The sequence below is a fragment of the Mobula hypostoma genome, chromosome 24 (assembly GCF_963921235.1).
Source record: "Mobula hypostoma chromosome 24, sMobHyp1.1, whole genome shotgun sequence".
Lineage (NCBI taxonomy): Eukaryota > Metazoa > Chordata > Chondrichthyes > Myliobatiformes > Myliobatidae > Mobula > Mobula hypostoma.
In genome coordinates this window covers 52,584,809-52,656,897 of record NC_086120.1, presented here as the reverse complement: position 1 = coordinate 52,656,897, position 72,089 = coordinate 52,584,809, and the positions used below count along the sequence as shown (strand labels likewise).

The window sequence follows — 72,089 nt, the reverse complement described above, 5'->3', positions numbered from 1 at the left end:
ACACAGTCAGGACAGGGAACACTCTCTGTACATCGTCTGGACAGGGAACACTCTCTGTACACAGTCTGGACAGTGAACACTCTCTGTACACCGTCTGGACAGTGAACACACTCTGTACACAGTCTAGACAGTGAACACTCTCTGTACACAGTCAGGACAGGGAACACTCTCTGTACACAGTATGGACAGGGAACACTCGCCGTGCACAGTGTAGACAGTGAACACTCTCTGAACACCGTCTGGACAGGGAACACTCTCTGTACATCGTCTGGACAGGAAACACTCTGTGTACACAGTCTGGACTGTGAACACTCTCTGTACACAGTCTGGACAGTGAACACTCTCTGTACACCGTCTGGACAGTGAACACTCTCTGTACACAGTCAGGACAGGGAACACTCACTGTACACAGTATGGACAGTGAACAGTCTCTGTACATTGTCTGGAAAGTAGAATACACTCTGTACACAGTCTGGACCGTCAACACACTCTGTACACAGTATGGGTAGTGAACGCTCTCTGTAGGTTGTCTGGACAGTGAAAACTCTCTGTATTCAGTCTGGACAGAGAACATTCTCTGTACACAGTCAGGACAGGGAACACTATCTGTACACAGTATGGACATTGAACACTCTTTGTACACAGTATGGACAGCGAACACTCTCTGTACACAGTCTGGACAGTGAACACTCTCTGTACACAGTCTGGACAGGGAACACTCTCTGTACACAGTCTGGACAGTGAACACAGTCGATACAGTGAACACTCTCTGTACACAGTCAGGACAGGGAACACTCTCTGTAAACTGTATGGACAGTGAACACTCTCTGTACACCGTCTGGACAGAGAACACGCTCTGTACACAGTATGGACAGTGAACACTCTCTGTACACAGTCAGGACAGGGAACACTCTCTGTACATTGTCTGGACAGGGAACACTCGCCGTAAACAGTGTAGACAGTGAACACTCTCTATACACTGTCTGGACAGAGAAAAATCTGTACACAGTCTAGACAGTGAACACTCTTTGTAAACAGTATGGACAGTGAACACTCTTTGTACATTGTCTGGAAAGTGATCACTCTCTGTTTTCAGTCTGGACAGTGAACACTCTCTGTACACAGTATGGACAGTGAACACTCTCTGTACACAGTCAGGACAGGGAACACTCTCTGTACACAGTCTGGACAGTGAACACTCTCTGTACACCGTCTGGACTGGGAACACTCTCTGTACACAGCATGGACAGTGAACACTCTCTGTACACAGTCAGGACAGGGAACACTCTCTGTACATTGTCTGGAAAGTAGAATACACTCTGTACACTACCTGCAGTGTGAACACTCCCTTTATACAGACTGGACAGTAAACACACTCGGTACACAGCCTGGATAGTGGACACTGCACACAGTCTGGACTGGGAACACTCTCTGTACACCGTCTGGACAGGGAAAACTCTCTGTACACCGTCTGGACAGGGAACACTCTCTGTACACAGTCTGGACAGTGAACACTCTCTGTACACAGTCAGGACAGGGAACACTCTCTGTACACAGTATGGACAGTGAACAGTCTCTGTACACCGTCTGGAAAGTGAACACTCTCTGTATACAGTCCGGACAGTGAACACACTCTGTACACAGTCCAGACAGTGAACACTCTCTGTACATCGTCTGGACAGGGAACACTCTCTGTACACTGTCTGGACAGGGAAAACTCTGTACACAGTCTGGACAGTGAACACACTCTGTACACAGTATGGACAGTGAACACTCTCTGTACACAGTCTAGACAGTGAACACTCTCTGTACACAGTCTGGAAAGGGAACACTCTCTGTACATTGTCTGGAAAGTAGAATACACTCTGTACACTAACTGCAGTGTGAACACTCCCTTTATACAGTCTGGACAGTAAACACACTCTGTACACAGTCTACATAGTGGACACGGCACACAGTCTGGACAGGAATACTCTCTGTACACAGTATGGACAGGAATACTCTCTGTACACAGGATGGACAGTGAACACTCTTTGTAAACAGTATGCACAGTGAACACTCTCTGTACATTGTCTGGACAGTGATCACTCTCTGTATTCAGTCTGGACAGAGAACATTCTCTGTACACAGTCTAGACAGTGAACACTCTCTGTACACAATCTGGACAGTGAACACTCTCTGTACACCATCTGGACAGGGAACACGCTCTGTACACCGTCTGAACAGGGAACACTCTCTGTACACAGTCTGGACAGTGAACACTCTCTGTACACAGTATGGACAGTGAACACTCTCTGTACACAGTCAGGACAGGGAACACTCTCTGTACATGGTCTGGACAGGGAACACTCTCTGTACACAGTCTGGACAGTGAACACTCTCTGTACACCGTCTGGACAGTGAACACACTCTGTACACAGTCTAGACAGTGAACACTGTCTGTACACAGTCAGGACAGGGAACACTCTCTGTACACAGTATGGACAGGGAACACTCGCCGTGCACAGTGTAGACAGTGAACACTCTCTGAACACCGTCTGGACAGGGAACACTCTCTGTACATCGTCTGGACAGGAAACACTCTGTGTACACAGTCTGGACTGTGAACACTCTCTGTACACAGTCTGGACAGTGAACACTCTCTGTACACCGTCTGGACAGTGAACACTCTCTGTACACAGTCAGGACAGGGAACACTCTCTGTACACAGTATGGACAGTGAACAGTCTCTGTACATTGTCTGGAAAGTAGAATACACTCTGTACACTAACTGGAGTGTGAACACTCCCTTTATACAGTCTGGACAGTAAACACACTCTGTACACAGTCTGCATAGTGGACACGGCACACAGTCTGGACAGGGAATACTCTCTGTACACAGTCTGGACAGTGAACACTCTTTGTAAACAGTATGCACAGTGAACACTCTCTGTACATTGTCTGGACAGTCAACACTCTCTGTACACAGTCTGGACAGTCAACACACTCTGTACACAGTATGGGTAGTGAACGCTCTCTGTAGGTTGTCTGGACAGTGAAAACTCTCTGTATTCTGTCTGGACAGAGAACATTCTCTGTACACAGTCAGGACAGGGAACACTATCTGTACACAGTATGGACATTGAACACTCTTTGTACACAGTATGGACAGCGAACACTCTCTGTACACAGTCTGGACAGTGAACACTCTCTGTACACAGTCTGGACAGGGAACACTCTCTGTACACAGTCTGGACAGTGAACACAGTCGAGACAGTGAACACTCTCTGTACACAGTCAGGACAGGGAACACTCTCTGTAAACTGTATGGACAGTGAACACTCTCTGTACACCGTCTGGACAGAGAACACTCTCTGTACACAGTATGGACAGTGAACACTCTCTGTACACAGTCAGGACAGGGAACACTCTCTGTACATTGTCTGGACAGGGAACACTCGCCGTAAACAGTGTAGACAGTGAACACTCTCTATACACTGTCTGGACAGAGAAAAATCTGTACACAGTCTAGACAGTGAACACTCTTTGTAAACAGTATGGACAGTGAACACTCTTTGTACATTGTCTGGAAAGTGATCACTCTCTGTATTCAGTCTGGACAGAGAACATTCTCTGTACACAGTCTGGACAGTGATCACTCTTTGTACACAGTATGGACAGCGAACACTCTCTGTACACAGTCTGGACAGTGAATACACTCTGTACACGGTATGGACAGTGAACACTCTCTGTACGTTGTCTGGACAGTGAAAACTCTCTGTATTCAGTCTGGACAGAGAACATTCTCTGTACACAGTCAGGACAGGGAACACTATCTGCACACAGTATGGACATTGAACACTCTTTGTACACAGTATGGACAGCGAACACTCTCTGTACACAGTCTGGACAGTGAACACTCTCTGTACACAGTATGGAAGTGAACACTCTCTGTACACAGTCAGGACAGGGAACACTCTCTGTACACAGTCTGGACAGTGAACACTCTCTGTACACCGTCTGGACTGGGAACACTCTCTGTACACAGCATGGACAGTGAACACTCTCTGTACACAGTCAGGACAGGGAACACTCTCTGTACATTGTCTGGAAAGTAGAATACACTCTGTACACTACCTGCAGTGTGAACACTCCCTTTATACAGTCTGGACAGTAAACACACTCGGTACACAGCCTGGATAGTGGACACTGCACACAGTCTGGACAGGGAACACTCTCTGTACACCGTCTGGACAGGGAAAATTCTCTGTACACCGTCTGGACAGGGAACACTCTCTGTACACTGTCTGGACAGTGAACACTCTCTGTACACAGTCAGGACAGGGAACACTCTCTGTACACAGTATGGACAGTGAACAGTCTCTGTACACCGTCTGTAAAGTGAACACTCTCTGTATACAGTCCGGACAGTGAACACTCTCTGTACATCGTCTGGACAGGGAACACTCTCTGTACACTGTCTGGACAGGGAAAACTCTGTACACAGTCTGAACAGTGAACACTCTCTGTACACAGTCTAGACAGTGAACACTCTCTGTACACAGTCTGGAAAGGGAACACTCTCTGTACATTGTCTGGAAAGTAGAATACACTCTGTACACTAACTGCAGTGTGAACACTCCCTTTATACAGTCTGGACAGTAAACACACTCTGTACACAGTCTGCATAGTGGACACGGCACACAGTCTGGACAGGAATACTCTCTGTACACAGTATGGACAGGAATACTCTCTGTACACAGGATGGACAGTGAACACTCTTTGTAAACAGTATGCACAATGAACACTCTCTGTACATTGTCTGGACAGTGATCACTCTCTGTATTCAGTCTGGACAGAGAACATTCTCTGTACACAGTCTAGACAGTGAACACTCTCTGTACACAATCTGGACAGTGAACACTCTCTGTACACCATCTGGACAGGGAACACGCTCTGTACACCGTCTGAACAGGGAACACTCTCTGTACACAGCCTGGACAGTGAACACTCTCTGTACACAGTATGACAGTGAACACTCTCTGTACACAGTCAGGACAGGGAACACTCTCTGTACATCGTCTGGACAGGGAACACTCTCTGTACACAGTCTGGACAGTGAACACTCTCTGTACACTGTCTGGACAGTGAACACACTCTGTACACAGTCTAGACAGTGAACACTCTCTGTACACAGTCAGGACAGGGAACACTCTCTGTACACAGTATGGACAGGGATCACTCGCCGTGCACAGTGTAGACAGTGAACACTCTCTGAACACCGTCTGGACAGGGAACACTCTCTGTACATCGTCTGGACAGGAAACACTCTGTGTACACAGTCTGGACTGTGAACACTCTCTGTACACAGTCTGGACAGTGAACACTCTCTGTACACCGTCTGGACAGTGAACACTCTCTGTACACAGTCAGGACAGGGAACACTCTCTGTACACAGTATGGACAGTGAACAGTCTCTGTACATTGTCTAGAAAGTAGAATACACTCTGTACACTAACTGGAGTGTGAACACTCCCTTTATACAGTCTGGACAGTAAACACACTCTGTACACAGTCTGCATAGTGGACACGGCACACAGTCTGGACAGGGAATACTCTCTGTACACAGTCTGGACAGTGAACACTCTTTGTAAACAGTATGCACAGTGAACACTCTCTGTACATTGTCTGGACAGTCAACACTCTCTGTACACAGTCTGGACAGTCAACACACTCTGTACACAGTATGGGTAGTGAACGCTCTCTGTAGGTTGTCTGGACAGTGAAAACTCTCTGTATTCAGTCTGGACAGAGAACATTCTCTGTACACAGTCAGGACAGGGAACACTATCTGTACACAGTATGGACATTGAACACTCTTTGTACACAGTATGGACAGCGAACACTCTCTGTACACAGTCTGGACAGTGAACACTCTCTGTACACAGTCTGGACAGGGAACACTCTCTGTACACAGTCTGGACAGTGAACACAGTCGAGACAGTGAACACTCTCTGTACACAGTCAGGACAGGGAACACTCTCTGTAAACTGTATGGACAGTGAACACTCTCTGTACACCGTCTGGACAGGGAACACTCTCTGTACACAGTATGGACAGTGAACACTCTCTGTACACAGTCAGGACAGGGAACACTCTCTGTACATTGTCTGGACAGGGAACACTCGCCGTAAACAGTGTAGACAGTGAACACTCTCTATACACTGTCTGGACAGAGAAAAATCTGTACACAGTCTAGACAGTGAACACTCTTTGTAAACAGTATGGACAGTGAACACTCTTTGTACATTGTCTGGAAAGTGATCACTCTCTGTATTCAGTCTGGACAGAGAACATTCTCTGTACACAGTCTGGACAGTGATCACTCTTTGTACACAGTATGGACAGCGAACACTCTCTGTACACAGTCTGGACAGTGAATACACTCTGTACACGGTATGGACAGTGAACACTCTCTGTACGTTGTCTGGACAGTGAAAACTCTCTGTATTCAGTCTGGACAGAGAACATTCTCTGTACACAGTCAGGACAGGGAACACTATCTGCACACAGTATGGACATTGAACACTCTTTGTACACAGTATGGACAGCGAACACTCTCTGTACACAGTCTGGACAGTGAACACTCTCTGTACACAGGATGGACAGTGAACACTCTTTGTAAACAGTATGCACAGTGAACACTCTCTGTACATTGTCTGGACAGTGATCACTCTCTGTATTCAGTCTGGACAGAGAACATTCTCTGTACACAGTCTAGACAGTGAACACTCTCTGTACACAATCTGGACAGTGAACACTCTCTGTACACAATCTGGACAGGGAACACGCTCTGTACACCGTCTGAACAGGGAACACTCTCTGTACACAGTCTGGACAGTGAACACTCTCTGTACACAGTATGGACAGTGAACACTCTCTGTACACAGTCAGGACAGGGAACACTCTCTGTACATCGTCTGGACAGGGAACACTCGCTGTACACAGTCTGGACAGTGAACACTCTCTGTACACCGTCTGGACAGTGAACACACTCTGTACACAGTCTAGACAGTGAACACTCTCTGTACACAGTCAGGACAGGGAACACTCTCTGTACACAGTATGGACAGGGAACACTCGCCGTGCACAGTGTAGACAGTGAACACTCTCTGAACACCGTCTGGACAGGGAACACTCTCTGTACATCGTCTGGACAGGAAACACTCTGTGTACACAGTCTGGACTGTGAACACTCTCTGTACACAGTCTGGACAGTGAACACTCTCTGTACACCGTCTGGACAGTGAACACTCTCTGTACACAGTCAGGACAGGGAACACTCTCTGTACACAGTATGGACAGTGAACAGTCTCTGTACATTGTCTGGAAAGTAGAATACACTCTGTACACTAACTGGAGTGTGAACACTCCCTTTATACAGTCTGGACAGTAAACACACTCTGTACACAGTCTGCATAGTGGACACGGCACACAGTCTGGACAGGGAATACTCTCTGTACACAGTCTGGACAGTGAACACTCTTTGTAAACAGTATGCACAGTGAACACTCTCTGTACATTGTCTGGACAGTGAACACTCTCTGTACACAGTCTGGACAGTCAACACACTCTGTACACAGTATGGGTAGTGAACGCTCTCTGTAGGTTGTCTGGACAGTGAAAACTCTCTGTATTCAGTCTGGACAGAGAACATTCTCTGTACACAGTCAGGACAGGGAACACTATCTGTACACAGTATGGACATTGAACACTCTTTGTACACAGTATGGACAGCGAACACTCTCTGTACACAGTCTGGACAGTGAACACTCTCTGTACACAGTCTGGACAGGGAACACTCTCTGTACACAGTCTGGACAGTGAACACAGTCGATACAGTGAACACTCTCTGTACACAGTCAGGACAGGGAACACTCTCTGTAAACTGTATGGACAGTGAACACTCTCTGTACACCGTCTGGACAGAGAACACGCTCTGTACACAGTATGGACAGTGAACACTCTCTGTACACAGTCAGGACAGGGAACACTCTCTGTACATTGTCTGGACAGGGAACACTCGCCGTAAACAGTGTAGACAGTGAACACTCTCTATACACTGTCTGGACAGAGAAAAATCTGTACACAGTCTAGACAGTGAACACTCTTTGTAAACAGTATGGACAGTGAACACTCTTTGTACATTGTCTGGAAAGTGATCACTCTCTGTATTCAGTCTGGACAGTGAACACTCTCTGTACACAGTATGGAAGTGAACACTCTCTGTACACAGTCAGGACAGGGAACACTCTCTGTACACAGTCTGGACAGTGAACACTCTCTGTACACCGTCTGGACTGGGAACACTCTCTGTACACAGCATGGACAGTGAACACTCTCTGTACACAGTCAGGACAGGGAACACTCTCTGTACATTGTCTGGAAAGTAGAATACACTCTGTACACTACCTGCAGTGTGAACACTCCCTTTATACAGACTGGACAGTAAACACACTCGGTACACAGCCTGGATAGTGGACACTGCACACAGTCTGGACTGGGAACACTCTCTGTACACCGTCTGGACAGGGAAAACTCTCTGTACACCGTCTGGACAGGGAACACTCTCTGTACACAGTCTGGACAGTGAACACTCTCTGTACACAGTCAGGACAGGGAACACTCTCTGTACACAGTATGGACAGTGAACAGTCTCTGTACACCGTCTGGAAAGTGAACACTCTCTGTATACAGTCCGGACAGTGAACACACTCTGTACACAGTCCAGACAGTGAACACTCTCTGTACATCGTCTGGACAGGGAACACTCTCTGTACACTGTCTGGACAGGGAAAACTCTGTACACAGTCTGGACAGTGAACACACTCTGTACACAGTATGGACAGTGAACACTCTCTGTACACAGTCTAGACAGTGAACACTCTCTGTACACAGTCTGGAAAGGGAACACTCTCTGTACATTGTCTGGAAAGTAGAATACACTCTGTACACTAACTGCAGTGTGAACACTCCCTTTATACAGTCTGGACAGTAAACACACTCTGTACACAGTCTACATAGTGGACACGGCACACAGTCTGGACAGGAATACTCTCTGTACACAGTATGGACAGGAATACTCTCTGTACACAGGATGGACAGTGAACACTCTTTGTAAACAGTATGCACAGTGAACACTCTCTGTACATTGTCTGGACAGTGATCACTCTCTGTATTCAGTCTGGACAGAGAACATTCTCTGTACACAGTCTAGACAGTGAACACTCTCTGTACACAATCTGGACAGTGAACACTCTCTGTACACCATCTGGACAGGGAACACGCTCTGTACACCGTCTGAACAGGGAACACTCTCTGTACACAGTCTGGACAGTGAACACTCTCTGTACACAGTATGGACAGTGAACACTCTCTGTACACAGTCAGGACAGGGAACACTCTCTGTACATGGTCTGGACAGGGAACACTCTCTGTACACAGTCTGGACAGTGAACACTCTCTGTACACCGTCTGGACAGTGAACACACTCTGTACACAGTCTAGACAGTGAACACTGTCTGTACACAGTCAGGACAGGGAACAACCTCTGTACACAGTATGGACAGGGAACACTCGCCGTGCACAGTGTAGACAGTGAACACTCTCTGAACACCGTCTGGACAGGGAACACTCTCTGTACATCGTCTGGACAGGAAACACTCTGTGTACACAGTCTGGACTGTGAACACTCTCTGTACACAGTCTGGACAGTGAACACTCTCTGTACACCGTCTGGACAGTGAACACTCTCTGTACACAGTCAGGACAGGGAACACTCTCTGTACACAGTATGGACAGTGAACAGTCTCTGTACATTGTCTGGAAAGTAGAATACACTCTGTACACTAACTGGAGTGTGAACACTCCCTTTATACAGTCTGGACAGTAAACACACTCTGTACACAGTCTGCATAGTGGACACGGCACACAGTCTGGACAGGGAATACTCTCTGTACACAGTCTGGACAGTGAACACTCTTTGTAAACAGTATGCACAGTGAACACTCTCTGTACATTGTCTGGACAGTCAACACTCTCTGTACACAGTCTGGACAGTCAACACACTCTGTACACAGTATGGGTAGTGAACGCTCTCTGTAGGTTGTCTGGACAGTGAAAACTCTCTGTATTCAGTCTGGATAGAGAACACTCTCTGTACACAGTCTGGACAGGGAACTCTCTCTGTACACATCTGGACAGTGAACACAGTCGAGACAGTGAACACTCTCTGTACACAGTCAGGACAGGGAACACTCTCTGTAAACTGTATGGACAGTGAACACTCTCTGTACACCGTCTGGACATTGAACACTCTTTGTACACAGTATGGACAGCGAACACTCTCTGTACACAGTCTGGACAGTGAACACTCTCTGTACACAGTCTGGACAGGGAACACTCTCTGTACACAGTCTGGACAGTGAACACAGTCGAGACAGTGAACACTCTCTGTACACAGTCAGGACAGGGAACACTCTCTGTAAACTGTATGGACAGTGAACACTCTCTGTACACCGTCTGGACAGAGAACACTCTCTGTACACAGTATGGACAGTGAACACTCTCTGTACACAGTCAGGACAGGGAACACTCTCTGTACATTGTCTGGACAGGGAACACTCGCCGTAAACAGTGTAGACAGTGAACACTCTCTATACACTGTCTGGACAGAGAAAAATCTGTACACAGTCTAGACAGTGAACACTCTTTGTAAACAGTATGGACAGTGAACACTCTTTGTACATTGTCTGGAAAGTGATCACTCTCTGTATTCAGTCTGGACAGAGAACATTCTCTGTACACAGTCTGGACAGTGATCACTCTTTGTACACAGTATGAACAGCGAACACTCTCTGTACACAGTCTGGACAGTGAACACACTCTGTACACAGTATGGACAGTGAACACTCTCTGTAGGTTGTCTGGACAGTGAAAACTCTCTGTATTCAGTCTGGACAGAGAACATTCTCTGTACACAGTCAGGACAGGGAACACTATCTGCACACAGTATGGACATTGAACACTCTTTGTACACAGTATGGACAGCGAACACTCTCTGTACACAGTCTGGACAGTGAACACTCTCTGTACACAGTATGGAAGTGAACACTCTCTGTACACAGTCAGGACAGGGAACACTCTCTGTACACAGTCTGGACAGTGAACACTCTCTGTACACCGTCTGGACTGGGAACACTCTCTGTACACAGCATGGACAGTGAACACTCTCTGTACACAGTCAGGACAGGGAACACTCTCTGTACATTGTCTGGAAAGTAGAATACACTCTGTACACTACCTGCAGTGTGAACACTCCCTTTATACAGTCTGGACAGTAAACACACTCGGTACACAGCCTGGATAGTGGACACTGCACACAGTCTGGACAGGGAACACTCTCTGTACACCGTCTGGACAGGGAAAATTCTCTGTACACCGTCTGGACAGGGAACACTCTCTGTACACTGTCTGGACAGTGAACACTCTCTGTACACAGTCAGGACAGGGAACACTCTCTGTACACAGTATGGACAGTGAACAGTCTCTGTACACCGTCTGGAAAGTGAACACTCTCTGTATACAGTCCGGACAGTGAACACTCTCTGTACATCGTCTGGACAGGGAACACTCTCTGTACACTGTCTGGACAGGGAAAACTCTGTACACAGTCTGGACAGTGAACACACTCTGTACACAGTATGGACAGTGAACACTCTCTGTACACAGTCTAGACTGTGAACACTCTCTGTACACAGTCTGGAAAGGGAACACTCTCTGTACATTGTCTGGAAAGTAGAATACACTCTGTACACTAACTGCAGTGTGAACACTCCCTTTATACAGTCTGGACAGTAAACACACTCTGTACACAGTCTGCATAGTGGACACGGCACACAGTCTGGACAGGAATACTCTCTGTACACAGTATGGACAGGAATACTCTCTGTACACAGGATGGACAGTGAACACTCTTTGTAAACAGTATGCACAATGAACACTCTCTGTACATTGTCTGGACAGTGATCACTCTCTGTATTCAGTCTGGACAGAGAACATTCTCTGTACACAGTCTAGACAGTGAACACTCTCTGTACACAATCTGGACAGTGAACACTCTCTGTACACCATCTGGACAGGGAACACGCTCTGTACACCGTCTGAACATGGAACACTCTCTGTACACAGCCTGGACAGTGAACACTCTCTGTACACAGTATGGACAGTGAACACTCTCTGTACACAGTCAGGACAGGGAACACTCTCTGTACATCGTCTGGACAGGGAACACTCTCTGTACACAGTCTGGACAGTGAACACTCTCTGTACACTGTCTGGACAGTGAACACACTCTGTACACAGTCTAGACAGTGAACACTCTCTGTACACAGTCAGGACAGGGAACACTCTCTGTACACAGTATGGACAGGGATCACTCGCCGTGCACAGTGTAGACAGTGAACACTCTCTGAACACCGTCTGGACAGGGAACACTCTCTGTACATCGTCTGGACAGGAAACACTCTGTGTACACAGTCTGGACTGTGAACACTCTCTGTACACAGTCTGGACAGTGAACACTCTCTGTACACCGTCTGGACAGTGAACACTCTCTGTACACAGTCAGGACAGGGAACACTCTCTGTACACAGTATGGACAGTGAACAGTCTCTGTACATTGTCTGGAAAGTAGAATACACTCTGTACACTAACTGGAGTGTGAACACTCCCTTTATACAGTCTGGACAGTAAACACACTCTGTACACAGTCTGCATAGTGGACACGGCACACAGTCTGGACAGGGAATACTCTCTGTACACAGTCTGGACAGTGAACACTCTTTGTAAACAGTATGCACAGTGAACACTCTCTGTACATTGTCTGGACAGTGAACACTCTCTGTACACAGTCTGGACAGTCAACACACTCTGTACACAGTATGGGTAGTGAACGCTCTCTGTAGGTTGTCTGGACAGTGAAAACTCTCTGTATTCAGTCTGGACAGAGAACATTCTCTGTACACAGTCAGGACAGGGAACACTATCTGTACACAGTATGGACATTGAACACTCTTTGTACACAGTATGGACAGCGAACACTCTCTGTACACAGTCTGGACAGTGAACACTCTCTGTACACAGTCTGGACAGGGAACACTCTCTGTACACAGTCTGGACAGTGAACACAGTCGAGACAGTGAACACTCTCTGTAAACTGTATGGACAGTGAACACTCTCTGTACACCGTCTGGACAGAGAACACTCTCTGTACACAGTATGGACAGTGAACACTCTCTGTACACAGTCAGGACAGGGAACACTCTCTGTACATTGTCTGGACAGGGAACACTCGCCGTAAACAGTGTAGACAGTGAACACTCTCTATACACTGTCTGGACAGAGAAAAATCTGTACACAGTCTAGACAGTGAACACTCTTTGTAAACAGTATGGACAGTGAACACTCTTTGTACATTGTCTGGAAAGTGATCACTCTCTGTATTCAGTCTGGACAGAGAACATTCTCTGTACACAGTCTGGACAGTGATCACTCTTTGTACACAGTATGGACAGCGAACACTCTCTGTACACAGTCTGGACAGTGAATACACTCTGTACACGGTATGGACAGTGAACACTCTCTGTACGTTGTCTGGACAGTGAAAACTCTCTGTATTCAGTCTGGACAGAGAACATTCTCTGTACACAGTCAGGACAGGGAACACTATCTGCACACAGTATGGACATTGAACACTCTTTGTACACAGTATGGACAGCGAACACTCTCTGTACACAGTCTGGACAGTGAACACTCTCTGTACACAGTATGGAAGTGAACACGCTCTGTACACAGTCAGGACAGGGAACACTCTCTGTACACAGTCTGGACAGTGAACACTCTCTGTACACCGTCTGGACTGGGAACACTCTCTGTACACAGCATGGACAGCGAACACTCTCTGTATACAGTATGGACAGCGAACACTCTCTGTACACAGTCTGGACAGTGAAAACTCTCTGTATTCAGTCTGGACAGAGAACATTCTCTGTACACAGTCAGGACAGGGAACACTATCTGCACACAGTATGGACATTGAACACTCTTTGGACACAGTATGGACAGCGAACACTCTCTGTACACAGTCTGGACAGTGAACACTCTCTGTACACAGTATGGAAGTGAACACTCTCTGTACACAGTCTGGACAGTGAACACTCTCTGTACACCGTCTGGACTGGGAACACTCTCTGTACACAGCATGGACAGTGAACACTCTCTGTACACAGTCAGGACAGGGAACACTCTCTGTACATTGTCTGGAAAGTAGAATACACTCTGTACACTACCTGCAGTGTGAACACTCCCTTTATACAGTCTGGACAGTAAACACACTCGGTACACAGCCTGGATAGTGGACACTGCACACAGTCTGGACAGGGAACACTCTCTGTACACCGTCTGGACAGGGAAAACTCTCTGTACACCGTCTGGACAGGGAACACTCTCTGTACACAGTCTGGACAGTGAACACTCTCTGTACACAGTCAGGACAGGGAACACTCTCTGTACACAGTATGGACAGTGAACAGTCTCTGTACACCGTCTGGAAAATGAACACTCTCTGTATACAGTCCGGACAGTGAACACACTCTGTACACAGTCCAGACAGTGAACACTCTCTGTACATCGTCTGGACAGGGAACACTCTCTGTACACTGTATGGACAGGGAAAACTCTGTACACAGTCTGGACAGTGAACACACTCTGTACACAGTATGGACAGTGAACACTCTCTGTACACAGTCTAGACAGTGAACACTCTCTGTACACAGTCTGGAAAGGGAACACTCTCTGTACATTGTCTGGAAAGTAGAATACACTCTGTACACTAACTGCAGTGTGAACACTCCCTTTATACAGTCTGGACAGTAAACACACTCGGTACACAGCCTGGATAGTGGACACTGCACACAGTCTGGACAGGGAACACTCTCTGTACACCGTCTGGACAGGGAAAACTCTCTGTACACCGTCTGGACAGGGAACACTCTCTGTACACAGTCTGGACAGTGAACACTCTCTGTACACAGTCAGGACAGGGAACACTCTCTGTACACAGTATGGACAGTGAACAGTCTCTGTACACCGTCTGGAAAGTGAACACTCTCTGTATACAGTCCGGACAGTGAACACACTCTGTACACAGTCCAGACAGTGAACACTCTCTGTACATCGTCTGGACAGGGAACACTCTCTGTACACTGTCTGGACAGGGAAAACTCTGTACACAGTCTGGACAGTGAACACACTCTGTACACAGTATGGACAGTGAACACTCTCTGTACGCAGTCTAGACAGTGAACACTCTCTGTACACAGTCTGGAAAGGGAACACTCTCTGTACATTGTCTGGAAAGTAGAATACACTCTGTACACTAACTGCAGTGTGAACACTCCCTTTATACAGTCTGGACAGTAAACACACTCTGTGCACAGTCTGCATAGTGGACACGGCACACAGTCTGGACAGGAATACTCTCTGTACACAGTATGGACAGTGAACACTCTCTGTACACAGTCTGGAAAGGGAGCACTCTCTGTACACAGTCTGGACAGTGAACACTCTCTGTACACAGTCTGGAAAGGGAACACTCTCTGTACACAGTATGGACAGGGAACACTCGCCGTGCACAGTGTAGACAGTGAACACTCTCTGTACACAGTCTGGACAGTGAACACTCTCTGTACACCGTCTGGACAGTGAACACTCTCTGTACACAGTCAGGACAGGGTACACTCTCTGTATACAGTATGGACAGTGAACACTCTCTGTACACAGTCTGGAAAGGGAACACTCTCTGTACATTGTCTGGAAAGTAGAATACACTCTGTACACTAACTGGAGTGTGAACACTCCCTTTGTACAGTCTGGACAGTAAACACACTCTGTACACAGTCTGGATAGTGGACACGGCACACAGCCTGGACCGGGAATACTCTCTGTACACAGTCTGGACAGGGAACACTCGCCGTACACAGTGTAGACAGTGAACACTCTCTGTACACCGTCTGGACAGTGAACACTCTCTGTACATGGTCTGTACATTGAACACTCTCTGTACACTGTCTGGACAGGGAAAACTATGTACACAGTATGGACAGTGAACACTCTTTGTAAACAGTATGGACAGTCAACACTCTCTGTACATTGTCTGGACAGTGATCACTCTCTGTATTCAGTCTGGACAGACAACATTCTCTGTACACAGTCTGGACAGTGATCACTCTTTGTACACAGTATGGACAGCGAACACTCTCTGTACACAGTCTGGACAGTGAACACTCTCTGTACACAGTATGGTAGTGAACACTCTCTGTACACAGTCAGGACAGGGAACACTCTCTGTACACAGTCTGGACAGTGAACACTCTCTGTACACCGTCTGGACTGGGAACACTCTCCGTAAACAGTGTAGACAGTGAACACTCTCTATACACTGTCTGGACAGAGAAAAATCTGTACACAGTCTAGACAGTGAACACTCTTTGTAAACAGTATGGACAGTGAACACTCTTTGTACATTGTCTGGAAAGTGATCACTCTCTGTATTCAGTCTGGACAGAGAACATTCTCTGTACACAGTCTGGACAGTGATCACTCTTTGTACACAGTATGGACAACGAACACTCTCTGTACACAGTCTGGACAGTGAACACACTCTGTACACGGTATGGACAGTGAACACTCTCTGTACACAGTCAGGACAGAGAACACTCTCTGTACACAGTCTGGATAGGAAACACTTTCTGTACACAGTATGGACAGTGAATGCTCTCTGTACATAGTCTGGAAAGGGAACACTCTCCGTACATTGTCTGAAAAGTAGAATACACTCTGTACACTATCTGGAGTGTGAACACTCCCTTTATACAGTCTGGACAGTGAACACACTCTGTACACTGTATGGACAGTGAGCACTCTCTGTTCACTGTCTGGACAGTGAACGCTCTCTGTACATATTCTGTACAGGGAACACTCTCTGTACACAGTCTTGACAGGGAACAGTCTCTGTACAGAGTCTGGACAGTGAAAAACTCTCTGTACACCGTCTGCACAGGGAACACTCTCTGTACATCGTCTGGACAGGAAACACTCTCTGTGCACAGTCTGGACAGTGAACACTCTCTGTACACAGTCTGGACAGTGAACACACTCTGTACATAGTCTATACAGTGAACACTCTCTGTACACAGTCAGGACGGGGAACACTCTCTGTACACAGTATGGACAGTGAACACTCTCTGTACACAGTCTGGACAGGGAACACTGTCTGTACACCGTCTGAACAGGGAACACTCTCTGTACACAGTCTGGACAGTGAACACTCTCTGTACACCGTATGGACAGTGAACACACTCTGTACACAGTCCGGACAGTGAACACTCTCTGTACACCGTCTGGACAGGGAACACTCTCTGTACATGGTCTGTACAGTGAACACTCTCTGTACATTGTCTGGACAGCGAAAATTTTCTGTACAGAGTCTGGACAGTGAACACTCTCTGTACACCATCTGGAGATTAGAAAACTCTCTGCGCACAGTCTGGACGGTGAACACTTTCTGGACACAGTCTGGGCAGTGAACACTCTCTGTACACCGACTGGACAGTGAACAATCACTGTACACAGTCTGGACAGTGAACACTCTCTGGACACAGTCTGGACAGTGATCACTGTCTGTATGCAGTCTGGAGAGGTGAAGACACTCTGTCCGCAGTCCATACAGTGGAATACACTGTACACAGTGTGTACAATGGAACATTCTCTGTACACTGTCTGGTCTGTGAACACATTCAGTACATAGTCTGGAAGGCGAGCACTCTCTCTATGCCATCTGGACAGGGGAAAATACTGTATACAGTATGTTCTGTTGAAAAATCTCTGTACATTGTCTGGAGAGTGAATAATCTCTGTATGCTGCCTGGAAAGTGCAACACTGTACACAGAATGGAGAGTGAACATACTATCTACACTCTCTGGACAGTTAACATTTTCTGTACACTGTAGGGACAATAATCACTCTGCATAGAATTTGGAGAGTGGAAGACACTCTGTCCACAGTCTGTACAGGGGAAAACAGTGTACACAGTCTGTACAGTGGAGCATTCTCTGTACACTGTCTGGTCTGTGAACACATTCAGCACAGTCTGGAAGGCAAACACTCTCTCTATACAGTCTGAACAGTAAACAATGTCTGTATGAAACAATCTCCAGGAATGAAAGGGTTACCATATGGGGAACGTCTGGCAGCTCTTGGGCTGTATTACCTGGAGTTCATCAAAATGAGGGGGGGATCTCATAGAAACATTCAGAATGTTAAAAGGCCTGACAGATTAGACATGGCAAAGTTATTTCCCATGGTTGGGGAGTCTAGGACAAGAGTGCACGGCTTCATTATTGAAGGACATCCTTATAGAACTGAAATGTGGAGAAATTACTTTAGTAAGAGGGTGGTAAATCTATGGAATTTGTTGCTATGAGTGGCTGTGAAGTTACTGGGTGTATATATTAGATAGATAGGTTCTTGATTAGCCAGGGCATCAAAGGGTATGGGGTGAAGGCAGGGGAGTGGGGATAACTGGAAGAATTGGATCAGCCCATGATTGAATGGAGGAACAGACTCGATTGGCCGAATGGCCTACTTCTGCTCCTTTATCTTATGGTCTTATGGAATACAGTCTGGAAGGTCAACACACTCTATAGAGCGTTTACAGCAATAGAACAACTTGTACAACTTGTGGAACAACTTATACACAATCTAGACAGTATACCGTCTGGACAGTGAACTCTCTGTACACAGTCTGGACAGTGAACACTCACTGTACATTGTCTGGAAAGTATATTACACTCTGTACACTATCTGGAGTGTGAACACTCCCTTTATACAGTGTGGACAGTGAACACACGCCGTACACAGTCCAGACAGTGAACACTCTCTGTACACAGTCTGGACAGTGAACACTCTCTGTACACCGTCTGGACAAGGAACACTCTCTGTACACAGTCTAGACAGTAAACACTCTCTGTACACAGTCCGGACAGTGAACACACTCCGCACACAGTCTGGACAGTGAACACTCTATGTACACAGGCTGGACAGTGAACACTCTCTGTACACAGTCTGGACAGAGAACACTCTCTGTACATAGTCTGGACAGAGAACACTCCCTGTACACAGTCTGGACAGTGAACACTCTCTGTACACCGTCTGGACAGAAAACACTCTCTGTACACAGTCTGGACAGTGAACATTCTCGGTACACAGTCTGGACAGAGAACACTCTCTGTACACAGTCTGGACAGGGAACACTCTCTGTACACAGTCTGGACATTAGAACACTCTCTGTACACAGTCTGGACAGTGAACACTCTCTGTACATAGTCTGGACCGTGAACAATCTCTGTACACAGTCTGGTCTGTGAACACACTCTATATGCAGTGTGTACAGTGAACACTCTCTGAACACTGGCCGCACAGTAGTACCCTCTCTGTGTGCAGTCTAGACAGTGAAATATTCTCTGTACACAGTCTGAACAGTAGAACACTCACTGTATGCCATCTAGACAGTGGAACATTCTCTGTGCACTATCTGGGTAATTGAATACTCTCTGTACGCAGTCTGGACATTGAACACCATCTCTATACAGTCGAAGATCTGGGGAGTCTCTTCAAGAGACCAGCTGGCCTGATTGTGATTTTCACTTACCCTGTGAGTGTACCTCTTGTATAAATTGGATTATCATGCAAGGACCTCTGCAGTAAATTTTATTGCCATGTTAGAGAGCTACGTTTAAACTTGTGACTAGTCTCTGACTTTGTAAGTGATCCCAGATGGTAGGGTTTCCTTTGAAGTTGTGTCCTGTACTCTGTCCTATCTGTTCCACAACCCCCACCCGTGATTTTTTCTTCTGTTCCCCTCTCTGATTTCAGCTGCAGGAAAGGTCTCCCAGTGATCATGGGAACGTCGTTTGTTGGCCCCATTAATCATCGGCTCTCAGCCCTCAGTGTGGAGCAGCAGAGTGTGGCGGAATCTGCCCTCACAGCCCACAGGAATTGACTTTTGTTGGCAAATTCCTTCAGCAGCACAGATCGTCCTCCCAACAAGGTGCCTCTCGCACTTCCATCATCGACAACTCCAGCTTTCAAAACAGGTTTCTGGCTCTTCCGCCAGCAAAGAAATTCTTCCTTCATTCCTTCCAATTGCCTCTCCTCCTCCCCCCTTTGTGTTACCTCCCCTCCCTCGGCCATACTCCTTCATCCCGAGCCATCTCCCTCCATTCCCACTCCTGTTACGTTCTCACTATTGACAGCACTCCCTTATCCTGACCGGTGACCCTCCTCCTCCCCCTTCCTGTTACCTCACCTCCCTAAGCCACACTTCATCATCCTAAACTGAGTTTCGTAGAACATAGAATAGTACAGCACAGTACAGGCCCTTCGGCCCGCAATGTTGTGCCAACCCTCAAACCCTGCCTCCCATATAACCCCCCCACCTTAAATTCCTCTATATACCTGTCTGGTAGTCTCTTAAATTTCACTAGTGTATCTGCCTCCACCACTGACTCAGACAGAGCATTCCACGCACCAACCATTCTCTGAGTGAAAAACCTTCTTCTAATATCCACCTTAAACTTCCCACCCCTTACCTTAAAACCATGTCCCCATGTATTGAGCAGTGGTGCCCTGGGGAAGAGGTGCTGGCTGTCCATTTTATCTATTCCTGTTAATATCTTGTATACCTCTATCATGTCTCCTCTCATCCTCCTTCTCTCCAAAGAGTAAAGCCCTAGCTCCCTTAATCTCTGATTATAATCTATACTCTCTAAACCTTGCAGCATCCTGGTAAATTTCCTCTGTACCCTTTCCAATGCTTCCACATCCGTCCTATAGTGAGGCAACCAGAAATGGACACAGTACTCCAAGTGTAGCCTAACCAGAGTTTTATAGAGCTGCATCATTACCTCGTGACTCTTAAGCTCTATCCCTTGACCTATGAAAGCTAACACCCCATAAGCTTTCTTAACTACCCTATATACCTGTGAGGCAACTTTCAGGGATCTGTGAACATGTACCCCCAGATCCCTCTGCTCCTCCACACTACCAAGTATCCTGCCATTTACTTTGTACTCTGCCTTGGAGTTTGTCCTTCCAAAGTGTACCACCTCACACTTCTCCAGGTTGAACTCCATCTGCCACTTCTCAGCCCACTTCTGCATCCTATCAATGTCTCTCTGCAATCTTCAACAATCCACTACACTATCTACAACACCATCAACCTTGGTGTCGTCTGCAAACTTGCCAACCCACCCTTCTACCCCCACATCCAGGTCATTAATAAAAATCACAAAAAGTAGAGGTCCCAGAACCGATCCTTGTGGGACACCACTAGTCACAATCCTCCAATCTGAATCTACTCCCTCCACCATGACCCTCTGCCTTCTGCAGGCAAGCCAATTCTGAATCCACCTGGCCAAACTTTCCAACCTCCCTTCCTGTTACCAATCATTCTTCAATAGCACTCCCTCATCCTGAGTCATCTCCTACCCCTCACCTTCCCGTTACCTCACCTTCCTTGACAGCACTCCCTCACCCTGAGTCATCTCTCTACCCCTCCCCCTTCCTGTTACCTCACTTCCTTCAGCAGTACTGCCTGATCCTAAACCAAGACTCCCTCCTTCCTTCCTGTTACCTCCTCTCCCTTGGCTGTGCTCACACAACCTGAACCAAGTCTCCCTGCCCCCTTCCTGTTACCTCGCCTCCATCGACACATTCCATCATTCTCCCTTTTCCTCAGGCTGTCCCTCAATTTCTGGGTCTCTCTTCTATCAGTGTCAGGCACTGCAATCAGACCATGACTCCAAAATGACCCACTCACATCTCCCTATCTAGATATCAGAGACAGTCAGACCAGTTACCCACTCATGTCCCCCTGTACAGATATCAGAAAATTTCAGACCAGTTGCCCATCGCTTTAAGATCCTCAATTTTCCTGAGGTTCGAATAATGTTTGCAACAGGGAAAAGTTTCTGAGATGCTGAACCTCTTCAGAACCTGATACCTCTTTGTTTTTCTCAACTTACAGAGACATAGAAACAGGCCATTTGGCCCAATGTGTCTATGCTGACCCTTAGCCTATTTATACTAGTCCTCTTGCTGGGATTAATTCCACATCCCTCTGTGCTCCGATCATTCAGCTTCCAGTCTAGGTGTCTTTTCAATGTTGTTACTTTCAGACCTCCTCTGACAACTCACTCCAACACCAACTACCTGGTGGGTAAAAAAAATTTAACCCTCAGATCCCCTTTAAACATCTCCTGCTTAACTTAAGCCTATGCCTTCTAGTTTTGGATTCCCCTCTCATGGGAAATGAATTTTTTCTACTTCTCCATCTATGTTTCTCATAACCTTATACACCTCCATCGTGTAACCAGGGTAAACAGTCCCACCCTAGCCAATCTAATCCTTAAGCCCACAAATCCAGACCACGTCCTTTGGAATTTTTCCTGCCTGCCTCTAGTTTAACATCTTTCCAGTAATATGGTGGTCAGAACTGCACATAACATTCCAAGTGTAACCAAACCAATGCTTGTGTAATGCTTTGTCCTGCTGAAGGGTTCTGGCCCACAATGTCGACTGTACTTTTTACCATAGATGCAGCCTGGCCTGCTGAATTCCTCCAGCATTTTGGGTGTGTTGCTCAGATTTCCAGCATCTGCAGATTTTCTCTTTTTTGTACAAGATGACATCCCAATTCTTGTTCTCATTACCTCAGTCAATGAAAGTATAAGTTTCCCCTTGTTGGCCAAGTCTCTTAATTAAACAATATTCTGTTATATTAATTCTTCTTGCAGTCTTGTTTTCTCCACTTATCTTTGCTTCATCAACAAAGTACAGGTACATTGAAATTCTCTTCCCCACAGAGATGGGCATGAAAGCGTCCCCATACAGTACCCTGCCCTGCTTTTGGTCAGTTTGTGTCTCTCTCCCCGCTGCTGTGTCATGAGTAAAACACAGAACAGGATCTCTGTTCTCCCCTTTCAAATACAAATACCTCACACTGACTGGATGTTTCTTATCCACTCTGTGCGTGACAGCCGAGTGTGAGTGTGAGAGAGATCACGTGGAGATTATGGGGCCTTGTGAGTGAGTGTGCGTGTGAGAGTGTGCAGTGTGTTTATGTGCCAGATGAGTGTACACATGAGATCAGTGAGAGAGAGAATTGAGAGTGTTTCAGATTTAACATCAGTTCAGCTGTGATACGTCTGTGAATGAATTGCCTTCTAACAGTACCCCATGCTCCCTGACCCTGAGGGTGTACGTGTATGTTTGTGCACATGTGCGTCTGTGTATGTGTGTTTGTGTCTGTGCTTATGCCTCTGTGTGTGTGTGTGTGTGTGTGTGTGTGTGTGTGTGTGTGTGTTTATGTCTGTGCCTGTTTCTGTGTGTGTGTGTGCTTGTACTCTGTGCATGTGTTTGTGTCTGTGTGTGTATGTCTGAGCTTGTGTGTGTGTGTGTGTGTGTTTATCTGTACTTTTGTCTGTGCATGTGTGTGTGTGTGTCTGCTTGTGTTTGTGTCTGTGCTTGTGTGTTCGTATCTCTGTGTGTGTATCTGTGTGTGTGCGTGTGCGTGTGTATGAGATTTCTCCCCCAGTCTGTCCTTCCCGTGCCAACCACACACTCTCTGCCTGTCCTGAACCTGTTGCTATGGCTCTGCTCTCTCTTAAAGAGACTTCTTAAAGTTTGTGCAATTTGCTTCACTCCCCCTCCCCTCGCCTTTATTTTCCTGCTGAAACACTGGGAGATTGTCGGCTGAATCCTATTGTGGACAACAAGCATTCCCTCTCTTGGCTCCTTCACACCAAACTCCTTATAAGGCAATCGTCTCCCTGGCAACGGTCCGGCTTCGATAGCACTGTCAAATCCCTGCACATGCAGTCACTGACTCTCATCTCCTGCTCTATTCACAAAAATCACCCTCGTAACCTCTCCTGGACCTCGCATCTCCTCTTTCTCTCGCCCGTTTGCCTGTCCCAGCCTCTTGCAGCCTGGGGGCTGAGTCACAGATGAGGCCACAGTCCCCCATAACTTGTACCTGCCTTCAGCGGTCTCTGCTTAGAACCAGTTTGCGGAGGATTCACGGAACGAACTTCAAACTTTGAGTTCCACTGACAGATGAGCAAGCTGCACTTTTGTCTGCAGACGTAACTTTCTTGCTGGGCTGAGGAGTGCGGGGTGAGCCACACAGCGAAGAAGGCATGTGAGGTTGTTTACACATGACTTGCTCCCGGCCTCCCGGCGCGTACGTTTGCTCTCCATCTAAGTCGGACTACTTCCTGGGGGAGGACAGCAGGAATTGCACAGTCTAAGGACACCAACAATGTCTAAACAACTCGCCGTGCATTCCCAACTTCAGCACAGCCAGTCTGAATCCACGGACACTTGTGCTTTCTGACTCCTCGCTGGTGCTCCCCGAACTCCAACTGGATCTCACCTCTGTGAGGACAATACTGTTCCTTCCCCAGTACAGTCTCAACAAGGTTCCATCATTCTGCCTCCTGCGAACTGTCTGCAGAGGAGCCTGGACACAAGGCGAAGGAGAGAGCGAGGGCCGGGCGCAGGTGAGAGAGGGGACAGAGAGCATCGGAGCTGGTTAGATGCCAAGCAGTGCAGAGATGTCCAGCGCTGCCAGTGAGTGGGGAGACTCCCAGGATGACAACAAAGCCTATAGTCACAATGGCACAGACGATTCCCTGGAGAGTCCTGCACCGTCCTCCTCGCAGACTGGGGGCAGTGACCTGGAGCTCGCTGACCAGGACCGGCAGTGCATGCAGGTTGACTGTGTGGTGTGTGGGGACAGAGCCAGCGGAAAACATTACGGCCAGTTTACGTGTGAGGGATGCAAGAGCTTCTTCAAGAGGAGCATCCGCCGGAACCTGTCGTACATCTGCCGCTCGAGCAGGGACTGCCAAATAGACCAGTTCCACCGCAACCAGTGCCAGTACTGCAGGCTCAGCAAGTGCTTCAAGGTTGGCATGAAACGTGAAGGTACACATCCCGATGTCCGGCCCTGGGGGGGTGGGGACATGAAACGTGAAGGTACACATCCCGATGTCCGGCCCTGGGGGGGTGGGGACATGAAACGTGAAGGTACACATCCCGATGTCCGGCCCTGGGGGGTGGGGACATGAAACATGAGGTTACACATCCCGATGTCCGGCCCTGGGGGGTGGGGACATGAAACATGAGGTTACACATCCCGATGTCCGGCCCTGGGGGGGTGGGGACATGAAACGTGAGGGTACACATCCCGATGTCCAGCCCTGGGGGGTGGGGACATGAAACATGAGGTTACACATCCCGATGTCCGGCCCTGGGGGGTGGGGACATGAAACATGAGGTTACACATCCCGATGTCCGGCCCTGGGGGGGTGGGGACATGAAACGTGAGGGTACACATCCCGATGTCCGGCCCTGGGGGGTGGGGACATGAAACATGAGGGTGCACATCCTGATGTCCGGCCCTGGGGGGTGGGGACATGAAACATGAGGGTTCACACTCCCGATGTCCATCCCTGGGGGGTGGGGACATGAAACGTGAGGGTACACATCCCGATGTCCGGCCCTGAGGGGGTGGGGACATGAAACATGAGGGTTCACATTCCCGATGTCCGTCCCTGGGGTGGAGACATGAAACGTGAGGGTTCACACTCCCAATGTCCGGCCCTAGGGGGGGTGGGGACATGAAACGTGAGGGTACACATCCCGATGTCTGTCCCTGGGGGGGTGGGGACGTGAAACATGAGGGTTCACACTCCCGATGTCCATCCCTGGGGTGGGGACATGAAACATGAGGGTTCACATCCCGATGTCCGGCCCTGGGGGTTGGGGACGTGAAACGTGACGGTTCACACTCCCAATGTCCATCCCTGGGGGGGTGGGGACGTGAAACGTGAGGGTACACATCCCGATGTCCGTCCCTGGGGTGGGGACGTGAAACGTGAGGGTTCACATCCCGATGTCCGTCCCTGGGGGTTGGGGACGTGAAACGTGTCGGTTCACACTCCCGATGTCTGTCCCTGGGGTGGGGACATGAAATGTGAGTGTTCACATTCCCGATGTCAGTCCCTGGGGTGGGGACATGAAACGTGAGTGTTCACATTCCCAATGTCCGGCCCTGGGGGGGTAGGGGAAATGAAACGTGAGGGTTCACACTCCCGATGTCCGTCCCTGGGGGGGTGGGGGCATGAAACGTGAGGGTTCACACTCCCGATGTCCGTCCCTGGGGTGGGGACGTGAAACGTGAGGGTTCACACTCCCGATGTCCGTCCCTGGGGGTTGGGGACGTGAAACGTGAGGGTTCACACTCCCGATGTCCGTCCCTGGGGGTTGGGGACGTGAAACATGTCAGTTCACACTCCCGATGTCCGTCCCTGGGGGGGTGGGGGCATGAAACGTGAGGGTTCACACTCCCGATATCTGTCCCTGGGGGTTGGGGACGTGAAACATGTCAGTTCACACTCCCGATGTCAGTCCCTGGGGTGGGGACATGAAACGTGAGTGTTCACATTCCCAATGTCCGGCCCTGGGGGGGTAGGGGAAATGAAACGTGAGGGTTCACACTCCCGATGTCCGTCCCTGGGGGGGTGGGGGCATGAAACGTGAGGGTTCACACTCCCGATGTCCGTCCCTGGGGGGGTGGGGGAAATGAAACGTGAGGGTTCACACTCCCGATGTCCGTCCCTGGGGGGGTGGGGGCATGAAACGTGAGGGTTCACACTCCCGATATCCGTTGCTTGTCGGAGTGTGGTGGAGGATTGACGAAGGCAGGAAGAGTGAAGATATTCTCATTTACAGAGCCCGGCTCTGGTCGGGGAGGTTACAACATCCCTCCCGCTCTTCCGCTCACCCACAACTGTGTCTTGCTTCAGGGTGTCAGTTCAGTCCCCTCTGGGTGTGCCTGGCATCCGTACGTGTCGGCAGATGGATATGTGTGTCTAAGCGAGTGTATGCATGTCACAAACACGTTCATGTATGTGTGATTTTGTGTGTCAGTGAGTGCACATGTGAGCATGGACAAGAATGGATGTAAATGTATGAATGTGCACATGTATGTATTTCAGATTTGCATGTGTGATATCTGTGTGTGCATGAGTGTGCATATCTGTGTACTAGTGTGAGTTTGTGTGTATGTGTGTGATACTTATCTCACACTTCTCATTCCTATTCCCCTCTGCGCCCTCTGCCTCCTTCTCCTCATTTCCCGTCCGTTTCCTCCTCTTCCTCTCGTTCACCCTCTCCTACTCACTTTCACCTGTCCATCTCCTCTTTCCATTCCTTCACCTGATACCTCCCCCTCTTTTATTCTTTTTCCCCCTTCCCTCTCTCTCCTTTCTCCATCTTTCTATCTTGTCCTCCCTCCCTCCTGTGTTCTCTCGCCCTCCCCACACTTCTTTCCCTCTCCCACACTCTCCCACTCTGATGAGGGATCTCAGCTAATTATTCAACCTGAGCTGCAGAGTCCCTCCAGCAATTGTTGTGTGTTGTCCCCACTATCTCTCTGTCTCAGTCAGTCTGCCCATGTGCAGGGTTGTGGGGAGGCCTTGACGTGGAGCAGAGACATCACACCCTGCCCTGCATTGGCACACCAACCCAACCAAACATGTGGGCTCAACACAAGCTGGTGTGAAAGGATGGGGCAACTACCAAACGGAGTTGTCACACTGCTGAATACACAAAATAAATCACAATGTGCTGAAAACACTCAGCTGGTCAGGTAGCATCTGTGGTGTGAGGGACATTTCAATAGGGAAGGGTCACCAATTTGAAACTTTAACTCTGTTTCACACAGGACGTTCCCTGTTTTTATGAAAAGCTTCTACAAAAAGTATACTTTAATTAGAATTACCTGGTGCGCCTGCTCTGAGCCCAAAGGGGTGTTCAGTGCACAGTGGAGCAGTGGGTAAAGCAACTGTATTGGAGCTCCAGTGACCCATGTCCAATCCCTCTGCTGCTCTCTGTGCAGTATGTACGTTTTCCCTGTGACACCATTAGACACTTCCAGTACCCTCCCACTTTGCAGAAATGGGAAGCTTTGTCGGACAATTGTTAACAGCGAATAGTTCCTACAGCACAGGAGTGTGGTACATCGCACACAACTGCAGAGGAACAGGCCTCTCGGCTCACTCAACTGTGCAGGTCATGATGCCACAGAACTTACGGCTCTCTGCCCCGCACATGGTCTGAATCCTCCATTCCCTGCCGGTTCATGGTTCTGAGGGAGAGACTTTACACCATGTCTTGTCTGCAGCAGAAATGATGAGAACAAACAGGAGGTAGTCTCTTAAAACTTGACGAGTATATCTGCCTCCACCACTGACTCAGGCAATGCATTCCACGCACCAACCACTCTCTGAGTAAAAAACCTTCCTCTAATATCCCCCTTGAACTTCCCACCCCTTACCTTAAAGCCATGTCCTCTTGTATTGAGCAGTGGTGCCCTGGGGAAGAGGCGCTGGCTATCCACTCTATCTATTCCTCTTTTTATCTTGTATACCTCTATCATGTCTCCTCTCATTCTCCTTCTCTCCAGAGAGTAAAGCCCTAGCTCCCGTTATCTCTGATCATAATGCATACTCTCTAAACCAGGCAGCATCCTGGTAAATCTCCTCTGTACCCTTTCCAATGCTTCCATATCCTTCCTATAGTGAGACGACCAGAACTGGACACAATACTCCAAGTGTGGCCTAACCAGAGTTTTATAGAGCTGCATCATTACATCGCGACTTTTAAACTCTATCCCTTGACTTATGAAAGCTAACACCCCATCAGCTTTCTTAACTACCCTATCTACCTGTGAGGCAACTTTCAGGGATCAGTGGACATGTACCCCCAGATCCCTCTGCTCCTCCACACTACCAAGTATCCTGCCATTTACTTTGTACTCTGCCTTGAAGTTTGTCCTTCCAAAGTGTACCACCTCACACTTCTCCAGGTTGAACTCATCTGCCACTTCTCAGCCCACTTCTGCATCCTATCAATGTCTCTCTGCAATCTTCGACAATCCTCTACACTATCTAAAACACCACCAACCTTTGTGTCGTCTGCAAACTTGCCAACCCACGCTCTGAATCAGTGTGGGGGGAGATGAACAGGGGTCCCTATAAATCAGTGTGGGGGAGATGAACGGGGTCTGTACGAATCAGTGTGGGGGAGATGAACAGGGGTCCGTACGAATCAGTGTGGGGGAGATGAACAGGGGTCCGTACGAATCAGTGTGGGGGAGATGAACAGGGGTCCGTACGAATCAGTGTTGGGGAGATGAACAGGGGTCCGTACGAATCAGTGTGGGGAGATGAACAGGGGTCCGTACGAATCAGTGTGGGGGAGATGAACAGGGGTCCGTACGAATCAGTGTCGTGAAGCTGCAGCATAGAGTTTAATGAGAAGTTCACTGATCAGAGAAGCTGATAGTTAAAGACTTTTTCTGATACCAGAGGATATAATTATAAAGTGATTGGAGGAAAAATAAGGAATATCAGGGGTCGGATGTTTACACAGAGAGAGGTGGGTGTGTGGGATATACTGCCAGCGTTGGTGGTAGATGCAAATACACTAGAGGCATTTGGGAGTCTCTTATATCGGCACATAGATGATGGAAAAATATTAAGGGCCAAGGGTTAGACTGATCTTAGAGTAGTTTAAAGGGTTAGTACAACATTGTGGGCTGAAGGGCCTGTACATGCTATAATGCTTACTGTTCTGTGAAACTTTGCTTTCATATCTGCTTCCACATTCCCAACACCCAGCCATCTCTGAGTAAAAAAAAAACGCACCTGGTGAATCTCCTTTAAACATTCCCCCTCTTACCTTGAACTTGTGTCCCGGATATTTGATACTTCAACCCTGACTGTGTACCCGATCAATGCCTTGCATAGTTACATATCCACCCTTCCAACACCTCCAGTAAATAAATGAGTGTGTGTGTGTGTGTGTGTGTGTGAGTGTGTTTCTGTTTGTGAGTCTGGGTATGTGTGTGTGTGTCTCTGTGTGTGTGGGTGTGTGTGTCTGTCTGTCTTTGTGTGTCTGTCTGTGCATATTTGTATGTGTGTTTGTGTGTGTGGCTGTGTGTTTGTGTCTGTGTGTGTGTATGTTCCTGTGTGTGTGTCTGTGTCTGTGTGTATGTGCCTGTGTGTCTGTGTGTATATGCCTGTATGTCTGTGTGTGTCTGTGCATGTGTGAATGTGTGCGTGTGTCTGTGTGTGTGTGCGTGTCTGCGTGTCTGAGTGTTTGTGTCTCTGTTAGTGTATCTGTGTGTGTGTGTGTGTGTGTCTGAGTGTGTGTGTGCATGTGTGTATGCGTGTTTCCCGATTTGTGTGTCTGTGTGTGTATGTCTGTGTTGTCTGTGTGTGTCTCTCTGTGTGCGTGTGTGTGTCTGTGTGGGTGTGTGTGTGTGTGTATGTCGGTGTGTGTGTGTGTGTGTGTGTGTGTGTGTGTCCATGTGTGTGTATCCATGTGTCTCTGTTTGTGTGTCTGTGTGTGTCTGTGTTGGCTGTGTTTGTGTGTGTGTGTGTGTGTGTGTGTGTGTGTGTGTGTGGTTGTGTGTGTGTCGGTGTTGTGTGTGTGTGTGTGTGTGTGTGTGGCTGTCTGTGTTGTGTGTGTGTTTGTGTATGTGTATTTGTGTGTGTCTGTGTGTGTGTTTTTGTGTTTGTGTGTGTGTTTGTGTGTGTGTGTGTGTTTGTGTTTGTGTGTGTGTCTGTGTGTGTGTGTGTTTGTGTGTGTGTGTCTGTGTGTCTGTGTTGTGTGTGTGTTTGTGTATGTGTATTTGTGTGTGTGTGTGTGTTTTTGTGTTTGTGTGTGTGTCTGTGTGTGTGTGTGTGTGTGTGTTTTTGTGTTTGTGTGTGTGTCTGTGTGTGTGTTTGTGTGTGTGTGTGTGTCTGTGTGTCTGTGTGTCTGTGTGTGTGTGTGTGTGTGTCTGTGTGTGTGTGTGTTTGTGTATGTGTATTTGTGTGTGTGTGTGTGTTTTTGTGTTTGTGTGTGTGTCTGTGTGTGTGTTTGTGTCTGTGTGTCTGTGTGTCTGTGTGTCTGTGTGTGTGTGTGTGTCTGTGTGTGTGTTTGTGTATGTGTATTTGTGTGTGTGTGTGTGTTTTTGTGTTTGTGTGTGTGTCTGTGTGTGTGTGTCTGTGTGTGTTTGTGTGTGTGTGTCTGTGTGTCTGTGTGTCTGTGTGTGTGTGTGTGTTTTTGTGTTTGTGTGTGTGTCTGTGTGTGTGTGTGTGTGTGTTTGTGTGTGTGTCTGTGTGTGTGTGTGTGTGTGTCTGTGTGTGTGTGTGTCTGTGTGTGTTTGTGTGTGTGTGTCTGTGTGTGTGTGTCTGTGTGTGTGTGTGTGTGTGTGTGTGTGTGTATATCCCTACTGACAGTTTGCTGACAGGGTGTTGGATTGGTGGAGATGCTGGAAGCTGAAAGTGAATGCCAGGGCAAAGATCTGCAGTGGTGACTGTGTTTAATCTTTACTGATCAAAGGGGCGGGTGTTGGTTACAGGACAATGATATTCAGCATTGGCATCTGGGTAAACTACAATGTGCTCAGTCCTGTGAGTTACAAACACAACTCATGGAAACAGGCCCTTCAGCCCAACTAGTCTGTGCTAACCCACCTACATTAATTCATCTATTTTCCCCACGTTTGTGGGAATCCAGCTCATTTACAGGGAGAGGGTTGGCAGTACATCAGCGCTGGTGTATCACGGAGTGTGAGTCCAGGCTGATGCTCTGGTGCAAGACGGAGGACGGCTACTCAGTCTGAGGTCTGGCACAGACTGAGGTGTTAAACCAGGAACTTTCTGCTTGCTTTCCCTCCAAAAGTCTGGAAGACCAGCAGCAATTCCCTGCTGTTGCAGACAGTTATCCCAAAGGCTGTCACTGTACTTATGGGATCTTGCTGGGCTCAGAGTGACTGCTTAGTTTCAGGCAGTGGCAAGGTCTGCCACACTGATATACAGAGTTAGGGAGTGCAGTGTGGTGGAAGGTGCTGGTCAAATATGTCCCTCATTGGTTCTGCTTACACGTGGGCTCCTGTCGAACCCCACTCTCATTCCCACTCTCACAATCCACCCTATTGCCACCTTGCTCTGTCCACCTCTCCTTAATCACACTCTGCAGCCTTCCAGTGATGTCTGCATGCCCCCCATCCCCTCTTCCTTTCAGTTCCTCGACGTTCAAAGTAAAGTTATTTTCAAAGTTCATACATGTCACGATATCCTACCCTGAGATTCATTTTCTTGAAAGCAAACACAGTAAATACAAACACAATAGAGTCAATGAGAAAGTACATCCATTTTCTCATTTAATCCAATCATATTCTGCCTTTTTCTCTTCCACTATGTCCCAATTTCTTCATCCGGCTCCTATATCTTATGGTCTCTCACTTTTCCTGGTCTTTCATTCAGCTTCAGTGGATTTCTCTGGACTCTCTTCCAGTCTGACTTTTCCTTCCTTCCTTCCTCTCTCTCTCTCTCTATCTCTCATTCTCTCATCACCAGCCTTTTATCTCATCTATTTATTTCTTTATTCTTTCCTTCAGATAACTGATTCACCAGGCACAAGAACATTCTGAAATTCCTGCTTTGTTTGTGAAAGCAGGGAACTGATCGCCATTTCCGACACAGGCCTCCCCTGCTGTGCCCCACACAGCCAGCCAGTGTGTAACAACACGGGATGTGTTCTCGCCTGGGAGGAGATTGTTCGTGGCCCCCAGGGACCTCAACTCTCACCAGGGTCAAAGTGCCTTTGACCTCAATACAGCCGCTCCCCTCCCACTCTCAGTTACTAAACCCAAGCACCACCTGCTTCCTGCGAGCAGCACAAATTAACACAGAGCCTAATCGATATCTTTGTGCTGGCTGAGCTGTGTCCCAGTACACATAGACTCCCAAATAGGATTCAGATGTGAGCCTTACTCATTGATGCCTCTTCAGTCAGTATAAGAGTTAACTTATCCTGCAGACCTTTGTTCTAATGTCACAGGTCACATCATAGAACAGTACAGGCCACTTAGCCCACACTATCAGCATGCTCCCTGTGTGGCAAACATCACCAAATTTCCAAAAGCTCCCACTTTAGTGATGTAGTACCAGGTATAATCCAGGAATATCTTCTTTCCCTCTTCTTCCACCAATCATTCCCCTCTCACATCTGCTATCCCACCCTTTCCCTTGTATTTTTTTAAAACAGCGATTTCAGAATGTTAAGTACTGCAAGTTGTGCTATTGAGCTGATTCCCGGCCCAGCCCTCTGCATGCTGTGGTAACCTGATGCCAACCATCGATGCAGACACCATGTGTCACCCTCTTCTGACCTTCAGGGCATTGTTGTAACCTCACCTATCACTGCTTCAGTGTTCTGCTGCAGTTGGATAAAAACACTCCTATTGAAGCAGAACCGAGAGAGAATAGCCACAGCGACTTCAGTCTGCATACTTACTGCTCTTCTGACCGTCACCACCCCCCTCCCTCCCCCACCAAGCCCTGGGAAATTGTTGAGGAAAACTTCAGCCTACGACCTCTGATCACCCATTGGAATGTGTGGCAAAGCAATGATGCTTGGCGTTGAAGCCATGGGAAATCACTAACCTGGGAGTGTCTGAGGGGACCGAGTAGGAGCTTTGCTGTGTGTCTAACCCACTACACCTCCCCTGGGAGTGCGTGAGGGATGGTGTAAAGGGAGTAGAATAAGGCCATCGAGCCCGTCAAGTCTGTTCTGCCATTCCATCATGGCTGATTTATTCCTTTCAACCCCATTCTCCTGCCTTTTCTCCGTAACCTTCGATGTCCTGATCAATCAAGAACATATCAATGTCCACTTTAAATATACCCAATGACTTGACCACCACAGTCGTCTGAGGTAAAGATTTCCATGGATTTATCATCCTCTGACTAAAGAAATTTTTCCACATCTTTGTAAATGAAGGTCCCTAAATTTTAAAGCTGTGTCCTCTGGTCTTAGATTCTATTACTATAGGAATATTCCCATCCACATCCACTCTTTCTAGGTCTTTCAATATTTGATAGATTTAATTGAGATCCCCCGCTCATTCTTCTAAACCAGTGAGTGCAGGCCTAGAACAATCAGACACTCCTCATGTGATAAGCATTTCATCCCTGGGATCATTCTTGTGAACCTTCTCTGGACTTTCTCCAATGCCAGGATATCCTTTCTCAGATAAGGGGCCCAAAACTGCTCACCACATTCCAAGTGGGGTCTGACCAATGCCTCATAAAGCCTTAGCATTACATCTTTACTTTTATATTTTAGTCCTCTTGAAATGATTGCTAAACTTGCATTTCTTTTCCTTACCACTGACTCAACCTGCAAGTTAACCTTTAGGGAACCCTGCACAAGGACTCCCAAGTCCCTTTGCATTTCAGATTTTTGAAATTTTTCCTTATTTATACACCTTTATTCCTTCTGAAAAGTGTATTGCCATGCACTTCCCTACATACCATTGCATCTGCTACTTCTTTGTCCCTTTCCCCAACTTGTCCATGTCTTTCTGCCGACTCCCTGTTTCATTGAAACTACATGCCTCCCCCACCTATTTTTGTATCATCTGCAAACTTGGCCACAAAGTTATCAATTCCATCGCCAAAATCATTGTCATACAAAGAAAAAGAAGTTGTCTCAACACCAGCCCCCACCGCACACAACTGCTCACCAGCAGACAACCAGAAAAGCTCCCATTCTTTGTCTCCTGACAGTCAGCCAATCTTCTATCCATGCTAGTATCTTTCCTGTGATACCATGGGCTCATATCTTGTTAAGCAGCCTCATGAGTGGCACCTTGTCAAACTCCTGAAAATACAAGTAAACAACATCCACAGAATCTCCTTTCCTCAAAGAATTCCAACAGATTTGTCAGGCAAAATTTCCCTTTAGAAAACCATGCTGACTTTGGCCTAATTCATCATGTGCCGTGAAGTACTCTGAAACCTCATCCTTAATAATAGACGCCAGCATCTCTAATCACTGAAATCAGGCCAACTGGACCATAATTTCCTTTTTTTCTGCATCCCTCCCTTCTTAAAGAATGGAATGACATTTGTAATTTTCCAATATTCAGAAACCATCCCATAATCTAGTGGCTCTTGAAAGTTCATTAGTAAAGCCTCCACAATCTCTGCAGCTACCCCTTTCAGAACCCTGGGGTGTTGTCCATCTGGTCCAGGTGACTTATCTACCTTCAGTATTTTCAGCTTCCTGAGCACCTTCTCCTTAGTAATAGCAACAACACTCACTTCTGCCCCTGACACTCTCATATTTCTGGCATTCTGCTAGTGTCTTCTACAGTAAAGACTAATGCAAAATACCTATTAAGTTCACAATTTCTTTGTCCCACGTTACTACCTCTCCAGCATAATTTGCCAGCAGTCCAAAATCTACTCTCACCTCTATTTTTCACCTTATACAGTATATCTGAAAAAATGTGTATCCTCTTTTATATTATTACCTAGCTTATCTTCATTATCTCACATTTTCTCTCCTTAGGTCTGTTTTAGATGCCTTCTGTTGGTTTTTAAAAGCTTTCCAATCCTTTACCTTCCCTCTAATTTTCGCTATACTATATGTCCTCTCTTTCGCTTTTATGCTGTCTTTGACTTCCCTTGTCAGCCACGGTTGCCTCATCTGCCCTTTAGGACATTTCTTCATCTTTGGGAGGCATCTTTCCTATGCCTTCGGAATTGCTCCCAGAAATTCCAGCCATTACTGTACTGCCACCATCCCTGATAGTTTCCCTGATCAGGTCCTCTCTCATGTCTCTGTAATGAGCTTTACTCCACAGTAATACTGATATATCCAAGGTTAGCTTCTCCTTCTCAAACTGCAAGGTGAATTTTATTATAATGATCACTGCTTCCAAAGGGTTCCTTTACCTTAAGCTTCCTAATCAAATCTGCATCATTACATAATACCCAGTCCAGAATTGCCACTCCCCTAGTGGGCTCAACCACAAGCTGCTCTTAAAAGCCGTCTCATAGCCAGTGTGTAGGGAGTGTGTGAGGGATAGTGCTGAGGGATCTAATTCACTATGGGAGTATGTGAGGGGGGCAGTGCAGAGGGAGCTTTACTCTGTGTATAACCCACTAACCCTGCCCTGGAAATATGTGAGGGACAGCATAGAGGGAGTTTACTCTCTATCCAATGCAATATCTCTGCTCCAAGAATATGTGAGGGACAGTGTAGAGGGAGCTTTACTCTGTATCTAACTCAACAATGGAATGTGTGAGGGGAGAGTTTACAGGAAACTTTACTCTGTGTCTAACCCACTACCCCTGCCCCGGGAGTTTGTAAGGGACAGTGTAGAGGGAGCTGTACCCAGTATCCAACCGATGTACTGAGAATATGTGATAGGATTCTGCCGAAGGAGATACACCAGCTTTAACTTGTGCAATCCTTGCCCTGTGACTGTGAGAATAATCTACTCACTGATACAGAAGAACACCCAAAAATTGGGGTGGGAGTCTGAGTGAGTGGGAGTCTAACCTATCCCACCATTTAATATGATCATGGCTGATCCACGCCAAACTCAATTCTCCTTCTGTCCAAAACGACTCTGTTCCTCCATCAAATATCTCCACTCAATTATGTCAAATGGTCCTGTTTCCAAAACCCGCTAGACAGAGAATTCTAGAAATCCCCAAGACCATAAGACATAGGAGCAGAATTCAGCCATTCAGCCCATCGAGTCTACGCTGCCATTGCATCATGGTTGTTCCAGGATCCCTCTCATCCTCAGACACCTGCCTTCTCGCCATATCCTTTGATGCCCTGACCGATCAGAAAACTGTCAACTTCCGCCTCAAGAATACTCATGCACTTGGCCTCCACCACAGTCTGTGGCAGAGCATTCCACTGCTGCTCAATGGCTAAAAAAATTCCTCCTTACCTCTGTTCTAAAAGGTCACCCTCAATTTTGAGGCTGTGCCCTCTAGTTCTGGATACCCCCACCATAGGAAAATTCCTCACCACATCTACCCTATCTAGTCCTTTCAACATTCGATAGTTTTCAATGAGACCACCCCCCCCCCCGTCTTTTTTTAATTCCAGTGAGTACAGGCCCAAAGCTGCCAGACACTCCTCATTCCCTGAATCATCTTCGTGAACCTCCTCTGGGCTCTCTCCCATGACAACACATTGTTTCTGAGATATGGGGCCCAAAACTGTTGATAATACTCCAAGTGCGGCCTGACTAGTGTCTTATAAAGGCTGAGCATTATCTCCTTGCTTTTATATTCTATTTCCCTTGAAATAAATGCCAACATTGCATTTGCCTTCTTTACCAAAAACTCTACCTGTAAATTAACCTTCTGGAGTTCTGTATGAGGGCTCCTAAGTTCCTCTGCAGCTCAGATGTTTGAACGTTCTCCTCATTTAGATAATAGTCTGCACTATTGTTCCTTTTACCAAAATGCATTATCACACTTTTCCCAACACTTTATTCCATTTGTCACTTTTTTTCCCCTTCTTCTAATTTGTCTAAGTCCTGCTGCAATCACATTGCTTCCTCAACACTACCTAACCCTGCACCTATCTTTGTATCATCCGCAAAGTTTGCCACAAAGCCATCAATTCCATTATCTAAATCACTAACAAACAACGTGAAAAGTAGCGGTCCCAATACTGACCCCTGATGAACACCACTAGTCACTGGCAGCCAACCAGAAAAAGCCCCTTTATTCCCACTCACTGCCTCCTGCCTGTCAGTCATATTATGTCAGTCATCTTGTGATCACTGGCCCCTAAGGGTTCCTTTACATTAAGCTCCCTAATAAATTTGGGTTATTCCACAACACCCAATCTGAAAGAGGCTTTCCCCAAGTAGGCTCAATCACAAGCTGCTCTAAACAGCCATCTCATAGGCATGCAACAAATTCCCTCTCTTGTGATCCGACACAAATCTGATTTTCCTAATCCCCTTAAGTCCCCCATTACATTTATGCCAATACCCTTACTAGATGCCTTTTCCAGCTCCCTTTGCAATCTCAACTCTACATCTTGGCTAGTATTTAAAGGACTATACATGATTCCATAATGGTTTCTTTACCCTTGCAGTTTCTTAACTCCACCCACAGAGATTGACATTCTCTGAACCTATGTCGCCTCTTTCTAAAGGTGGAATTCCATCTCTTACCAACAGAGCCACACCACCACCTGTCCTTTCAGTGCAAAGTATGTCCTTTGATGTTTAGCTCCCCACTCTGGCCTTCTTTCAGCCACAATACCATACCGACCAATCTCTAATTGCACTTCAAATTCATCCACCTTATTCCTTAATCATCACTGATGTAAACTACTGGCCCTTTGTAGTTATATGCTCTGCTTCAAGACTCTCTCACTAGTGAAAAAATCACATCATTTCTCCTGTCACCCCCACCACGGACCTTATATGTTCGAACAAGGTCTCCCTCATTTTTCTAAACTCCAACGAATACATAGAAATATAGAAAACCTACAGCACAATACAGGCCCTTTGGGCCACAAAGTTATGCCAAACATGTCCCTACCTTAGAAATTACTAGGGTTACCCATAGCCCTCTATTTTTCTAAGCTCCATGTACCTATCCAAAAGTCTCTTAAAAGACCCTATCGTATCTGTCTCCACCACCGTTGCCGGCAGCCCACCGTTGTGGCACTCTCTGCGTGAAAAACTTACCCCTGACATCTCCTCTGTACCTACTCCCAAGCACATTAAACCTATGCCCTCTGATGTTAGCCATTTCAGCCCTGGGGAAAAGCCTCTGACTATCCACACGATCAATGCCTCTCATCAACTTGTACAACTCTATCAGGTCACCTCTCATCCTCCGTCGCTCCAAGGAGAAAAGGCCAAGTTCACTCAACCTGCTTTTATAAGTTATGCTCCCCAATCCAGGCAACATCCTTGTAAATCTCCTCTGCACCCTTTCTATGGTTTCCACATCCTTCCTGTAGTGAGGCGACCAGAACTGAGCACAGTACTCCAAGTGGGGTCTGACCAGGGTCCTATATAGATGCAACAGATCCAAGCTCTGCCTCGTAGGACACCCTCTTATCCTTTGAATTATCCTGGCAAATCTCCTTTAGGTTGCTTCCAAGGTGTTTTAGATGCATATACCAGAACTGTACACAGTACTCCAAGTGAGGCCTCACCCACATCCTGTGCAGTAAGGTTGTCTCCATTCACTCCGTAATGCAGGCCAAAATGTCATTTGCCTCTTCACTACTTGTTGGACCTGCCTGTTGGCACTTGGACACAGATATCCCCCTGTACTTCTTTCATTTCTGTTCCACTCCTTTTAATAACCTGAATTTTGGTCTCTCTCTACCGAAATGCATGATCTCACCCTTTCACACATTCATCTCCATTTGACAGTCATCTGCCCACTCACTCAGTTTGTGCATCTCTAGCCCACATCAGAATCGCAGAATCCTTATCACCACATACTCCTCCCTTTTATCATATCATTGGCAGATTTGGAAATGTTATACACCATTCTTTCTGCCAAATAGTGAACTGTGCTGGGCCAGGAACTGACCACTGGCTACCTCTTTTCAGTCTCAGAAGAGACCACTGAGTCTATCCTCTTATTTCCATGAGACAGCCAGTTTTCAAACCATTCTAAAACACCTCCACCAATACCACAGTTTTTTAAATAATGCACCAAATTCCTCCTTGTCAAATGTGAATACGTTATACTGACAGGTTCTCCTCCATCACCTCTCCATGTCCATCTCCAAAGAATTCAAGCAGGTTGGTCAAAGGAACACCTGGCAAGTGGGAAGCTTTTAGATACTGTATGAGATAATGTGAGCACAACCTCTCACCTTCCTGTTACAGTGAAGAGCAAGGCTGGCAACAGAAAGAAATCCTGGACAAAGGATATTGAGGGTCTGGCCAGGAAAACGTATGGGTCTTGTCAAGGCATCCCGCATTGAGAATCCTAGGAACATCCTGGGAGGATGGAGGAATGCACTCAGAAGGAAATCATAAGTGCAAAAGAGTACGTGACTCATGACTCGATGAGATAACTTTGGCAGAGAATATTGAGGAGAATTCAAAGAAATTTTGTATTAAAAGAAAAAAAGTAATGAGGCAGAGAATAGACTCCCTTGAAGAGCAAACTGGATATTTACACATGGAGCTACAGGAGAGTGGTGAGGTTCTCAAACAATATTTCTCCTCTGATTTTACTGTGAAGAAAGACAGGAACATGAGGGAGATCAGGAACGTTGATAGGGATGTTGTGAGGATAATGAACATTACAGTAAAGGAGGAGTCAGCTCATAAAGCTCTCCTGCACAGACGATAACCTTTCCACCCCAAGGCAGTGTTGATACCAGCACCTTGTGCACTGGACTGAATGTATTCACACAGTGTACACTGGCACTGTGCGAATGGCACAGTAAGTATGGGCACTGTGTGTACTGGTACTGTGCAAATGGCACAGTATGGGCACTGTGAGCATGGGCACTGTGTGTACTGGCACTGTGCGAATGGCACAATGAGTATGGGCACTGTGTGCACTGGCACTGTGCGAATGGCACAGTATGGGCACTGTGAGCATGGGCACTGTGTGTACTGGCACTGTGCGAATGGCACAGTGAGTATGGGCACTGTGTGTACTGGCACTGCAAGTATGGGCAGTATGTGTACTGGACCGAACGTATTCACACAGTGTACACTGGCACTGTGAGTATGGCACAGTGAGTATGGGCACTGTGTACACTGGCACTGTGCGAATGGGCACCGCTGAGCCCCAGCAGCAACCACGTATCATAATCACTTTACCAGACAATAGTTTAACACAGACTTAAACACACAACCCACTGGATCAGTTCTCAGGGCAATCACACAGCATCCAACGTAATCAATCCCAATGATATCCCCACAAATGTGACACTCTGGTTCTGTCGGCTGCCTAAGCCTCAGGAAGACCCCCTCCGGCACTGCCAAACGTGGGAGATTGAAGTGCAAGCCCCCCAAATCCTCCTGTTTGTGTGGATGCTGTGTGATTCGTTACCCTGTTACAAATCGGTACCACGAAATTACAGACAGTACACTGCATACAATTAAATGATTTAGCTTTATAATTCTTAATTTGACTAAAGGGTTAGTAAAGAAAAAGCAAAGAAACAAAAGGGCCCATTTTACTGAAACAGTCTAACGTGCACACGTTGGAGCTCACGTTTTCCCTTCACCAATCCTCCTTCGATCTCCCCGGGGTTCATCGACTCACTGGCCCACTCCTGTGCACACGTTGGAGCTCACGGTTTCCCCTTCGCCGATCCTCCTTCGATCTCCCCAGGCTTGATTGAATCCCAGCCCGACTCTGGGCCGACACTTCTGACCTCTTCTCTCCGGTGACCTCTCACTTCATCCCTCTCAAAAGCCCCAAGCCCAGCCTCAGTGTCCCTCACCAGAGAAACCTCCCCAGAATGCGTTCCTCCCCATCGGAGGGCACACATTTCTCCCACCTCTTTCCTTCAACAGTAACCCAAACAAGCAGCTTACACAGAGAACAGGAAAGGATAACAGAGGAAAAACAAGAACCATGTGGACCAGGGCATTACACTTATAGTCCGTGCATTGAGATGTAACACTTTGAGTGCTGTATTTGCTACCCTTTTCGATTCTGCATCCCTAATGCACTGATACCCTCCCTGCTGGCCGCAGCTTTGTCCTTTCATCCACTGGCCCTTCCTGACAGTCTGAATACAAGCTATCCGTCTGTCCGATCCTAAGTCTCTTCATTGCAGCTCCAATCCCCTGACAAATTATTTTAAACTCTCCTCAGCAGCTCTAACAAACCTGCCCGCGAGAATGTAGGTCCCCCTCTAGTTCAGGTGCAACCCGTCTCTTGTGTACAGGTCACACCTCCCCCAGAAGAGATCCCAATGCTCCAAGAACCTGAAAACCTACCCCCTGCACCAGCTTCTCCACCACGCATTTATCTGCCTGTTTCTCCCCTCACTGGCACATGGCACAGGTAGCAATCCAGAAATTACTAGCTTAAGAGTCCTGCTTCTCAGCTTTCTACCTAGCTCTATAAGTTCTCCCTTCAGGACCTCTTTGTTTTTCCTTGCTATGAAATTGGTACCAATATGTACCAAGGCACCTAGCTATTTTCCCTCCCCTTGAAAATACAAAACGCACAATATACTGGCCCTGTATACGTTGGCACTTTGTACACTGGCTCTGTGAACACTGAAATTGTGCATATTGGCAGTGAGAACACTGATCACCTGGTCCATAAGACCATAACATAGGAGCAGAATGAGACCATTCTGCCCATCGAGTCTGCTCCACCATTCCATCAGAGCTATTCCCGGATCCCACTCAACCCCATAGACTTGCCTTCTCGCCATATACCTTGATGCTCTGACTCATCAGGAAACGATCAACTTTGCCTTAAATATACGCAAGGACTCAGCTTCCACCACAGTCTGTGGCACAGCATTCCACAGATTTAGAACCAGAATCAGGTTTATTATCACCGGCATGTGTCATGAAATTTGTTAACTTAGCAGCATCAGTTCAATGCAATGCATAATATAACCATATAACCATATAAAAATTACAGCGCGGAAACAGGCCATCTCGGCCTTTCTAGTCCGTGCCAAACTCTTACTGTCACCTAGTCCCACCAATCTGCATTCAGCCCGTAACCCTCCATTCCTTTCCTGTCCATATTGGTGTCCAATTTAACTTTAAACAACAACATCAAACCTGCCTCAACCACTTCTGCTGGAAGCTCGTTCCACACAGCTACCACTCTCTGTGTAAAGAAGTTCCCCCTCATGTTACCCCCAAACTTTTGCCCTTTAACTCTCAACTCACGTCCTCTTGTTTGAATCTCCCTCACTCTCAATGGGAAAAGCCTATCCACGTCAACTCTATCTATCCCCCTCATAATTTTAAATACCTCTATCAAGTACCCTTTCAACCTTCTACGTTCCAAAGAATAAAGACCCAACTTGTTCAACCTTTCTCTGTAAGTTAGGTGATGAAACCCTGGTAACATTCCAGTAAATCTTCTCTGTACTCTCTCTATTTTGTTAACATCTTTCCTATAATTCGGTGACCAAAACTGTACACAATACTCCAAATTTGGCCTCACCAATTCCTTGCAGAATTTCAACATTACATCCCAACTCCTACACTCAATGCTCAGATTTATAAAGGCCAGCATACCAAAAGCTTTCTTCACCACCCTATCCACATGAGATTCCACCTTCAGGGAACTATGCACCATAATTCCTAGATCCTTCTATTCTACTGCATTCTTCAATGCCTTACCATTTACCATGAATGTCCTATTTTGATTAGTCCTACCAAAACGTAGCACCTCACATTTATCAGCATTAAACTCCATCTGCCATCTTTCACCCCTTTCTTCCCACTGGCCTAAATCTCTCTGCAAGCTTTGAAAACCTACTTCATTATCCACCTATCTTAGTATCATCTGCATACTTACTAATCCGATTTACCACCCCGTCATCCAGATCATTAATGTATATGACAAATAACATTGGACCCAGTACAGATCTCTGAGGCACACCACTAGTCTCTGGCCTCCAACCTGACAAACAGTTGTCCACCATACTCTCTGGCGTCTCCCATCCAGCCACTGCTGAATCCATTTTACTACTTCAATATTAATCCTAACGATTGAACCTTCCTAACCAACCTTCCATGTGGGACCTTGTCAAAGGCCTTAATGAAGTCCATATAGAAAACATCCACCACTTTACCCTCGCCAACTTTCCTAGTAACCTCTTCAAAAAATTCAATAAGATTTGTCAAACATGACCTTCCATGCTCAAATCCATGTTGACTGTTCCTAATCAGACTCTGTCTATCCAGATAATTATATACACCATCTCTAAGAATACTTTCCATCAATTTACCCACCACTGACATCAAACTCACAGGCCGAAAATTGCTAGGTTTACTCTTAGAACCCTTTTTAAACAATGGAACAACATGAGCAATCCGCCAATCCTCCGGCACCATCCCGGTTTCTAATGACTTTTGAAATATTTCTGTTAGAGCCTCTGCTATTTCCACACTAACTTCCCTCAAGGTCCTAGGGAATATCTTGTCAGATCCCGGAGACTTATCCACCTTTATATTCCTTAAAAGTGCCAGTACTTCCTCTTCTTTAATTGTCATAGTTTCCATAACTTCCCCACCTGTTTCCCTTACCTTACACAATTCAATATCCTTCTCCTTAGTGAATACCAAAGAAAAGAAATTGTTCAGAATCTCCCCCATCTCTTTTGGTTCCACACATAGCTGTCCACTCTGATTCTCTAAGGGACCAATTTTATCCCTCACTATCCTTTTGTTATTAATATAACGGTAGAAACCCTTGAGATTTATTTTCACCTTACTTGCCAAAACAACCTCATATCTTCTTTTAGCTTTTCTAATTTCTTTCTTAAGGTTCTTTTTACATTCTTTATATTCCTCGAGCACCTCATTTACTCCATGTTGCCTATATTTATTGTAGATATCTCTCTTTTTCTGAACCAAGTTTCCAATGTCCGTTGAAAACCATGGCTCTCTCAAACTTTTAACCTTTCCTTTCAACCTAACAGGAACATAAAGATTTTGTACTCTCAAAATTTCACCTTTAAATGACCTCCATTTCTCTGTTACATTCTTCCCATAAAACAAATTGTCCCAATCCACTCCTTCTAAATCCTTTCGCATCTCCTCAAAGTTAGCCTTTCTCCAATCAAAAATCTCAACCCTGGGTCCAGACCTATCCTTCTCCATAATTATATTGAAACTAATAGCATTGTGATCACTGGACCCGAAGTGCTCCCCACCAGAAACCTCCGTCACCTGACCTGTCTCATTCCCTAACAGGAGATCCAACACTGCCCCTTCTCAAGTTAGTACTTCTATGTATTGCTGCAAAAAACTATCCTGCACACATTTTACAAACTCCAAATCATCCAGCCCTTTTACAGTATGGGCTTCCCAGTTTATGTGTGGAAAATTAAAATCTCCCACAATCACAACCTTGGAGAATATAGAAGAAGAAATAAATAAATACATACATAAATAAATTACAATATATTTATATTGAATAGATTTAAAATCATGCAACAACAGAAATAATATATATTAAAAAAGTGAGGTAGTGTCCGTGGGTTCAATATCCATTCAGGAATTGGATGGCAGAGAGGAAGAAGCTGTACCTGAATCACTGAGTGTGTGCCTTCAGCCTTCTGTACCTCCTACCTGATGGTAACAGTGAGAAAAGGGCATGCCCTGGGTGCTGGAGGTCCTTGATAATGGACGCTGCCTTTCTGAGACACCACTCCCTGAAGATGTCCTGGTTACTTTGTAGGCTAGTACCCAAGATGGAGCCGACTGAATTTACAACCCTCTGCAGCTTCTTTTGGTCCTGTGCAGTAGCAGCCCCACCCCCCATACCAGACAGTGAGGGAGGGAGAGCAGCCAGATATCTTGGTACATATTGGTATCAATGACATAGGAAAGAAAAAAAAATGAGGTCCTGAAGAGAGAATTTAGAAGCTGAGAAGCAGGATCTCCAGGATGGTAATTTCTGGATTGCTGCCTGTTGCATGTGCTAGTGAGGGTAGAAACAGGATGAATAGGCAGATAAATAAGTGCTGAGAAGCTGGTGCAGGGGACGGGGCTTCAGGTTCTTGGATCATTGGGATCTCTTCTGGGGGAGTTATGACCTGTACAAAAGGGATGGGTTGCACCTGGACCCAAGGGGGAGCAATATTCTTGCGACAGGTTTATTAGAGCTGTTGGGGAGGGTTTAAACTAATTTGGCAGGGTGGTAGGAACTGGAATGAAGGGACTCAGGATATGACGGATGGTAAAAAAGTAAAGATAGCGTGCAATCAGACTGTCAGGAAGGGCAGGCAGGTGACGGGACAAAACTACAGCCAGCAGGGTGAGTATCAGAGTATTAGGGATACAAACTCAAAGGGAGCAGCAATTACAGCTCTCAGTGTTGTATCTCAATGCACCGAGTACAAGAAATAAGGTGGATGATCTTGTTGCAATTATACAGATTGTCAGCTACAATGTCATGGCAATCACCGAATCATGCCTGAAGGATGGTTGTGGTGGGGCTGAATCTCCAAGGTTACACATTGTATCGGAGGGATAGGAAAGTAGACAGAGGGGGTGGCATGGCTCTGTTGCTAAAAAATGGCATCAAATCAGAGAAAATATGTGACATAGGATAGGAAGACTTTGAATTCTTGTGGGTCGGGTTAAGAAACTTCAGGGGTAAAAGGACATTGATGGTAGTTATGTACAGGCCTCCCAACTATAGCTGGGATGTGGGCCACAGATTACAACAGGAAATAGAAAAGGCGAGTCAAAAGGGCAATGTTATGATAGCCATGGGAGATCTTAATATACAGGTCGATTGGGAAAATCAGGTTGGTAATGGATCTCAAGAGAGTGAGTTTGTTGAATGCCAACGAGATGGCTTTTTGGAGCAGTTTGTCATTGAGCCTACGAGGGGATCAGCTACACTAGATCAGGTGTTATGTAATGAACTGGGGGTGGTTAAGGTGCTTAAGGTAAAAGAACCCTTAGGAGCTAGAGATCACAATATGATTGAGTTTAGATTAGATTAGATTATGAAGACACGTAGTCCTCTTTTATTGTCATTTAGTGATGCATGCATTAAGAAATGATACAATATTTCCTCCAGTGTGATATCACAAAACACAGGACAGACCAAGACTGAAAAAACTGACAAAACCACATAATTATAACATAAAAGTTGCTGGTGAACGCAGCAGGCCAGGCAGGATCTCTAGGAAGAGGCGCAGTCGACGTTTCAGGCCGAGACCCTTCGTCAGGACTAACTGAAGGAAGAGTGAGTAAGGGATTTGAAAGTTGGAGGGGGAGGGGGAGATCCAAAATGATAGGAGAAGACAGGATGGGGAGGGATGGAGCCAAGAGCTGGACAGGTGATAGGCAAAAGGGGATACGAGAGGATCATGGGACAGGAGGTCCGGGAAGAAAGACAAGGGGGGGGGGAGGACCCAGAGGATGGGCAAGGGGTATATTCAGAGGGACAAAGGAGAGTGAGAGAAAGAATGTGTGTATAAAAATAAGTAACAGATGGGGTACGAGGGGGAGGTGGGGCATTAGCGGAAGTTAGAGAAGTCGATGTTCATGCCATCAGGTTGGAGGCTACCCAGACGGAATATAAGGTGTTGTTCCTCCAACTTGAGTGTGGCCTCATCTTTACAGTAGAGGAGGCTGTGGATAGACATGTCAGAATGGGAATGGGATGTGGAATTAAAATATGTGGCCACTGGGAGATCTTGCTTTCTCTGGCAGACAGAGCGTAGGTGTTCAGCAAAGTGGTCTCCCAGTCTGCGTCGGGTCTCGCCAATATATAAAAGGCCACATCGGGAGCACCGGACACAGTATATCACCCCAGCCGACTCACAGGTGAAGTGTTGCCTCACCTGGAAGGACTGTTTGGGGCCCTGAATGGTGGTAAGGGAGGAAGTGTAAGGGCATGTGTAGCACTTGTTCCGCTTACACGGATAAGTGCCAGGAGGGAGATCAGTGGGGAGGGATGGGGGGGACGAATGGACAAGGGAGTTGCGTAGGGAGCGATCCCTGCGGAATGCAGAGACAGGGGGGGAGGGAAAGATGTGCTTAGTGGTGGGATCCCATTGGAGGTGGCGGAAGTTACGGAGAATAATATGTTGGACCCGGAGGCTGGTGGGGTGGTAGGTGAGGACCAGGGGAACCCTATTCCTAGTGGGGTGGCGGGAGGATGGAGTGAGAGCAGATGTACGTGAAATGGGGGAGATGCGTTTAAGAGCAGAGTTGATAGTGGAGGAAGGTAAGCCCCTTTCTTTAAAAAAAGGAAGACATCTCCCTCTTCCTAGAATGAAAAGCCTCATCCTGAGAGCAGATGCGGCGGAGACGGAGGAATTGCGAGAAGGGGATGGCGTTTTTGCAAGAGACATGGTGAGAAGAGGAATAGTCCAGATAGCTATGAGAGTCAGTAGGCTTATAGTAGACATCAGTGGATAAGCTGTCTCCAGAGACAGAGACAGAAAGATCTAGAAAGGGGAGGGAGGTGTTGGAAATGGACCAGGTAAACTTGAGGGCAGGATGAAAGTTGGAGGCAAAGTTAATAAAGTCAACGAGCTCTGCATGCGTGCAGGAAGCAGCGCCAATGCAGTCGTCGATGTAGCAAAGGAAAAGTGGGGGACAGATACCAGAATAGGCACGGAACATAGATTGTTCCACAAACCCAACAAAAAGGCAGGCATAGCTAGGACCCACACGGGTGCCCATAGCTACACCTTTAGTTTGGAGGAAGTGGGAGGAGCCAAAGGAGAAATTATTAAGAGTAAGGACTAATTCCGCTCGACGGAGCAGAGTGGTGGTAGAGGGGAACTGATTAGGTCTGGAATCCAAAAAGAAACGTAGAGCTTTGAGACCTTCCTGATGGGGGATGGAAGTATATAGGGACTGGACATCCATGGTGAAAATAAAGTGGTGGGGGCCAGGGAACTTAAAATCATCGAAAAGTTTAAGAGCGTGAGAAGTGTCACGAACATAGGTAGGAAGGGATTGAACAAGGGGGGATAAAACCGTGTCGAGGTATTATCTGCCTGGCCTGCTGCGTTAACCACTGCCTGGCCTGCTGCGTTCACCAGCAACTTTTATGTGTGTTGCTTGAATTTCCAGCATCTGCAGAATTCCTGTTGTTTGGGTTAATTATAACATATAGTTACAACAGTGCAACAATGCCATAACTTGATGAAGTCCATGAGCACAGTAAAAGTTCAAAGTCTCTCAAATGTCCCACATCTCACGCAGACGGGAGAAGGAAGAACTCTCCCTGCCATGCTGACCACAGTCCGACTCTGAGTCATCCAAAAACTTCGAGCTCTGATCAGCTCTCTGACACCGAGTACTGAGTGCCATCTCTGTCCGAACGATTCGACCTCAATCTCAGTCGCCAACAGCAGGCAAAGCCAGGGATTTTGAGGCCTACCCTCCGAAAGATTCCCGACCACGCAGTAACGACAGCAGCGAACGAGTGTTTAAGAAATTTCTCCAGATGTTCCTCTGTGCTTTCACGTCCCTTTCCATCAAATCAGAATTATCCACGGCCCCTATTTAACGGATACGATATCATTTTTCACCGGAGGGCTGCGCACGCACGGTTCACTGCTCTCTCTCCTCCCACCCATTCCAACTTGAAATTTGATAGGGAGAAAGTAAAGTCTGACATAGCAGAATTTCAGTGGCATAAAGGAAATTACAGTGGAATGAGAGAGGAGTTGGCCAATGTAAATTGGAAGAAGCTGCTGGTAGGGATGTCAGCAGAGCAGCAATGGCATGAATTTCTGGGGAAAATGAGGAAGGTGCAGGACATGTGTATTTCAAAAACAAAGAAATACTAAATGACAAAATAGTACAACCGTGGCCGACAAGGGAAGTCAAAGCTAATGTAGAAATGAAGGAGAGGACATATAACAAAGCAAAAATTAATGGGAAGATAGAGGATTGGGAAGTTTTGAAAAACCTGCAAAGAGCAACTAAAAGAATCATTAGAAGGGAAAAGGTGAAATATGAAAACATGCTAGCAAATAATACTAAAGTGGATAGAAAAAGCTTTTTTCCAAATATGTAAAAAATAAAAGAGAGATGAGAGTGGGTATATGACCACTATAAAATGAGGCTGGGGAAATAATAATGAGGGACAAGAGATGGCAGATGAACTAAATGAGTATTTTGCAACAGTCTTCACTATGGAAGACACTGGCAGTGTGCCAGATGTTGTAGTGTGTGAAGGAACAGAAGTGAGTGCAGTTACTGTTACAAGGGAGAAGGTGATCAAAAAGCTGAAAGACCTAAGGGTACATAACTTACCCGGACCAGATGAACTGCACCTGAGGGTTTTGAAAGAGGTAGATTGTGGTGGCATTAGAAATGATCTTTCAAAATTCATTGGACTCTAGCATGGTCAAGTCAAGTCATTTTTTATTGTCATTTCGACCATAACTGCTGGTACAGTACTCAGTAAAAATGAGACAATGTTTCAGGACCATGGTGCTACATGAAACAATACAAAACTACACTGAACTACGTAAAACAACACAAAAACTACACTAGACTACAGACCTACCCAGGACTGCATAAAGTGCACAAAACAGTGCAGGCATTACAATAAATAATAAACAAGACAATAGGCACAGTAGAGGGCAGTAGGTTGGTGTCAGTCCAGGCTCTGGGTATTGAGGAGTCTGATGACTTAGGGGAAGAAACTATTACATAGTCTGGTTGTGAGAGCCCGAATGCTTTGGTGCCTTTTGCCAGATGGCAGGAGGGAGAAGAGTTTGTATGAGGGATGCGTGGGGTCCTTCAAAAATGCTATTTGCTTTACAGATGCAGCATGTGGTGTAAATGTCTGTAATGGCGGGAAGAGAGACCCCGATGATCTTCTCTGCTGACCTCACTATCCGCTGCAGGGTCTTGCGATCTGAGACGGTGCAATTTCCGAACCAGGCAGTGATGCAGCTGCTCAGGATGCTCTCAATGCAACCTCTGTAGAATGTGGTGAGGATGGGGGTTGGGGGATGGACTTTTCTCGGCCTTCGCAGAAAGTAGAGACACTGCTGGGCTTTCTTTGCTATGAAGCTGGTGTTGAGGGACCAGGTGAGATTCTCCGCCAGGTGAATACCAAGAAATTTAATGCTCTTAACAATCTTTACGGAGGAGTCGTCGAATTTCAGTGGAGAGTGGTCACTCTGTGTCCTCCTGAAGTCAACAACTATCTCTTTTGTTTTGTTCACATTCAGAGACATGTTGTTGGCTCTGCACCAGTCCGTTAGCCACTGCACCTCCTCTCTGTATGCTGACTCATCATTCTTGCTGATGTGACCCACCACGGTTGTGTCATCAGTGAACTTGATGATGTGGTTCGAGCTGTATGTTGCAGCACAGTCGTGGGTCAGCAGAGTGAACAGCAGTGGACTGAGCACACAACCCTGGGGGGCCCCCGTGCTCAGTGTGATGGTGTTGGAGATGCTGCTTCCAATCCAGACTGACTGAGGTCTCCCAGTCAGGAAGTCTAGGATCCAGTTGCAGAGGGAGGTGTTCAGGCCCAGCAGTTTCAGCTTTCCAATCAGGTGCTGAGGAATAATTGTATTGAATGCTGAACTGAAGTCTATGAACAATATTCAAACGTACGTGTCATTTTTGTCCAGATAGGTTAGGGCCAGGTGGAGGGTGATGGCAATGGCGTCTTCTGTTGAATGGTTGGGACGGTACGCGAACTGCAGGGGGTCCAATCAGGGGGACAGCAGGGTCTTGATGTGCCTCATGATGAGCCTCTCGAAACACTTCATGATGATGGATGTGAGTGCAATGGGACGGTAGTCGTTGAGGCAGGCAACTGAAGACTTCTTCGGCACGGGGACGATAGGAACGACGGCGCTGCTCAGGGAGATGTTGAAGATGTCAGTGAGAATCTCTGCTAGCTGGTCTGCATATCCTGTAAGCACTCTGCCAGGAATATTGTCTGGCCCAGCAGCTTTCTGTGGGTTGATCCTGCACAGAGCTCTCCTCACATCGGCCACGGTAAGGCACAGCACCTGGTCGTTTGGAGGAGGGGTGGTCTTCCTCACCGCCACATCATTTTCTGCCTCAAAACAAGCATAGAAGTTATTCAACGCATCTGGGAGGGAGGTATCACCAGCTCAGGCAGGTGGTGTTGTCTTGTAGTTGGTGATGTCTTGAATGTCCTTCCACATGCGCTGCTGTCCTGGAAGTGGCTGTGGATTCACTGGGCGTGTGCACACTTTGCCTCTCTGATGGCCCGGGACAGTTTGGCTCTCACTGTTGTTAGGGCTGCCTTGTCGCCTGCCCTGAAGGCAGAGTCACAGGTCCTCAGCAGCGCACGCACCTCCGTGGTCATCCATGGCTTCTGGTTAGTGCGTGTAGTGATGGTCTTGGCCACAGTGACGTCATCGATGCACTTGCTGATGAAGGTAGTCACTGATGCCGTGTACTCCTCTAAGTTGGTAGAGTCGCCATCGGTTGCAGCCTCCCTGAGCATGTGCCAGAGGACTGAGAAATTGCAAATGTCACTCCAGGAAGGCAGCAGAAAGGAAATTATAGACCAGATAGCATAGCCCAGTGGTTGCGAAGATGGTGGAGTCAATTGTTGGGGATGAGGTTATGGAGTATTTGGTGACACAGGTGAAGCACCTTCAATAATTCCAAAAGACTGAAATAGGGTAAATACTGAAAGGCTTTTATTCGCAGTAAAATACGACTTCCATGGTGAGTGTCTGCCCCCGGACTGAGGGTGAGGGGCAAGGCGAAATCACCTTTATTCAGGGATCTGTGGGAGGAGCCACAGGGGCAGTCAGCAGAGGGGCGTGTCCAGACAGTTAACCCAGTTACAACATATATATGGTTTACCACAACAGGACAAGATAGAACAAAGTCAGCATGGTCTCCTTCAGGGAAAATCTTGCCTGACAAACCTATCGGAGTTCCTTGAGAAGCTTACAAGTAGGATAGATAAAGGGGATGCAGTGGATGTTGTATATTTGGACTTTCAGAGGCCTTTGACAAGGTGCCACACATAAAGCACCTTACCAAGTTAAGAGCCCATGGAATTATAGGCAAGTTACCAACAGTGAGTGAGAATAAAAGGATCCATGTCTGGTTGGCTGCCAGAGACTAGTGCTGTTCCGCAGGGGTCAGTGTTGGGACTGTTTCTTTTTATGCTGTATGTCAATGAGTTAGATAATGGAATAGATAGCTTTGTTACCAAATTTGCAGATGATATGAAAATTGGTGGAGGGGCAGGTAGTGTTGAGGGGACAGGAAGGCCGCAGAAGGACTTAACAACTTAGGAGAATGGGTACAATCCTGAAAAATGCATGGTCATTCACTTGGTAGTTGAAATAAATGTGCAGACTATTTTCTTAATGGGGAGGAAATCCAAAAACCTGAGATGCAAAAGGGACTTTGGAGTCCTTGTGCAGAACACCCTGAAGATTAACTTGCATGTTGAGTTGGTGGTGAGGAAGGCAAATGCAATGTTAGCATTCATCTCAAGAGGTCTTGAAGACAAGAGCAGGGGTGTGGTGCTGAGGCTTTATAAGGCATTGGTGAGACCTCACCTTGAGTATTGTGAACAGTTTTGGGCTCATTATCTAAGAAAAGATGTGCTGATATTGGAGAGGTTTCACAAGCGGTTAAAAGGGTTATCATACAAGGAATGTTTGACGGCTCTGGGTCTGTACTCGCTGGAACTTAGAAGGATGAGGGGGGAACCTCATTAAAATCTTTCAAATGTTGAAAGGCCTCGACAGAGTGGATGTGGAAAGGATGTTTCCCATGGTGGAGGGGTGTCGGACAAGTGGGAACAGCCTCAGGATAGAGGGGTGTCCATTTAAAGCAGAGATGCGGAGAAACTTCTTTAGCCAGAGGGTGGTGAATTTGTGGAATGTGATACCACAGGGAGCTGTGGAGGCCAGGTCAATGGGTTTATTTGAGGCAGAGATCGATAGGCTCTGGATTGGACGTGACATCAAAGGTTACGGGACGAAAGCCGGAGAATGGGGTTAAGGAGGGGAGAAAAGGATCAGCCAAGATTGAATGGTGGAGCAGACTCAATGGGCCAAATGGCCTAATTCTGCTCTTATGTCTTATGGTCTTATGGTCTTTATAGAGATGGGGTTTTCAAAACCTCTTTGTTGGACCTGCATGGGAATGCTCCCGTTGCTTCTGCGTGGTACTCCAATCAACGAGTCCCGTCGTAAAACTTGGTCCTGTGAATACTCACACGAAGAGCACTGACATTGTATTTTCTGGCAGAGTGAGTAAAGGCACAAAATGCAGATGTTGTGTGGTACAGGCACTAAGAGGACAAGTTCAAAGGTTCAAAGACTCATTTATTATCATAGTATGAATACAGTATGCAACTCTGGGCTTTATCTTCTCCAAACAGACACAAAAGAAAAAAAATCATGCAAATGGCAAGAGCAACAAACCCCGAACCCAACAACACCCCCCCCACCGTGCTGCACAAAAATAAAACTAACAAATCATGCCAAACAGTAACAAGAAAGGACAAGCGAAAACATATCATGTGAAATACATAAAGCTAAAAGAGGCCAATTTGAGCTACAGTCCACAGGCGTTGAGAGTACAGGCACCGAGTCATAGAGTCACAGAAAAGTATAGCACAGAAGCAGGTTCTTTGGCCTACCTAGTCTGTGCTGAGCCATTTAAACTGCCTAGTACCATCAAACTGCACTCGGACCATAGCCCTCCATATCATTATTTTCCAAACTTCTCTTAAACATTGACATTGTGCGTGAATGTACCACTCGCACTGGCAGCCCTTTACACGCTCTCATAACCCTCTGAGTGGAGATGTTTCACCTCATGTTTCCCTTAAACTTTTCACCTTTCACCCTTAACCCATGACCTCTGGTTGCAGTCCCACCCAACATCAGTGGAAAAAGCCTGTTTGCATTTACACTACCTATATCTATCATGATTGTGTATACCTCTATCAAATATACTCTCAATCTTCTATGTTCCCAGGAATAAAGTCCTAACCAATTCAATCTTCCTTATAACTCAAGCCCTTGTGACCTCTGTGGTCCTCCATGGAAAGGGCATGTAATAAGGTTAATGACACAATTGTAATTGGGGACTTCAAAGGGAATTGGGAAAATCAAGTTGGTGTCAGATCACAAGAAAGAGAATTTGTTGAATGCCTACGAGATGGCTTTTTAGAGCAGCTTGTGCTTGAGCCTACTCGAGGAAAGGCTATCTTAGATTGCATGTCTTAGATTACTAGATCTTATAAGGGAGATTAACGTAAAGGAACCCTTAGGAGGCAGTGATTATAATATGATTGAGTTCATACTGCAATTTGAGAGAGAGAAGCGTGTCACATGTATCAGTATCACAATGGAATAAAGGGAATTACGGAGGCATAAGAGAGGAGCTTGCCCAGGTGGATTGGAGGGGGATACTGGCAGGGATGATGGCAGAGCGGAGGGGGCTGAAGTTTCTAGAAATAGTTCACATGGCGCAGGGTAGATTTGTCCCATGGAAGAAGTTGTTCTCAAATGGCGAGGGTAGGCAACCATGGCTGACAAAGGAAGTTAAGGACTGCATAAAAGCCAAGGAAAGGGCATATAAGGTAGCAAAAGTGAGTGGGAAGTTACATGATTGGGAAGCTTTTAAAAGCCAACAAAAAGCAACTAAAAAGGCTATTAGAAGGGAAAAGATTAAATATGAGGACAGAAGAGCCAATAACATAAAGCAGGGTACCAGAAGTTTTTTCAATCATATAAAGAGTGAGAGTTGATATTGGACCACTGGAAGATGATGCTGGTGAGGTAGTCGTGGGGGACAAAGAAATGGCAGATGAGCTTAGTGGGTATTTTGCATCTGTCTTCACTCTGGAAGACAACAGCTGTATACCAGAGGTCCGTGAGTGTCAGGGAGCAGGAGTGAGTGCCATTGCTACTGCAAAGGAAAAAAGAGCTAGGCAAACTGAAGGGTCTTAAGGTGGATAATTCACCTGGGCAAGATGGATACATCCCAGATTCTTGAGAGAGGTTGCCAAAGAGATAACAGATGCATTAGTGGCGGCCTTGAAGCACGTAGGAATGATGGTGCTGTTCAGGGAGATGTTGAAGATGTCAGTGAGAATATCTGCTAGCTGGTCTGCACATCCTCTAAACACTCTGTCAGGAATATTGTCTGGTCCAGCAGCCTTCTGTGGGTTGACCCTGCACAGGGTTCTTCTCACATCGGCCACGGTAAGACACAGCACCTGGTCATTTGGAGGAGGGGTGGTCTTCCTCGCCGCCATGTCATTTTCCGCCTCAAAACAAGCATAGAAGTTATTCAACGCACCTGGGAGGAAGGCATCACCAGCACAGGCAGGTGGTGTTGTCTTGTAGTTGGTGATGTCCTGAATGCCCTTCCACATGCGCCGCTGTCCTGGAAGTGGCTGTGACTTTTCAAGAATCACCTGATTCTGGCATTGTCCCAGAGGACTGGAACATTGCAAATGTCACTCTACTCTTTAAGAAAGGAAATTATAGGCCAGTTAGCCTAATCTCAGTGGTTCGAAAAGTGTTGGAGTCTATTGCTAAGGATGAGGTTTCGAGGTACTTGGAAACTAATGATAAGTCAAAGTGGTTTCTGTAAAGGGACATCTTACTTGACAAATCTGTTAGAGTTCTTCAAGGAAGCAACAGGCAGGGTTGACAAAGGAGAGGCAGTGGATGTCATTTACTTGGATTTTTAGAAGGCGTTTGCTAAGTTCCACACGAGGTTGCTTAACAAGATAAAATTCTATGGCATTACAGGGAAGAACTGGCAGGGATAGCGGAATAGCTGACAGGCAGGAGGCAGCGAGTGGGAATAAAAGGGGCCTTTTCTGGTTGGCTTCCATTGACTGGTGGTATTCCGCAGGGGTCAGTATTGAGACAGCTGTTTTTCACATTGTCTGTCAATGATTTAGATAATGGAATTGATGGCTTTGTGGCAAAGTTTGCAGATGATACACAGATAGGTGGGGAGGTGGGTAGTGCTAAGGAAGCAATACAATTACAGCAGGACTTAGACAAATTGGAAGAATGGGCAAAAAAGGTGGCAGATAGAATACAGTGTTGGGAAATGTATGATAATGTATTTTGGTTAAAAGAATAATAATGCAGACTATAAATGGAGAGAAGGTTCAAACAAGAAGAATGAGAGGAGATCTTATAGAAACATATGAAATTATGAAAGGAATAGATAAGATAGAGGCAGTAAAGTTGTTTCCACTGGTAGGTGAGTCTAGAACTAGGGGACATTCGGGGGAGTTGATTTAGGACAGTGGTGAGGAGGAACTACTTTTCCCAGAGAGTGGTGAATCTGTGGAATTCTCTACCCAATGAAGCAGTGGAGGCTAAATCAGTAAAAATATTTGAGACAAGGTTGAATAGATTTTTGCATAGTAGGGGAACGAAGGGTTATGAGGAAAAGGCAGGTAGGTGGAGATGAGTCCATGGCCAGATCAGCCATGATCTTATTGAACGGTGGAGCAGGCTGTATGGACCAGATGGCCGACTCCTGCTCCTATTTCTTATGTAACATCAGAGGTACAGAGGCACTTACAAGTCCTCGTGCAAGACTCCCAGGTAGTTAATTTACAGGTTGAGTCTGTAGTAAAGAAGGCAAATGTAATGTTGTCATTTGTTTCAAGGGGAATAGAATATAAAATCAAGGAGATAATGCTGAGCCTTTATAAGACACTAGTCAGGCTGCACTTACCATAAGACCATAAGATATAGGAGCAGAAGTTGGCCACTCGGCCCATCAAGTCTGCTCCACCATTCATTCATGGGCTGATCCAATTCTTCCAGTCATCCCCACTCCCCTGCCTTGTCCCCATACCCTTTGATGCCCTGGCTAATCAAGAACCTATCTATCTCTACCTTAAATACACCCAATGACTTGGCCTCCTCAGCCTCTCGTTGCAACAAATTCCACAGACTTTCCACCCTCAGACTAAAGTAATTTCTCCTCATCTCTGTTCTAAATGGACGTCCTTCAATTCTGAAATCATGCCCTCTTGTCCTAGACTCCCCTATCATGGGAAATAACTTTGCCATATTTAATCTGTTCATTCAGAATGTTTCTATGAGATCCCCCCTCATTCTCCTGAACTCCAGGAAATACAGCCCAAGAGCTGCCAGATGTTCCTCATATGGTAACCCTTTCATTCCTGAAATCATTCTCATGAATCTTCTCTGAACCCTCTCCAATTTCAGTATAACCTTTCTAAAATAAGGAGCTCAAAACTGCACACAATACTCCAGCAACACACATCAAAGTTGCTGGTGAACGCAGCAGGCCAGGCAGCATCTGTAGGAAGAGGTGCAGTCGACGTTTCAGGCCGAGACCCTTCGTCAGGACTAACTGAAGGAAGAGTGAGTAAGGGATTTGAAAGTTGGAGGGGGAGGGGGAGATCCAAAATGATAGGAGAAGACAGGAGGGGGAGGGATAGAGCCAAGAGCTGGACAGGTGATAGGCAAAAGGGGATACGAGAGGATCATGGGACAGGAGGTCCGGGAAGAAAGACAAGGGGGGGGACCCAGAGGATGGGCAAGAGGTATATTCAGAGGGAATCTCCTATCATTTTGGATCTCCCCCTCCCCCTCCAACTTGTAACCACATGTCAACAGTTTTGGGCCCCATGTCTGAGAAAGGATGTATTGTCATTGGAGAGAGTCCAGAGGAGCTTCAAAAGGATGATTCTGGGAATGAAGGGGTTAACATATGAGGAGCATTTGACAGCTTTGGGCCTGTACTCACTAGAAGTTAGAAGAATGTTGGGGGATCTCATTGAAACCTACCGAATGTTGAAAGGACAAGATAGGGTGGATGTGGAGAGGATGTTTTCTATGGTGGAGGTGTCTAGAATGAGAGGGCACAGCCTCAAGATTGAGGGGCAACCCTTTAGAACGGAGGTAAGGAGGAAATTTTTTTGTCCAAAGAGTAGTGAATCTGTGGAATGTTCTGCCACAGACTGTGGTGGAAGCCAAGTCTGTGCTTATATTTAAGGCAGAAGTTGATCGTTTCCTGATCAGTCAGGGCATCAAAGGATGTGGCGAGAAGGCAGGTGTGTGGGGTTGAGTGGGATCCAGGATCAACCATGATGGAATGGCGGAGCAGACTCAATGGGCTGAATGGCCCAATTCTGCTCCTGTGTCTTATGGTCTTATGGACCACAACATCCTTATCAATTTCTTTATTTTTTCAACCTTGTTTACATCTTTCATTAGGTAGGTGACCAGAACTGCACACAATACTACAAATTAAGCCTCACCAATGTCTTAACCAACTTCAACACAACATCACATCTCCTGTATTCAATACTTTGATTTATTAAAGCCAATGTTCCAAAACCTTTCTTTACGACCCTACCTACCCGTGATACCACTTTCAATGAATTATTGACCTGTACTCCCGAAGCCTTTGCTCTGCCTCACCCCTCAGTGCCCTACGGTTCACCATGTAAGACCTACCCGAGCTGGCCCTCTCGAAGTGCAACACCTCGCACTTACCTGCATGAAATTCCACCTGCCATCTTTCAGCCGTTTTTTCCAGCTGGTCCACATCCTCACTGCACCCCCAATCTTGGTATTATCTGCAAATTTGTTGATCCAATTAATCACATTATCATCCAGATTGTTGATATAATGACAAGCAAAAATGGACCCAGCACCAATCCCTGTGGTACTCCACGAGTCACAGGCCTTTAATCAGAGAGGTAACTATCTACTACCACTCTTTGACTTCTCCCGCAAAGCCAATGTCGAATCTAATTTACTACCTCACCTTTAATGCCGAGTGGCTGAACTTTCTAGACCAACCTCCCACGCGGGACCTTGTCACAGGTGTGCAGGCACTATGGGACGGTACCACGAGAATGCTCCCTCATGTTTAGTCGTACAGTGGAAACGGTCATTACAGAAATTTGATTTCATGGTGATGTCAGCCAAATGCCTAGGCCACTGATCCAGGGCATAATCTTGAATCCAGTGCTGGCAGCTGCCGAAGGGAATTGGTAAATGGTTATCTAAGTGGTCAGTATAGAGATAGATGCATGATAAATGTCTGCTTTTCTCAGTGTGATCAGAAACTGTTGGACTGTTGGAAAAACCAGCTGGATTTCCTGTGTTCTGCCTGACCTGCACTGTCCCATAGGTAGCTCCAGACTGCACCGTGTGTGAAAACTGCCCTCTGAAGTAGCCTAGGGAGATGTAAAGCTGAGGGCTGATTGGGGCTGGAAGGTAGCTGGTGGCAATATCGTATTAATATTGAAGAACTCTGCAACCAGGTTATAATGCAGGAAACTGCAGCTTGTGAGTACACAGGAAGATTCCACAGAGCATACTGGTGCCGGCTGTGTATTGGGCTGTATGATTGAAGATCGGACCATTCACGTCTCTCTCTCTCCCACCTCTCACCCCAATGCTCTCTCCACCTCTCACTACCTCTCTCACGCTCCCCTCTCTCTCCCTTTCCATCCTCATCCATCTCCCTTACGCCCTCTCTCTCACCCTCATCCCCTCCCACCTCTCTCTTCCCCCACATCTCCACCTCTCTCTACAACTCTCCCTCTCTCCCCCTCTCTCTACCCCTCTCCCTCTCCCCCTTCTTTCTACCCCTCTCCCTCTCCCCCTTCTCTCTACCCCTCTCCCTCTCTCTCTACCCCTCTCCCTCACTCCCCTTCTCTCTACCCCTCTACCTCTCCGCCTCTCTCCTCCTCTCTCTGCAACTCTCCCTCTCTCCCCCTCTCTCTACCCCTCTGCCTCTCTCCCCCTCTCTCTACCCCTCTCCCTCTCCCCTTCTCTCTACCCCTCTCCCTCTCACCCTTTCTCTACCCCTCTGCCTCTCTCCCCTTCTCTCTACCCCCTCCCTCCCACCTCTCTCTTCCCCCACATCTCCCCGTCTTCCCCCACATCTCGCCCTCTCTCTACACATCTTCCTCTCTCAAACCCTCTCCCTCTCCCCCTTCTCTCTATCCCTATCCCTCTCCCCCCTTCTCTCTACCCCTCTCCCTCCCACCTCCCTCTTCCCCCACATCTCCCCCTTTCTCTACCCCTCTCACTCTCCCCCTCTCTCTACTCCTTTCCGTCTCTCCCATTCTCTCTACCCCTCCACCTCCCATCTCTCTCTTCCCCCACATCTCCCCCTCTCTTCCCCCACATCTCCCCCTCTCTCTACCCCTCTCCCTCTCTCCCCCTCTCTCTACACCTCTCCCTCTCTCCCCCTCTCTCTACACCTCTCCCTCTCCGCCTCTATACCCCTCTCCCTCTCCTCCCCCTCTCTCTACCCCTCTCCCTAAACCCTTCACTCTACCCCTCTCCCTCTCTCCACCTTCTCGCTACCCCTCTCCCTCCCATCTCTCTCTTCCCCCACATCTCCCCCTCTCTCTACCCTTCTCCCTCTCTCCCCCGCTCTCTACCCCTCTCCCTCTCTCCCCCTCTCTCTACCCCTCTCCGTTTCCCCCTTCTCTCTACCATTCTCCCTCTCCCCTTCTCTCTACCCCTCTCCCTCTCTCCCCCTCTCTCTACCCCTCTCCCTCTCTCCTCCTCTCTCTACCCCTCTCCCTCTCTCCCCTTCTCTCTACCCCCCTCCCTCCCACCTCTCTCTTCCCCCACATCTACCCCCTTCTCTTCCCCCACATCTCCCCATCTCTCTACCCCTCTCCCTCTCTCCCCGATCTCTACCCCTCTCCCTCTCTCCCCCTCTCTCTACCCCTCTCCCTTTCCCCCTTCTCTCTACCATTCTCCCTCTCCCCCTCTCTATACCCCTATCCCTCTCTCCCTTTCTCTCTACTCCTCTCCCTCCCACCTCTCTCTTCCCCCACATCTCATCCTTTCTCTACCCCTCTCCCTCTCTCCCCCTCTCTCTACCCCTCTCCCGCTCTCCCCCTCTCTCTAGCCCTCTCCCTTCCCGCTCTCTCTACCCCTCTCCCACACTCCCCTTCTCTCTACCCCTCTACCTCTCTCCCCCTCTCTCTACCCTTCTCCCTCTCTCCCCCCGCTCTCTCTACCCCTCTCCCCCTTCTCTCTACCCCTCTCCCTTCCCCCCTCTCTACCCTTCTCCCTCTATCCCCCTCTCTCTACACCTCTCCCTCTCTCCACTTCTCTCTACCCCTCTCCCTCTACCCCTCTCTCCCCCTCTCTCTACCCCTTTCCCTCTCCCCCTCTCTCTACTCCTCCCCCTTTCTCTACCACTCTCCCTCTCTCCCCTCTGTCTACCCTCCCTTTCTCTCTCTAACCCTCTCCCTCTCCCCTTCTCTCTACCCCTCTCCCTCTCCCCCTCTCTTTACCCCTCTCCCACTCTCCCCTTCTCTCTACCCCTCTCCCTCCCACCTCTCTCTTCCCCCACATCTCCCCCTCTCTCAACCCCTCTCCCTCTCTCCCCTCTCTCTAACATTCTCCCTCACCCCCTCTCCCTCCCCTCTCCCCCTCTCTATACCCCATTCCCTTTCTCCCCGCTCTCTACCCCTCTCCCTCTCCCCCTTCTCTCTCCCTCTCCCCCTCTCTCTACCCCTCTCCCTCTCTCCCCTCTCTCTACCCCTCTTCCTCTCCCCCTCTCTCTACCCCTCTCCCTCTCTCTACCCCTCTCCCTCTCCCACCTTCTCTCTACCCCTCTCCCTCTCTCCCCTTCTCTCTACCCCTCTCCCTCTCTCACCTTCTCTCTACCCCTCTCCCTCCCACCTCTCTCTTCCCCCACATCTCCCCCTCTCTCTACCCCTCTCTCTCTCCCCTCTCTCTAACATTCTCCCTCACCCCCTCTCCCTCTCCCCCTCTCTATACCCCATTCCCTTTCTCCCCCTCTCTCTACCCCTCTCCCTCTCCCCCTTCTCTCTACCCCTCTCCCTCTCTCCCCTCTCTCTACCCCTCTTCCTCTCCCCCTCTCTCTACCCCTCTCCCTCTCCCACCTTCTCTCTACCCCTCTCCCTCTCTCCCCTTCTCTCTACCCCTCTCCCTCTCTCACCTTCTCTCTACCCCACTCCCTCTCTCACCTTCTCTCTACCCCTCTCCCTCTCTCACTTTCTCTCTACCCCTCTCCCTCCCACCTCTCTCTACCCCCACATCTCCCCCTCTCTCTACCCCTCTACCTCTCTCCCCCTCTCTCTACGCCTCTTCCTCTCCCCCTCTCTCTAACCCTCTCCCTCTCTCTACCCCTCTACCTCTCCCCCCTTCTCTCTACCCCTCTCCCTCTCTCCCCTTCTCTCTACCCCTCTCCCTCTCTCCCCTTCTCTCTACCCCTCTCCCTCTCTCCCCTTCTCTCTACCACTCTCCTTCCCACCTCTCTCTTCCCCCACATCTCCCCCTCTCTCTACCCCTCTCCCTCTCTCCCCCTCTCTCTACCATTCTCCCTCTCCCCCCTCTCTAATCCTCTCCATCTCCCCCTCTCTCCCCCTTTCACTACCCCTTTCCCTTTCTCCCCCTCTCTCTAACCCTCTCCCTCTCCCCCTTCTCTCTACCCCTCTCCCTCTCCCCCTCTCTTTACCCCTCTCCCGCTCTCCCCTTCTCTCTACCCCTCTCCTTCCCACCTCTCTTCCCCCACATCTCCCCCTCTCTCTACCCCCTCTCTCTCTACCCTTCGCTCTACCCCTCTACCTCTCTCTCCCTTCTCTCTACCCCTCTCCCTCCCACCTCTCTCTTCCCTCACATCTCCCCCTCTCTCTACACCTCTCCCTCTCTCCCCCTCTCTCTAACATTCTCCCTCACCCCCTCTCCATCTCCCCCTCTCTATACCCCGTACCCTCTCTCCCCTCTCTCTACCCCTCTTCCTCTCCCCCTCTCTCTACCCCTCTCCCTCTCTCTACCCCTCTCCCTCTCCCACCTTCTCTCTACCCCTCTCCCTCTCTCCCCTTCTCTCTACCCCTGTCCCTCTCTCACCTTCTCTCTACCCCTCTCCCTCCCACCTCTCTCTACCCCCACATCTCCCCCTATCTCTACCCCTCTCCCTCTCTCCCCCGCTCTCTACCCCTCTCCCTCTCTCCCCCTCTCTCTACCATTCGACCTCTCCCCTCTCTCTACCCCTCTCCCTCTCCCCCTCTCTCTACGCCTCTTCCTCTCCCCCTCTCTCTAACCCTCTCCCTCTCTCTACCCCTCTTCCTCTCCCCCCTTCTCTCTACCCCCTCCCTCTCTCCACTTCTCTCTACCCCTCTCCCTCTCTCCCCTTCTCTCTACCACTCTCCTTCCCACCTCTCTCTTCCCCCACATCTCCCCCTCTCTCTACCCCTCTCCCTCTCTCCCCTTCTCTCTACCCCTCTCCCTCGCACCTCTCTCTTCCCCCACATCTCCCCCTCTCTCTACCCCTGACCCTCTCTCCCCTTCTCTCTACCCCGCACCCTCCCACCTCTCTCTTCCACCACATCTCCCCCTCTCTAACCCTCTCCCTCTCTCCCCTTCTCTCTACCCCTCTTCCTCCCACATCTCTCTTCCCCCACATCTCCCCCTCTCTCTATCCCTCTCCCTCTCCCCCTCTCTCTACCCTTCTCTCTCCCTCTACACCTCTCCCTCTCTCCCCCTCTCTCTACCCCTCTGCCTCTCCCCTCCTCTCTCTACCACTCTCCCTCCCCTCTCTACACCTCTCCCTCCCACCTCTCTCTTCCCCCACATCCCCCCTCTCTCTACCCCTCTCCCTCTCTCCCCCTCTCTCTACCCCTCTCCCTTCCCCCTCTCTTTACCCCTCTCCCTCTCTCCCCCTCTCTCTACCCCTCTCCCTCTCTCCCCCTCTCTCTACCACTCTCCCTCTCCCCTTCTCTCTACACCTCTCCCTCCCACCTCTCTCTTCCCCCACATCTCCCCCTCTCTCTACGCATCTCCCGCTCCCCCTTCTCTCTACCCCTCTCCCTCTCCCCCCTCTCTAACCCTCTCACTCTCTACCCTTCTCTCTACCCATCTCCTCTCTCCTTCTCTCTACACCCTCCCTCTCACCTCTCTCTTCCCCCACATCTCCCCGCTCACTTCCCCCACATCTCGCCCTCTCTCTACACCTCTCCCTCTCTCTAACCCTCTCCCTCTCCCCCTTCTCTCTACCCCTCTCCCTCTCTCCCCTTCTCTCTACCACTCGCCCTCTCTCCCCCTCTCTCTACCCCTTTCCCTCACTCCCCCTCTCTCTACCCCTCTCCCTCTCCCCTTCTGTCTACCCCTCTCCCTCTCTCCCCCTCTCTCTACCCCTCCCCCTCTCCCCTTCTCTCTACCCCTCTCCCTCCCACGTCTATCTTCCCCCACATCTCCCCTTCTCTCTACCCCTCTCTCTCTCTCCCCCTCTATACCCCTCTCTCTCTCGCCCCCTCTCTCTACCCCTCTCCCTTCCCCATCTCTCGACACCTCTCGCTCACTCCCCCTCTCTCTACCCCTCTCCCTCTCTCCCCTTCTCTCTACCCCTCTCTCCCCCCTCTCTCCCCCTCTCTCTACCCCTTTCCCTCTCTCCCCCACTCTCTACCCCTATCCCTCTCGCCCTCTCTCTACCCCTCTCCCTCTCTCTACCCCTCTCCCTCTCCCCCTTCTCTCTACCCCTCTCACTCTCTCCCGCTCTCTCTACCCTCCCTCTCTCTCTCTCTACCCCTCTCCTTCTACCCCTTCTCTCTACCCCTCTCCCTCTCTCCCCTTCTCTCTACCCCTCTGCCTCTCTCCTCCTATCTCTATCACTCTCCCTCTCCTCTCTACACCTCTCCCTCCCACCTCTCTCTTCCCCCACATCCCCCCTCTCTCCACCCCTCTCCCTCTCTCTCACTCTCTCTGCCCCTCTCCCTCTCCCCCTTCTCTCTACCCCTCTCCCTCCCACCTCTCTCTTCCCCCACATCTCCCCCTTTCTCTACCCCTCTCACTATCCCCCTCTCTATACTCCTCTCCCTCTCTCCCTTCTCTATACCCCTCTCACTCTCTCCCCCTCTCTATACCCCTCTCCGTCTCCCCCTCTCTCTACTCCTTTCACTCTCTCCCCCTCTCTCTACCCCTCTCCCTCTCCGCCTCTCTCTACACCTCTCCCTCTCTCCCCTTCTCTCTGCACCTCTCCCTCAATCCCTCTCTCTACCCCTCTCCCTCTCACCCCCTTCTCTCTACCCCTCTCCCTCCCACCTCTCTGTTCCCCCACATCTCCCCCCTCTCTACCCCTCACATTCTCTCCAACTCTCTATACCCCTCTCCCTCTCTCCCCCTCTCTCTACCCCTCTCCCTCTCCCCCTTCTCTCTACCCTTCTCCCTCTCTCCCTCTCTCTCTAACCCTCTCCCTATCCCCTTCTCTCTACCTCTCTTCCTCCTACATCTCTCTTCCCCCACATCCCCCCCTCACTCTACCCCTTTCTCTCTCGCCCCCTCTCTCTACCCCTCTCCCTTCCCCCTCTCTTTACCGCTCTCCCTCTCTCCCCCTCTCTCTACCCCCTCCCTCTCTCCCCTTCTCTCTACCACTCTCCCTCTCCCCCCCTTCCACTCTCTCTACCGCTTTCCCTCTCTCCCCCTCTCTCTACCCCTCTCCCTCTCCCCCTCTCTCTACCCTTCTCTCTCCCTCTACACCTCTCCCTCTCTCCCCCTCTCTCTACCACTCTCCCTCTCCTCTCTACACCTCTTCCTCCCACCTCTCTCTTCCCCTACATCCCCCCTCTCTCTACCCCTCTCCCTCTCTCCCCCTCTATCCACCCCTCTCCCTCTCTACCCTTCTCTCTACCCCACACCCCCACTCCCCTTCCCTCTACCCCTCTCCCTCCCACCACTCTCTTCCCCCACATCTCCCCCTCTCTCTACCCCTCTCCCTCTCTCTACCCCTCTCCTTCTCCCCCTTCTCTCTACCCCTCTCCCTCTCTCCCCTTCTCTCTACCCTTCTCCCTCTCTCCCCCCTCTCTCTAACCCTCTCCCTCACCCCTTCTCTCTACCCCTATTCCTCCCACATCTCTCTTCCCCCACATCCCCCCTCTCTCTACCCCTCTCCCTCTCTCCCCTTCTGTCTACCCCTCTCTCTTCCCCCACATCTCCCCCTCTCTCTACCCCTCTGCCATCCCCCTCTCTCTACCCCATCCCTCCCATCTCTCTCTTCCCCCACATATCCCCCTTTCTCTAACCCTCTCACTCTCTCCCCCTCTCTATACCCTCTCCCTCTCTCCCCCTCTCTCTACCTCTCTGCCATCCCCCTCTCTCTACAACTCTCCCTCTCTCCCCTTCTCTCTACCCCTCTCCCTCCCACCTCTCTCTTCCCCCACATCTCCCCCTCTCTCTACCCCTCACATTCTCTCCAACTCTCTATACCCCTCTCCCTCTCTCCCCCTCTCTCTACCCCTCTCCCTCTCTCCCCCTCTCTCTACGCCTCTCCCTTCCCCCTTTCTTTACCCCTCTCCATCTCTCCCCCTCTCTCTACCCCTCTCCCTCTCCCCCTCTCTTCCCCTCTCTCTACCGCTTTCCCTCTCTCCCCCTCTCTCTACCCCTCTCCCTCTGTCTCTACCCTTCTTTCTCCCTCTACACCTCTCCCTCTCTCCCCCTCTCTCTACCCCTCTCCCTCTCCCCCTTCTCTCTACCCCTCTCCCTCTCCCCTCTCTCTACCCCTCTCCCTCTCTCCCCTCTATCTACCCCTCTTCCTCTCCCCCTCTCTCTACCCCTCTCCCTCTCTCTACCCCTCTCCCTCTCTCCCTCTCCTCTCTACACCTCTCCCTCCCACCTCTCTCTTCCCCCACATCCCCCCTCTCTCTACCCCTCTCCCTCTCCCCCTTCTCTCTACCCATCTCCCTCTTCCCCTCTCTCTACCCCTCTCCCTCTCTCCCCTTCTCTCCACCCCTCTCCCTCCCACCTCTATCTTACCCCACATCTCCCCCTCTTTCTACCCCTCTCCCTCCCACCTCTCTTCCCCCACATCTCCCCCTCTCTCTACCCCTCTCCCTCTCGCCCCTGCTCTCTACCCCTCTCCCTCTCTCCCCCTCTCTCTACCCCTTCCCTCTCCCCCTCTCCCTACCCCTCTCCCTCTATCACCCTCTCTCTACCCGTCTCCCTCTCCCCCTTCTCTCTACCCGTGTCCCTCTCTCCCCCTCTCTCTACCCGTTACGCTCTCCGCTCTTCTCTCTACCAATCTCCCTCTCCCCCTCTCTCTACCCCTCTCCCTCTCTCCCCTCTCTCTACCCCTCTCCCTTTCTCTACCGCTCTCCCTCTCCCGCCTTCTCTCTACCCCACTCCCTCTCTCCCCTTCTCTCTACCCCTCGCCTCTCTCCCCCTCTCTCTACCCCTCTCCCTCCCCCCTTCTCTCTACCCCTCTCCCTCCCACCTCTCTCTTCCCCCACATCTCCCCCTCTCTCTACCCCTCTCCCTCTCTCCCCCTCTCTCTACCCCTCTCCCTCTCTCCCCTTCTCTCTACCCCTCTCCCTCTCCTCCTCTCTCTACCCCTCTCCCTCTGTCCCCCTCTCACTACCCCTCTCCTCTCCCCTTCTCTCTACACCCTCCCTCCCATCTCTCTCTTCCCCCACATCTCCCCGCTCTCTTCCCCCACATCTCGCCCTCTCTCTACACCTCTCTCTCTCTAACTCTCTCCCTCTCCCCCTTCTCTCTACGCATCTCCCTCTCCCCTTCTCTCTACCCCTCTCCCTCTCACCTTCTCTCTACGCCCCTCCCTCTCTCCCCCCTTCTCTCTACCCCAATCCCTCCCACCTCTCTCTTCCCCTACATCTTCCCCTTTCTCTACCCCCTCACTATCCCCCTCTCTATACCCCTCTCCCTCTCTCCCCTCTCTCTACCCCTCTCCCTCTCTCCCCTTCTTTTTACCCCTCTCCCTCCCACCACTCTCTTCCCCCACATCTCCCCCTCTCTCTACCCCTCTTCCTCTCTCCCCCTCTCTCTACCCCTGTCCCTCTCTCCCCTTCTCTCTACCCCTCTCCCTCCCATCTCTCTCTTCCCCGACATCTCCCCCTCTCTCTACCCCTCTCCCTCTCTCCCCTCTCTCTACCCCTCTCCCTCTCTCCCCCTCTCTCTCCCGCTCTCCCTCTCCCCACCCTCTCTCTACCCCTCCCTCTATCCCCTCTCTCTACCCCTCTCCCTGTCTCCCTCTCTCTCTCCCCCTCTCCCTCTCCCCCCTCTCTACCCCTCTCCCTCTCCCCTTTCTCTCTTCCCCTCTCCCTCTCTCCCTTTCTCTCTACCCCTCTCCATCCCACTTATCTCTTCCCCCACATCTCCCCCTCCCCCCACATCTCCCCCTTTCTCTACCCCTCTCCCTCTCTCCCCCTCTCTCTACCCCTCTCCCTCTCTCCCCCTCTCTCTACCCCTCTCCCTTCCCCCTCTCTCTACCCCTCTCCCTTCCACCTCTCTCTACCCCTCTCTCTACCCCTCTCCCTCTCTCCCCCTCTGTCTACCCCTCTCCCTTCCACCTCTCTCTACCCTTCTCTCTACCTCTCTCCCTCTCTCCCCCTCTCTCTACCCCTCTCCCTCTCCCCCTCTCTCTACCCCTCTCCCTCTCCCCCTCTCTCTACCCCTCTCCCTCTCTCCCCCCTCTCTATCCCTCTCCCTCTCTCCCCCTCTCTCTACCCCTCTCCCTCTCTCCCCCTCTCTCTACCCCTCTCCCTCTCCCCCTCTCTCTACCCCTCTCCCTCTCTCCCCCTCTCTCTACCCCTCTCCCCCTCTCCCCCTCTCTCTACCCCTCTCCCTCTCCCCACCTTCTTCCCCCTTCTTTTTCTCCCTTTCTCTCTCTCCCCATCTCACCTCTCCTCTTTTCCCCTTTCTTTCTTTCTTTCCCTCCTCTCTCTCCCTGCACCTCTTCCCCTTCTCTTTCTCCCTCTCTCTCTATGTGTCTCTGCTCTAGCTGTCCAGCGAGGACGGATCCCTGCAGCTCAGTCCAGCCCTGGGGAGCTCTCTCTGTCACCCGGAGACCAGCTGAAAGGAAGCAACATCTCAAGCCTCATCTCTCTGCTGCTGCGAGCCGAGCCCTACCCCACGTCACGCTTCAGTACCCAGTGTACTCAGTACAACCTGCTGAGTATTGATAACATCTGCGAGCTAGCCGCACGCCTGCTCTTCAGCGCCGTCGAGTGGGCTCGCAACATCCCTTTTTTCCATGAGCTGCAGGTCTCGGATCAGGTGGCCTTGCTGAGGCTCAGCTGGAGTGAGCTCTTCGTTCTCAATGCCGCCCAGTCCTCGCTGCCCCTCCATATGGCTCCTCTGCTGGCCGCCGCCGGCCTGCACTCCACGCAGATGTCTGCCGACAGGGTGGTGACCTTCATGGACCAGATACGTGCCTTTCAGGATCAGGTGGAGAAGCTGAAGGTCTTGCAGGTCGACTCTGCAGAGTACAGCTGCCTGAAGGCCATCGCCCTCTACACTCCAGGTTAGTGGGACAGCACCATTGGCCAGACTGAAAAGTCTGTACCAAGGGATAGCAGGGATGGCAGGGCCGAGTGGTCTTCATGAAGCATCTGTACTGAGTACAGCTTCCTGAAAGCCATCCACACTTCAGGCTGGTGGGGCTGAGGGGGTCTGTACTGACCACTAAACTGGAGGGTAGAGGGCGATAGGCTTCAAGCTGCTGTACTAACTGAGATGTTCATTCCTCTCCCCCAGATGCCTCGGGTCTCTCCGAACCGGCCCACATCGAGAGCCTGCAGGAGAGGGTTCAGGAATGTCTGGCTGAGTACGTGCGCTGTCAGTATCCTCCACAGCCTCAACGCTTTGGCAAGCTACTCCTCCGACTGCCTGCCCTCCGCGCTGTGCCAGCTTCCCTCATTGGACAACTCTTCTTCATGAGACTGGTGGGGAAGACGCCCATCGAGACGCTTATCAGAGACATGCTGCTGTCCGGCAGCTCTTTCAATTGGCCTTACTTACCCACTCAGTGAAAGACCAGGACAGCCGTCGTCTCCCACCCACTCCAGCACCCTCACTGGCAATGCCACAAACATTACCAGAAATCATTTGTGGGACTGTTAAGTACTGAATTAGCTAAAATATTTCAGTTAGTGCAGATGTGTGTTTTTCCTTTGCTTAAAGAAATTTGAGCTGTAATTTAAGAACATCTGGCCAGATGGTAATGGCCTGTCCACTTAGCTAATAAGAGTTGGTGATGCTGAGAGCTGGGGTAGGGGAACAATCAACCAGTGTGCCTGTTTCACCCCTGGCTCTGCTTCCATTCCTACCCGTAACCCACCCACATCCCTCTCCCACCTGTCTATATTCGGACCCCCATCCCTCTCCCGTAATCCTGTTTCAATCCCCATCCCTCTCCCGTAATCCTGTTTCAACCCCCATCCCTCTCCCACTCCCTCCCCTACCCCAGTTCCAACTCCTATCCCTCTCCCACTCCCTCCCCTACCCCAGTTCCGACTCCCATTCCTCTCCCACTCCCTCCCCTACCCCAGTTCCTACTCCCATCCCTCCCCCACTCCCTCCCCTACCCCAGTTCCGACTCCCATCCCTCCCCCACTCCCTCCCCTACCCCGTTTCCTCCCATCACTTTCCCCCTCCCTCCCCTACCCCTGTTCCGACTCCCATCCCTCCCCCACTCCCTCCCCTACCCCATTCCCTCCCATCACTTTCCCCCTCCCTCCCCTACCCCTGTTCTGACTCCCACCCCTCCCCCACTCCCTCCCCACCCCGTTCCCTCCCATCACTTTCCCCCTCCCTCCCCTACCCCTGTTCCGACTCCCACCCTCCCCCACTCCCTCCCCTACCCCGTTCCCTCCCATCACTTTCCCCCTCCCTCCCCTACCCCTGTTCCAATTCTGACTTGCATCCGTCTCCCACTCCTTCCCCTACCCCATTCCGACCTCCACCCTCTCCCACTCCCTCCTCTACCCCTGTTCCAACTCCAATCATTCTCCCCCTCCCTCCCTTACCCCATTCCAATTCTGACTTCCATCCCTCTCCCACTCCCTCCCCTATCCCTGTTCCAACTCCAACATTCTCCCCCTCCCTCCCTTACCCCATTCCAATTCTGACTTCCATCCCTCCCCCACTCCTTCCCCTACCCCATTCCAACCTCCATCCCTCTCCCACTTCCTCCTCTACCCCTGTTCCAGTTCCGACTCCCATCACCTCTCCCACTCCCTTCCCTATCCCAGTCTGACTTCCATCCCTCTCCCACTCCTTCCCCTACCCCATTCCAACCTCCATCCCTCTCCCACTTCCTCCTCTACCCCTGCTCCAGAACCGACACCCTTCACCTTCCATTCCCTCCCCTACCCCTGTTCCAGTTCCGACTCCCATCACCTCTCCCACTTCCTTCCCTATCCCTGTTCCAGTTCCTACTCCCATCACCTCTCCCACTCCCTCCCCTATCCCTGTTCCAGTTCCGACTTCCATCACCTCCCCCACTCCCTCCCCTATCCCTGTTGCAGTTCCGACTCCCATCACCTCTCCCACTCCCTCCCCTATCCCTGTTGCA

General features: G+C 48.9%; 1 protein-coding gene across 1 annotated transcript; it reads left to right on the top strand.

Moving 5' to 3' along the window:
• The first annotated feature begins 23,519 nt into the window (after window positions 1-23,519).
• Window positions 23,520-70,927, top strand: nr2f6a (nuclear receptor subfamily 2, group F, member 6a). The gene is made up of 3 exons (XM_063032713.1): window positions 23,520-25,147; window positions 69,516-70,037; window positions 70,271-70,927. Exons 1-3 carry the CDS (start codon window positions 24,757-24,759, stop codon window positions 70,543-70,545), a joined length of 1,188 nt encoding a protein of 395 aa, XP_062888783.1. The 5' UTR covers window positions 23,520-24,756; the 3' UTR covers window positions 70,546-70,927.
• Window positions 70,928-72,089: the final 1,162 nt, after the last annotated feature.

Coding starts and splice junctions, on each gene's coding strand:
- nr2f6a (XM_063032713.1), top strand. CDS start 24,757: ATGCCAAGCAGTGCAGAGATGTCCAGCGCTGCCAGTGAGTGGGGAGAC. Junction 25,148..69,515: donor GGTTGGCATGAAACGTGAAG/GTACACATCCCG, acceptor TCTCTGCTCTAG/CTGTCCAGCGAGGACGGATC. Junction 70,038..70,270: donor CATCGCCCTCTACACTCCAG/GTTAGTGGGACA, acceptor CCTCTCCCCCAG/ATGCCTCGGGTCTCTCCGAA.